We start from the raw sequence: 72,089 nt of genomic DNA, 5'->3' as shown, positions 1-72,089 counted from the left end.
CCCAATATACCGGGGACTAAGTTTTCCCTTTTTTCCAAATCTCATTACACCTTTCATCGGTGACACTTTCAAGAATACCCAATCTTTCACCTGGAACTCTAAGTCTCTTCGACGATTATCTGCATAGGACTTTTGACGACTTTGGGCTGCTAACAACCGATCTTGTATGAGCTTAACCTTGTCTATGGCTTGCTTGACCAGGTCTGTCCCTATCAACTTAATCTCTCATGTTTCAAACCACCCAACTGGGGATCTACACTTTCTCCCATATAAAGCCTCATACGGTGCCATTTGGATGCTAGAATGATAACTATTATTGTAAGCAAATTCAATGAGTGGCAAATGATCATCCCAATTACCTCCAAAATCTAGCATACATGCCCGTAACATATCTTCAAGGGTCTAAATGGTGCGTTCGGCTTGTCCATCGGTCTGTGGGTGAAATGTCGTGCTAAGGCTCACTTGGGTCCCTAAACCCTCTTGGAAAGACTTCCAAAAATTGGTTGTAATTCCTCTGTCGGAGATAATAGACACTGGAACACCATGGAGTCTCAGTATCTCTTTAACATAAAGCCTTGCATAATCTTTTGCCACATAGGTCATCCTGACTGGTAAGAAATGAGCTGACTCTGTGAGTCTATCCACAATCACCCATATGGAATCATACTTACGTCGAGAACGGGGTAAGCCTGTAATGAAGTCCATGTTAATCACTTCCCACTTCCAAGTTGGGATCTCTATAGCTTGCAACAATCCACCCGGCTTTTGATGCTCGATTTTTACTTGTTGACAATTAGGACATTGAGCTACGAATTCCGCTATATCTTTCTTCATTCCATTCCACCAATATATAGACCTAAGGTCATGATACATTTTCGTCACTCCGGGGTGGACAGAATAACGGGAATAATGAGCTTCTCTCAAAATCTGGTGGCGTAGACCTGCCACATTGGGAACACATAATCTTCCTTACATCAATGAACTCCATCTCCTAAGATATCAAATGATGATGACTCCTTCTGAGGGAGTGTATCTCTATACTGCATTAGCATGGAATCTTCGTATTGTCGCTCTTTCACTTTTGCTACTAGCGACGTGACTGTTGAATTCTAAATAGTAGCTCCCCTGCTACCTGAGTCCACTACTCGAACTCCTAGGTTAGCTAGCTGCTGGAGCTCACGGGCCATTTCTCTCTTCTTTGGTCGTACATCACATAAACTTCCCATCGATCTACGGCTAAGAGCATCAGCCACAACATTTGCCTTCCCAGGGTTATACAAAATATCAACATCATAATCTTTTAGCAATTCCAACCATCGTCGTTGCCGTAAATTCAAATCTTTCTGCTTGAAGATATACTGAAGACTCTTATGATCTGTATAAATATCCACATGGACACAATATAAATAATGTCTCCATATATTTAACGCATGAACCACTGCGGCCAATTCTAAATCATGGGTTGGATAATTCTGCTCATGTTTCCGCAGTTGCCTTGAAGCATACGCAATCACCTTACCATGTTGCATCAACACACAGCCTAGCCCAACACCTAAAGAATCGCAATAAACAACATATCCTTCTAATCCCTCTAGAAGTGTCAAGACTGGGGAAGAAGTCAATCTACTTTTCAACTCTTGGAAGCTACGTTCACAAGCATCCGTCCATTGAAACTTTGCTGATTTCTGGGTCAACTTTGTGAGTGGTGCAAAAATAGAAGAAAAACCTTCAACAAATCTCCTGTAATAAGCTGCTAAGCCCAGAAAGCTGCGAACCTCCGTAGGAGTCGTGGGCCTTGGCCAAGTCTTCACAGCCTCAATCTTTTGATTATCCACTCGCATACCATCGGCTGCAACAATATGCCCAAGAAATGCCACTGAGTTCAACCAAAACTCGCATTTGGAAAACTTTGCAAACAACTCTTGAGCTCGAAGAACTCCGAGGAGAGTACGCAAATGATCCGCATGTTCTGCCTCGGATCTAGAATACACCAAGATGTCGTCGATAAATATGATCACAAATAAATCCAAAAAGGGCCTGAACACATTATTCATCAAATCCATAAATACCGTCGGCGCATTAGTTAGCCCAAATGACATCACCCGGAACTCAAAATGACCATATATTGTTCTAAAGGCTGTCTTAGGGATATCTTTCTCCCTAACTCTCACTTAATGATACCCGAATCTCAAATCAATCTTTGAAAACCATTTGGCACCTTGCAGTTGATCAAATAAGTCATCAATCCTCGGAAGAGGATACTTGTTCTTAATTGTCACCTTATTCAATTGCCGGTAACCAATGCACATTCTCAAGAAGCTATCTTTCTTTCGGACAAACAATACGGGTGCTCCCCACGGGGATGAACTAGGCCTAATAAAGCCTTTTTCAAGCAAGTCTTTCAATTGTTCCTTCAACTCTTTCAATTCTACGGGTGCCATTCTGTAAGGAGGAATATATATTGGCTTAGTGCCACGCAACACATCGATGGCAAAATCAATCTCCCGCTCGGGAGGAAGGCCTGGAAGCTCTTCCGGGAACACATCCGGAAACTCATTTACTACAGGAACTAACCGAAGGGTAGGCGATTCAGCTTCAACATCTTGAACTCGAACTAGATGATAGATATACCCTTTTGTGATCATTTTCCTTGCCTTTAGATAGGAAATAAACCTACGTTTTGGTGACGCCGTGTTCCCTTTCCATTCTAAAACTAGTTCTCCCGGAAATTGGAAATGAACCATTTTCATTCTACAATCAACATTGGCATAACAAGAAGTCAACCAATCCATGCCCATAATAACATCAAAATCCACCATTTCTAACTCATACAAATTAATCATGGTACGACGATCACAAATCACAATTACACAATTTCTATATACTCGGCTAGCTATTACCGATTCACCAACGGGTGTAGATACCTCAAAAGGTTTGATCGACTCCGGTTCGACTCTAAATCGACCCGCAACATACGGAGTAACATATGACAATTTGGAGCCCGGATCAATCAAAGCATATACATCGTGAGAAAATACCGATAATGTACCTGTAACCACGTCCGGAGAAGACTCAAGATCTTGGCGTCCAGCCAAAGCATAAACACGGTGTTGAGGACCGCTAGTACTGGGAACTCTCCCTCTGCCTCTACCATGGCCGACTGGCGCATGTGAACCTGGCCCCATAGGGCGTATAGATGCTGAAGATCCGGCTACCGACCCTGATGGCTGGGTCTTACCTCTACCATGAACTGAGGGGCAAACACGCATAATATGGCCTGGTCGACCATATGAATAGCAAACATCTGAACCCATTTGGCATCGACCCCAATGCAACTTCCCACACTGGGAACATCATGGTACGGGTGGCCTTGCCTGACCCGAATCATCCCTAAACTGAGACCCCGAATAACTTTGACTCGGCCCGGAACGAGTAGACCTACCGAATCTCTGGCCTGAAAACCGTAGGGGTGCACTAGTCATAGAATAGCCTGAGTGCCTGGAAACCTACTGTCTGTGCCCACCTCTGAACTCACTCCCCGGACCTGAAGATCTGGCCCTCTTGTTGTGACCCCTATCCTGCTCGCGTTCACTTCCTCTGCTGTTGTAAACTTTCTTCTAAGTTCTGAGCATGAGCCTGAATGAGTACAATATCCATATTGTCCTGAAGGGACGCAGTCAAGCACCTATCCATCAAATGCGGCCCTAGGCCCTTCACAAATCGGTGTATTATGTCACCCATATCCACTACCATGGCCGAAGCATACCTAGCCAAGGAATTAAAGCGAAGACTATACTCTAAAGCACTCATGCTACCTTGTCTCAAATTTAAGAATTTATCGTCCCTTGCTCGCCGATCTTCTGGAGGCATATAATGTCGGAGAATAGCATCGACAAACTCTTGCCATATCGGGGGAGGTGCATTGGCTCCCCGTGAAGCTATCCAAACAGTATACCATTGGATCGAGACATCTCTCAATCTATACGACTCTAACTCTACCGACTCGGTGTCCGAAGCATGCATCAGTCGAAGCGTCCTCAACATACCATCAATGAAGTCCTGAGGGTCCTCCTCTGGTTTTGACCCAAAGAATTCCAGAGGGTTCAAAGTAATGAAATCACGAGCTCTTGCACTAATAGCCCTGTCACCTTGACCTGTACTTTGCCGCTGAGTCTGAGCAACAACCAACTGAGTAAGCAATTGTATGGCCTCTTTCACATCTTGGTCTGAAGCATCCGGGGGAGGAGCTGGAGGTGCTTGAGCTGGGGCTGAGGCCCCCTCACGCTCCTCTAATATAGGCACTGAACGGGAGGACTGAGATTGAGCCGCACTCTGGGACTCACTTTCCTCTACTACCGGTGGCGGTGCTCTTTCAGCCTGATTTTCTGCCACTGTCTTGCCCTTTTGGGCTGCTGTAGCCTTTCTCTTTACTGGCATTTCTGAAATACACAACACACGATTAAGGGACCAGAATTTCTTATACCATAGCTCTATCGCACGATTCTCATGAAGAAAGAAGGTCATTCATTCCAAAAATGTCTGCAGCTTCTTGTTTATAAGTGTGGCACGCAACACACCCATAACCAACACTCTAGTAGACACGGCTCGTAGACACACCCTAGGACTGAACTACTCTGATACCACTTTTGTCACGACCCGACTAGGGGCCGCGACGGGCACCCGGTGCTAGCCCACCCGAGCACCCTTTGACTTATGCTTACTCTTACATTTAGGTGAGCCACATAATGAAACATACATTTCTATTCATTCATGCTAGCCCCATTGGACGACAATGCTTTCATATCATGGTTGGCATCTATACCACGTCAATGTACATGAGCCGACAAGGCAGTCAAAATGATATACAAAATATAGGCCGACAAGGCCAGACATACCTAACCATATACACCTGTCTACGAGCCTCTAAGAAGAGTATAGCATATCACATGAGCGGGACAGGACCTGCTGTGCCCATAATCATATACACAAAAGAATAAGTACCCAAAAGCTATGGCTCCGAATGAAATGGAGCTCTGCTATGTAGTCTCTGAGAAATACAGTTATGGATCGGGCCTGTCTCCCTTTGCACCTGCGGGCAGGACGCAGCGTCCACAAACAAAAGGACGTCAGTACGAAGAATGTACTGAGTATGTAAAGCATGATTAATATCAATGTAGAAGCATAATAAGCAACATAAGAAATAGCATAAGATGGGAGATGATAATATCGTCGTCATAGGCACTTACTTGCCTTTCATAGGACTTTCCATTTCTAATACGTATTTGTGTACTTACCACCAAATCATATCCGTTCCATATTTGCACTCGTATTCGTATACATACCCTTATTCACATTCATATCGTATCATATTCGTATTCATACTTATATCCATATCATATACATAATGATATCACATACATAGCATTTACATAGCATACCCGACCATGCAGCATCGGTGTTTCTTACATACCTGGCCCTACCAAGGCTTCAGGGTCATATCTACCGGGACCTACCAAGGTGTCAGGGTTATCCGTACTATCTGCAGAGGTGTGGGCATGTTACGTAATCATATACATACTTATTTACATATCTTACCCGGCCTCATAAGCTCGGGGTTCCATAATAGTCATACGTAATAGCTCATAAGAATCTTTATTATTTACATCATTATCACAATCGTCATCAACATCATTATTACTACTATCGTCATCCATCGCATTTACCTTAATAGGCCTACTCGTCATACGAGGAACTTAGTATAATCGTAGCATATCGAGAATCATAAGCTTAGTAGCTTGAAGATAGAAGAATTTGGAGAATATAATAAGCTCGTAGGAGATTTAGATGATTGGCCAAAGAACCATGCCTTATGAAAGAAGGGTTAGCCTTACATACCTTTCCGTGCAACTATTCTATCACTTGCGCTTTCTCCTCCAATGCTAGTGTTTCTACCTTCATTAAAGTCATACTATCATTAGAATCGATAGCTAGCATATATGACTAAAGCTAGAGAAAATCCGACAGCTTCTCCTTTATTTATACGACATTCCTCCATAACGTATATCAACTCCCAAACGTCAACAACACATTCACAGTACCATAACAATAGTCATTATTCATCCACCTTATTCACATTTCTCAATTTGCTTTCAATTTCTCATATCCATGGCTATGACACACAACTATGTACATTCACGTACATTGCTCATCTCATGTTCTCAACATCATTTATAACACATTTACATCACAATACATCAAGACTCATAACTCAATTCAAACTATTTCTCAAAATGGCACTATTCCACATTCATGACCCATTTTGCCATACCTTTCTACAATCCAAGTATTTCAACTCTTAAATACCTTAAAAAACGTAGAAACATCATGAATCTTACCTTAGATGTCGTAGGAACAAGCCTTGGTTGATAATACTCCACTTGAGCAAAAACCCTAGTTTATCTCCATTGAGATTTCTTGACTTGGAATGATCTTAGTTGGTTTTCTTACACTTGACTCACTTGGTTTATGTTGTTGATCACCAAATATCCTTGAATTCTTATGGAATATATGTAGAGAGATGTTTTAGAGAGAAGGGGTGGGAAGTAGAAGTGAAATGAAATAACCTTGGTCCCTTTATTTAATGCACCAAAAATCTGCCCGACCATATATACGGACCAACATACGGTTCGTATAATTTCTACAGGCCGTATGTCTGGCCATATTTGGTCCAGAAACTTTTGCCTTTCATGGCTGATTATACGGTCCCAAACATACGGACCGTATAATTTATACGACCAGTATGTTTTGCCGTATAACTCCAGTGGTTCCGAAGTTCGTTTCGTCGATTCGTTTGATCTCCAATCCTTGTGGAACCTTCTTAACACTTGTTCAACACTTCAATACCATTCTAAGGGACGTTACCACTCCTCTGCAAGACTTCATTAAAGCCTCGTTAACTCGTTACTCGTATTTCCTTTCCGAAACCTATCGTATAGCTTGCCTTCTCTTTGACAACTTCCTCGTCTAACGTCGTATGCCTTTGAAATATCACTTAAGGCCATCAATTGTCATTTCTTACTTATGAAAATATCGTATACTCGTACTCCTCACTAGTTCATTCACTTGTGCAACAACGGAGGATTTTCCGAGTTGTAACATTAAGTATGCAGCAACCACGTCAATACTCTTCTTTTTGGCTGATTTTTATCTCAAACTGAAGGCAACGCGACGTACAATGCTTTTCTCTTCACGAGCTTCGGGATTCGGGGCTCAGATTTTGATCAAAATGGCTTTCTTAGCCTAGAAGTTCTCTCCCTCTCTCTCTCTAATGTTTTGGAAGTTCCTAGATGCAAATGAACAGCCCTCAAATGAATTTTACATATATATTAATGTTAATGGGCCTCATGGGCCGAAATGCAAATGTTTGGGTCAGGTCTCAACTTGCTGCCCCGCCAGCCCATCTTGCATCGTCCATAACTCCTTATCCCGTTGTTATTTTGACGAGTGGTTCCTTCAGCTGGAAACTACACTTGATGAAATTAATTTTAGGCTTTTGAAACACCTTAAACCTCCTCATATACTAGGAGATATGCCTCCACCAATATGGGCTAAAAATCTGGTTCGAGATTTTACTGAAGTTGTTCCGATTCATTTTGTTTAACTTCTAATCCTCTTCCAACCCTCATGTAACCTCTCATACATATATATACATACTCATATACATCCATAATAATCCATAAACGTTTCTCGAAGGGACCGGAGAATCACAATAACCTTAAGCATAGCTAGAGAACTCACAAAGCTTCGACGAAACTCTAATCGCAAAAGTATATTCATATCTTTTATCCATCTTCTATATCATTACTAATAATCTCAAATAATTTAAAAGGGCACTCACATTACCTCGTATACGTAATCATGACACTATTTCAAATCCTTTAGGTTTCCATGTCACCTCGAGATACTTAAGGAAACCATATATATATATATATATATATATATATAACGATATTCTTACTAACTCGATTAACTTCCCTTGAACTTTCTTAACTCGTTCATTTTGTCTTAAGTCAAGTAGCTCGGACTCTTATGGGGTGTAACAACATAAATACTTATAACCTCAAAATAATCTTGTCCTCAGAGCTTATGTCGGTTAACTTACGAATAATCCAACGTACAGAAGTACGGGATGTAACAGTACCGACCAGAGTCAGGCCAAATGAGCCCCCCTTTGCCGCGATGTAGTCAATGTGGCAAGTTACATGCAGACCAGTGTCGGTTGGGTTCAAATGTTTGCTATGCTTGTGGACAGCTAGGCCATAGGATGAGGGAGTGCCCGATAGGGGTTGGTTCAGGTATGGTTCAGCCTACAGGGTATGTGGCTAGCTCATCTTCTGCAGTGTGCCCTCCAGGGTAGGTTTTTCAGACGCCAGTAGGGCAAGGTAGGGGAGGAGTGGAGCATCCAGCTCATGCGGTCCTCAGCACCGTGTGTATGCATTGGCTGGTAGACAGCACCGTGAGACGTCTCCTGATGTTGTTACAGGTATATTATTAGTTCCTCCCATGATGTTTATGCACTGATTGACCCAGGTTCCACTTTATCATATGTTACGCCCTTTGTTGCCGGCAAGTTTGGGATAGAGCCCGAGTTGATTAAACCTTTTAAGGTGACTAACGCCAGTTTGTGATCTAGTTATAGCTAGGCAAGTATTCCGAGACTGTGTTGTTATAGTTTGTGACCGCCATACCGTAGCAGAGCTAATTGAGTTAGATATGATTGATTTTGACGCTATCATAGCCATGGACTAGTTAGCTTCTTGTTATGCTAATGTTGATTGTAGAGCAAAGATGGTTCGATTCCAGTTTCCAAGTCCTCGAATGGAAAGGCAATGCTTTTTCGCCTAAAGGTAGGTTTATTTCCTCCCTTAAGGCAGAGAAGATGATCAGAAAAGGGTATATTTTTCACCTAGTTCGAGTTCAAGATGTGCAAGCAGAGTCGCCGACTCTTCAGTCTGTTCCTGTGGTTAATGAGTTTCCAGAAGTGTTTCCAGATGAGCTTCCAGGCATTCCCCCAGAGAGGGAGATTGATTTTGCTATTGACCTATTGAAAGACACTCAGCCAATATCTATCCCTCCTTATAGGATGGCACCTTCGGAGTTGAAAGAGTTGAAGGAACAGTTGAAAGATTTGCTCGAGAAGGGCTTCATTAGGCCTAGTACATCACTGTGGTGAGCGCCGGTACTATTTCTAAGAAAGAAGGTGTTATACCTCACATTTCCAGTGCATGAGTATGGCATGTACCTCATCGTAGTAATGGGGTATCGGAGACATCCCAGGGTGCTTTGAAAGGCACAAGCCATGGAAAGTACGTAATAACGAAGAAAACGGGTGAATTACGATCTCGTAAGTCGTAATCGGGAAAAAGTACTTTGAAACACGAGAACATGGTCATTATTAGTGTAATAAGTGATAAATACCATGTATGGATAATTTCAGAATATTTCGAGATCGAGCAAATTGAAGAAAATAAGTTCGACGAAAATTTGAGAAACGCGAGACGGGTTTCAGTCAACTTTGGAGGCGCGTACCTCATAGTATATGTGGAGTTTTAAGGTATTTCAAAATCCTAAAATGAAGTTCGTTGAGTCTAGTTTGTAATGCAACAAACCGTTCATTGATAGGACATTAGAATAGGGAATTATAGACGTTACAAACTGAACTGTCGATGCAGAAACAGCATTCCCGCGGTACCGCTACAGTACTGCAACAGTACCGCTACAGTACTGCCACAGTACTGTAGCTACAGTGAAACCGACTTCAGCATTCCTTTTTAAGGGACAAAAATCTCATTTTTTTTTCAGCACAAAAGTTCCCTATATTTCCAGAAAAATTCAGCAACAAAAGATCATTTTTTTATCTTGTGGATAGAGAATTGAGAGAGAGGTTCGGGCACTGTTCATGGGCTACTATTCACGACGGGGTACTGTTCACGGCGTCACTATTCACGGCGCTACTATTAAGGTAAGGTTTAATATTTTCCTACATATTTTAGAAGATGATTAGTCTTTGTATGAATTGGTGGATGTGGAAGAAATCGCAAGAGTTGTGTATGTTGATATGGAAGTGGAGTTTGAGCCGTATGGGGCCAATTTAAACTAGCTATGGTAAATGAAGTTTAATTAGTAGTGTGGTTGTTATTATCATGGATTATATGGCGAAAAGATTAGAAAGTTAAAGTTGGAATTTTGTTGATGTGAATATGATGTTGTTTTCGTTGAATTGAAGGAATTGAAGATATGATTGTATCCATATGTTGTTGTTGGTATTTCTGTGTCAACAGGAGGGCGATTGAAAATTTGGGATAGGCGAATGTATAGGGGAAGTGCTGCCGGATTTTCGCTAGATTTTTAGATAATAAAAAACCCTAAATGGGGATATATAAACTAAAATATAGGTTCAATAAGAAATGGGTTATACAATTGTGGACTAGAAAATATAGTTACTAACGATAACGTTACTTTTATATAAATAGGCTAAAAGGGCGACGAGGCGAAAAGGATCCACGACTAAGTCACTGACAGGTATGTAGAGCCTACCTTTCTTTCTTTTGGCATGACCTTTATGAAATGAACAAATAACGTATATGTATGATTCTAAGGAAAATTCTATTCTTAGCGCCACTAGGATGGCCGATGTCTTTGATTTCCATAAGTACTCCATATGGTTTGATATGTATATAGATGACGTTCAAAGATTTTAGTGGGTATATTTCCGAATGTTGTTCGAAAGAAAATCGGTATGACTAAAGTCTTTGATGAATATTTTGATACTTAAATATAATCTTAAGGTCCCTATTTGATTTTGTCCAAAACATTATTCAGAAGTTTCCTAATATGAATAATACTTGAATTTCGAAATATGGCTTATGAAATGTTTTTAGAAGGTTCCGTACTTCAAAAGCTCGTAACTTTCGTAGACTAACTCGGATTTACTTGAAACGTGCTTGTGGTTTACTAATGATTTCAAGAAAACTAGTTTTGTACTAAAGGAAACATAAAGTCGATTTTCAAAACTACTCCGAAGGGAGTGCGATATTTTATTATTTAGACTTTCCAAAAACCACTCCGAAGGGGGTGCGAGATTTTCAAGCCTAAGTCACTAGATGACTTCATGACGTAGCTAAGTGTGCTATATGATATATGGCCTCAGCTCGTGCCTGAGTGAGCTATGGCCTCAGCTTACGCCTGGGTGCGCTATGGCCTCAGTTTATGTCTGAGTGTGCTATGTGACACGTGGCCTTAGTTTATGTTATGGATTTTCTTTAAAAGAGATTTCCATACATTTGCATATTTGCATTCATGCCCGAAGGGGCCATTATTGATATAGAGCCGAAAGCGGCTGCCCGAATGGGCCACTATTGATGTTGAGCCGGAAGCGGCTGCCCGAAGGGGCCATTATTGATATAGAGTCGGAAGCGGCTGCCCGAAGGGGCCATTATTGATATATAGCCGGAAGCGGCTGCCCGAAGGGGCCATCATTAATTTGCCGGAAGCGGCACGTGTGTTGCATTGCATTATTCACTTAAAGGAGGTGTGTTAGATTACATTACTTATTTTGAAAATGTTAGTTAGATTGCAATTATTTACTTGAAGCCTGCTTGAGATTTGTGTACATATTTACGTTTCTTCCAGCGAAGGCTGCAGGTATTGGGTTGGTTATGATTTCTTCTTTCCTAAATTATTCGATGGTTATCATTTATTACCGCTTTACATATTCAGTACATATTCCGTACTGACCCCCTTTCTTCGGGGGCTGCGATTCATGCCACGCAGGTACACCCAGGTGAGTAGAAGATTTTGCTAGAAGGTATTCCAGCGGGATTGGCGAGCTCCATCTCAGTTAGGAGTATTGCCGAGTCGAGTACCTTTGTTATGGTGTTTTGTATGTGTTAGAGACTTTGCAGACAGTGTCCTGTGGATAAGGCGTCGAGAAGTGCGAATCATTTATAGACGTTAAAAGAGTATGTATTTTTAGATGATTTCAGTTGGTAAAAAGTACGTAATTGATTGAAAGTTTTTTTATAATTTGTATAAAGATAATGACCTCTATTTGGAAAAGTTTCATGTGTTTAAAAGTTTTTGAAATGACAGGTTTTCGTAAAGCGAATGTTTAAGGGTTCGCTCGACTCTGAAGGGAGTCGGGTGCCCATCATGCCCTATCAAGATGAGGGTGTGACAGAAGGATCGCTCTTTGCGGATGTGTATTGATTATAGGCAATTAAATAAGGTGACTGTAAAGAATAAGTATCCGCTCCCGAGGATCGATGATTTGTTTGTCAGTGGCAAGGCGCTAAATATTTCTCGAAGATAGACTTGAGATCAGGATATCACCAGGTCAGGGTCAAGGAAGAGGACATTCCGAAGACGGCATTCCGGACTAGATATGGCTACTATAATTTTCGTGTTATGTCGTTCGGGCTAACTAATGCCCCAGTTGTATTCATGGATTTGATGAATCATGTATTCAGGCCCTTTCTGGATTTGTTCGTGATTGTGTTCATAGATGATATTCTGGTTTATTCGCCGTCAGAGGCCGATCATACAGAACATCTGCGGATAGTGCTTGGAATGCTTTGAGGTAAAGAGTGGTATGCCAATTTTTCTAAGTGTGAGTCCTGGTTGAACTCTGTGGCTTTTCTGGGTCAAATCATTTCAGAGAAAGGCGTTAGAGTGGATGCCCAGAAGATTGAGGCTGTGAAGAATTGGCCAAGGCCCACGGCACCAACGGAGATGCGTAGTTTCTTGGGCTTAGCAGGTTATTATAGAAGGTTTGTAGAAGGATTTTCCTCTCTTTCAGCCCCATTGACAAAATTGACTCAGAAATCAGCTAAGTTCCAGTGGACAGATGCTTGTGAGCAGAGTTTTCAGATGTTGAAGGGTAAGTTAACTTCAGCACCAGTTTTGACTCTTCTAGAGGGAACAGATGGCTATGTGGTATATTGTGATGCTTCAGGTGTTGGATTGGGTTGCGTATTGATGCAGCACGGTAAGGTTGTCACTTAAGCCTTTAGACAGTTGAAGAAGCACGAGACGAATTATCCAACCCATGATCTTGAGTTAGCGGCAGTGATTGATGCCTAGAAGATATGGAGGCACTACTTATACGGTGTCCATGTTGATATTTATACTGATCATAAGAGCCTCCAGTGCATATTTACGCAGAAGGACTTGAACTTGAGTCAGAGGCGATAGTTGGAGAGGTTAAAAGATTATGATATGGATATTTTATATCATCCCGGGAAGGCTAATGTAGTAGCCGATGCCCTAAGTCATAAATATATAGGTAGCTTGTCTCACGTGTCACTAGAGAGAAGAGAAATGGTTCGTGAGGTTCATCGATTGGCTAGCCTCGGAGTTCAATTGCTAGATTCAGGTGATGCAGGAGTTACTGTTCAGGACACATCAGTATCATCCTTGGTAGTAGAGATAAAGGAGCGTCAGTATGAGGATCCTATTCTAGTTCTTTACCGAGATACAACCCCTCAGAAAGAAAAGACACCCTTTGTGATCACAGGTGATGGAGTACTCAAGTATCGAGGTAGATTGTGTGTCCCTAGTGTTGCAGGACTCCGTCGGCAGATTATGGGAGAGGCACATTACTCTCGCTATTCTATTCGCCTAGGCTCCACAAATATGTACCATGATCTCAAGGAAGTTTATTGGTGGGATGGTATGAAAAGAGATAAAGCGAAATTTTTCGCTCAGTGTTCAAATTGTCAGTACGTCAAAATACAGCACCAGAAGCCTGGAGGTCTATTGCAGGCTATAGAGATTCCGACATGGAAGTGGGAGGTAATTATTATGGACTTTAATACAGGATTACCCCATACTCAGCGGAAGTGTGATTCGATATGGGTCATAGTTGATAGGCTTACAAAGTCAGCCCACTTTCTGCCTGTCAGAACTACTTATACAATCGAGGATTATGCAAAGCTTTACCTTAAGGAGATTGTACGACTTCATGGTGTTCCTTCAGCCATTATTTCAGATAGGGGAGCACAGTTCACAGCTAAATTCTTGAAATCTTTTCAGCAAGGATTGGGGACCCAGGTGAGTCTTAGTACTGCATTTTACCCCAGACAGATGGACAGGCCCAGCGCTGGGGATATGCCTAGAGCTTGTGTACTTGACTTTCAAGGAAGTTGGGATGATCATTTGCCTCTTATCAAGTTCATGTATAACAACAGTTACTATTCCAGTATTCAGATGGCTCCTTATGAGGCCTTATATGGACGGAGATGCAGATCGCCCATAGGGTGGTTCGATGTCGGGGAGAATCAGTTACTAGGCCCAGACTTAATTCAGCAAGCTGTTGATAAGCTGAAAGTGATTAAAGAGAGGTTTCTAACAGCTCAGAGCCGACAGAAATCCTTTGCGGATAATCAGCGACGTAAGCTAGAGTTCGAGATAGGCGACTAGGTGTTCCTGAAAGTTTCGCCTATGAAGGGAGTGATGAGGTTTGGTAAGAAGGTTAAGTTGAGCCCTCGATATATTGGGCCATATAAGATTATTCCTATAGTGGGTACAGTGGCATGTGAGCTAGAATTGCCTTTTTAGTTAGAATTGGTACATCCAATATTTCATGTATCAATGCTTTGTAAGTTTATCGAAGATCCTTCAAGAGTGACACCAGTGAATGACATTTAGGTGACCGAGCAGTTATCATACGAGGAAGCTCCAGTGGCTATATTGGACAGACAGGTCCGTCGGTATCGGACCAAGGACGTAGCTTCGGTTAAAGTCTTATGGAGGAGTAAGAATGTTGAGGAAGTGACTTGGGAAGCGGAAGAGGCAATGAAGATAGAGTACCTACATTTTTTCCCAACAGTACAGGAGGTTCAGTCGAAGGCATTATCGCCCCCAGGTAATATTTCATTTCAGTTATCATGATTGGTCGTGTGAGGCCATGGCATTATGTGTTACAGTATGTGTCCTTGTGTGGCATTATTTTGGGTTGTTGCGTGCAGGATGGATTGGTATAAGTACAGGAAAAAACCTACCGAAATTTTTATAACCTAGGGTTGTTCGAACGTTCGAGGACGAATGTTCTTAAGGGGGAGAGAATGTTACACCCCTCGTTTTCGTAGTAGTAGAACATGTGATTTCCTAGTAGGGTATGCCCTTTGAATAGAGACCCGACCCCAGGTTTGGAGGTAAAAAATATCTTACCCCGTGTACAAAGGTACCAGCAGATATTCCTGGCAATTTATAGAGTTAAAAGTTGAGCGAATCGAATCGACGCGATCTGAACTGAATCAGAAAAATTTGCAGAACACACTAGTCATCGTCGACGGGTAGTCGACATGCTCGACGGACCATCGACGTGCGGCATCAACAGGATCCTGCAGCCATACATTTGCAGGCGCAGGTTGACGGGGCAAATCGTCAGGTCGACGTGCCGTCGACCCGCTCGTCGAACCGGACGCTGTAGCCTTTTTGGCTTCCAAGTATAAATAGGTGGTCCACGACCCTATTTCATATTTTCCTCCTTCCAAAATCAGAAAAACCCTAAGATATTCTGTCCTAATATTTTCCATCATATTAGTGAAGGTTTGACAAGACCTGGACCCCGTAAATCCGAGATGGTGAAGAAGAAGTTTACTTCTAGGGTTTCTTCAAGTAGTGGAGGTTAGGGAGTTGAAGTTGAAGTGATTCTTGGGATTCTGGACCCCTCAAGGTATGTACATGATTTCTACCTTTGTATTTAAGTTGGTTATCAAGAGGTTTAGTGATATTAAGAGAAAAGGGGATAGTTGTGGAAGTGGTAAGTGGATGAAAGACAGGATAGTGGCTTAGGGTTATTTTAAGAGATGATTGGGAACGGATTTGAATATATTTTGATATATATATATATATATATATATATATATATATATATATATATATATATATATATATATATATATATATATATATATATATATTAATGTGTGTGTTGTCATTGTTGATGTGAGTATTGTAGTTGATGTGGGATCGAATGAGGAGTTGGAGAGTTGTAAGCTCACAAAGGAAATTATTGTCTATAGTTCATTGAGCTTTATATGTGTTTGAGGATGGTTAGTAAGTGAAGTAAATAGTCTAATTAAGCCCTATGTGACCTTAATTGTAGATTTACAAGTTCAAGAGGTAAAGGTTGGGCGATTGGAGATACTCCAAGATATGTTAAGGTCATTCCTTTCTTCTTTTGGCATGTTCCTATGATATGATCCAATAAGCGAGTAAGCGAGTTTCCATATTACTCTACTCTTAGAAGTATTAGGAGTACTTTAGTCTTTGATGTTCATTTACCCTATTTATGAGTAATCCTTCTGTTCATGGGTCCAGTCTTATGTAGCCAGTTCTGTGCATACAATTTATTCATGCATTACATTCATTATATATTATGTATATTGACGTGTCTAGAAGGCGTTATATACGCACACATATCAGGCATTATATACGCGAATATTAGATATATGTAAAGTATGAGAAGATATACAGGCGTTATATACGCATTACTACTATGATGATAATATTGATTATGGCCACAGAGGAGCCACTATGATATGACGAGATGCCATAGAGGCTTTTAAGCGTTATATACGTACATACATCAGGCGTTATATACGCACTCATATAGATGCACGACCATCATTGATAGGTATGAGCATGCATATTATGTGCCCACAGAGGCATTGTCAGTTACGCAGATTTATGCAGATTTAGGCAGATACTAGTTCATACAATTTCATGTAGTCAGTCATTTCAGTTATGAGTTCAGATCTTATCCATGATTATTATGTATATATATTGTTCTTATGCCTTACATACTTGGTACATTCTTCGTACTGACTCCCCGTTGCTCGAGGGGATGCATTCATGCCCGCAGGTACAGGAAGACAGATAGGTGGTCCAGCTTAGTAGGACCTCTAGATCTAGTAGTGGTCAGTACGCTCCATTTTATCCGGAGCTCCAGTCAGTTTTAGTATACCCTTTTTGGATGTGTATACATATGGGTATGACGGGGCCCTGTCCCGTCTTTTCTACAGCTTTTATTCCAGTAGAGGTCTGTAGAAATGTGTATGTAGTAGTCAGATGATGTAGCCTTATCGACTTCTATTTTTTTGTGTACAGTATATGTAGCAGCCTAGCGGGCTTGCACTATTCTTTCGCAAGTCATGTATATATATATATATATGCAGATTGTACAGAGTTCTGATGTCTCTCTCTTATGAGATCAGTTTATGCCATTTATGGGCTTTTGATGTTCAGTATGTCTCAGGTAAATGTTTAGGGTTGTTTGGTCGCTAGAGGTCAGACTCCCGTCACGACTCATGGGTTTGGGTCGTGACAATCTTATTCTCCAATTATCCAGTTTTTATCTACTACAAGTTTTTTAAAAGGGCATTAAGTTCATTCACTTCTGTATGGAGAATTCTTGGATATGCATTTTTAATGTTCTAGTAGTTTTATATTTGAGGAAATTTATGATTTGCTAATAGAGTCTATTTATGTTTTTCTAATAAAATATTCATATTGTTGCACGATATTGAACTTATATTCCAACATAGGTGTTCATATCTCTCTCAAGTTGCACCTTGAATTTGTACTGATGCATTCTCTCTGGATTGCTTATAAATCCAACAAATTACTAAGAAAAAAAAAATCTTCCTGTGCCCACCAACTTACAAGTTCAATTTCCACTATCAGGCAGAGCTTGATAGAATTGGTTTTCTGTGAATATAGAGCATTTTCTTAGTCGCTGGTATTTTGTCTGCAAGTATTTAATCAATACAGACATGCTTTTTGGATCTACTTTGACCGTGCTCCCTAAGACATATTTTCACGTTGCTTAACCTAATATCAATATACAGCTGGCTATACTCAGGCCTGAAAGTTCCAGATGTTCAATTTTTTGGAATTCAAAAAGATCTTTTGTAAGAGGTGCTTTTATAGTCTTTCAAAATCGACTATGTACTATGATTGTTTTGACGATTTAACATCGACTGCCTTGATGGTTAAACTTGTTGGAACTTGCGAGCTGTTGAAGTGAAGTGCAAAATTGAGTTGATTTTACATGTAGGGTCTCCGAAATAAAAAATATTAACACTGGTGATGTGGGATATAGAATATGCAGCTCTTCACATCTTACCTACATGAATAAAGAAAATTTTTGGTTACTGATATATGTTTCTTGTATGAAGCAGTGAGTGACATCAAGAAGAGGTATAGTTCATTTAGAAATGCTTGCAGTTGAAGCATGACAGTGATACTGTAATCTTTGATAGTGAAGGAAGGTGCACGTTTACTTCTTTCATCTTCTTTCCTAGATTTCTCTACTGATCGACCAATATATTTATTGTATTTATTAATGATTTTTTCAAACTTTGATTACAAGTCTTCGCTTTATGAAGTTTTGCGCATGAACTTTTTGAGTTGATAATTAGGAAACGAGCACTGTCAAATGGACACACATTAACAACCCAAGAATTGGATGAACATTACCCAAGGAAAAGAAGAAACCTATAAACCCTTCGATAAAGTTATATTCTGTTCGCCATCTCAAAATTGAAGTCTTTATTACTTAGGCTCAATATTAATATATTCTACCCACTGTTACGGTTCACTTTTTCGCGGGTTAAGGCATAAAAGTTACTACGAGGTTCTTGGTGCCCTAATTAGATTTTTAGTATTTTTAGAGTTGCCACCTATTTTATTTATGGAAAACTAGGAAAACCGGGTTGAAAGAATTTCTCCAAAGAATAGAAAAAAAGTCTTTTGGACCAAAGTTCTTGGTAAGGATCCTGGTGATCCCCCAGGGAAGGTTTTACGCACCCTAGTGTTAAAGATCTGTAGAATACTGTTGACCTACGAGCTTCAATGTGTGATTAATGTATTTATTTGTTTAAAAGTGTTTAGTTTTCCACAAAAATGTCATTCCTATTCATATCATAATTTCAAGAAAAAATTCGGCAAAAAGTCCCCTTATAAAAGGGGTTTCTGTTTAGAAAATCTGTGTAAGTGTTCAACTCACTTTGTTGTCGGATTAGGACACACTCGGGATTTCTCCCGAGTAGAGTAGCTACTATTCTAGTCCAAACAAAATGAGTTTAGTACCTACGAGTTTTATTATACGTATATATACAAAAATATGGAGTATATCTCTGTTTTACACACACACACACACACACACACACACACACACATATATATATAAACAATACAAGATCATTAAAATTAGGTCCATTTTAATCGTTGAAGCCCATAAGTCAACAATATTTCCAGATCCAAGTTCATTTCATTGTCATAACCCAATCCAAATAATTTCGGTCCAATTGCGGTCCAAAACAGATTTATTTCAGTCCAACTTCAATGTGGGCTTCCAGGCCCAGAAAATAGTTCCATTGGTATATGAAAATGCCAATTTTTGAAGTCAAACTCATTTTCTAGTTTTGTTTACATTTTAAAGTGAACCCGTCAAAATTTAATCATTTTCATCTCCGGATTAAAGCCCCAAAACTCGTTACTTAACACTTTAAAAATCCTTTTTGCATTGATCCATTTCTAGACTTAATCAAAACTCCATTGTTTTATCACATACTTAGCCATAGCATTATACTGATTTTAACTACAAATCAAACCAAGTTTTGATTTTCGCAAAAAGTTGATCATCATCTAAATTTGAAAATAGTTTGACGACTTCCTAAAAATACTAGTGTTTTTCCTATGTACTAGTATGCACAAGGGTTTAAATATACTACAAATTTGTTTACATATACAATACAAATATACATATAACTAGAGGGAGATAGAGGAACAAGAATTTTGTTTGTTAGGCCTACCAAAGCCCACCAATAACCATTTTTACACATGGTTGGGCCTTCAGTATATTTGCTTCCCTTTATTTGTCATGCAGACTAGATTAAGAATAATGATGTTGGGCCTTAGGCCTAACGAGGTTTTAATGCAAGGAGAGGGGACCGAGTGGCCAGGGTTAAATTACTTGGAACATGAAAAGATAAGGACTAGTAAATGCTTAAGATTCATGTAATTAAGCTAAGGCATATATCTAATTTCATACTTAAACAAATTAAATATACAAATCGAGCTAATGTATAACAAAGGTGAGAGTGTAACACTTTGAGGAGACAGTCAGGCCCAAGTAAATGAAGAAGAATTTCAAGCCCAGATAGTATCACTTAACAGAAATAAACAAAATTAGGCCAACTATGAATCATACTTAGTATATAAGAGAAGGCCCAAAGTTAATATGAAGATATTAGCCCAAAAACCCCAAACTAGTACAACATCAATTAATGCCAACAGGTTTAAAGGAGTGACACACATCATATATACTGAATATACTAACTTCTATACACTTGTGAGTGTATAGAATTTGGGTATACTTTGTATATCTAGGTATATCCTTTCATACATCATTGAGAAACAAAGAATCATACAGAGCAGATGGTAAGAAAACATGATAGGACTTTAAATGTTAGAGGTTTCAACGGGGCAAAGTCAATCAGAATCAACGAAAGGAGGAATATACAAGAAAACAACAATAGTATACATGATATACATAGATTTATGCTCTTTTGAATACTCAGAGGATCCCATGGGACGTAAGTTCATATGGGGGAACCCAGTAGTTTAGAGCAAAGGAGACTAGGCTGAGTTTGACTAGAAGCTTAAAGATTTATCACTCTTACTCTTGACCCTAGGTAAGTCACACCAATAATTACTCAACATCAAGTGACAGCCTCTTAACAACTTAATCATGGTAACATACTTACTATACACTACACTTGAGCCTATTTTCTACAGACAGTTCCTAGTCACACACAAACAGAGAGAAATAGGTATGTAGAGTTATAGGAAAAGGCATAGACATGCAAGACAACAGGCCTTAAAGTCATTTTAAACGAAGTAATATCTGATAATGTTATAACTGTTTGCAATTAAAGACATACAATATACAGGACATATTCATGAGATACTTTGTGAATAGGTTCAAGAGGATCCCATATCATTCTTTCAGCACACCTGACCAATAAAGGACTCTAAACAATCATTGTAAGCCTCACATATTATGAATGCAGATATAGAGATACTGAAATTAGGTTCAAATACTTAAAACACATTCTAGGGTCTTTAATATGGAACTAATAAATAAACCAAGTGGATTAAGCCTCATAGCATAAACATAGTTATCCAAAGGGAGCATGCAAAAGATCTTGGTATGTTATTTTAGTCTTAAAAGATGCAGCTGTAGTTCAGCGAAAACCCCAAATAGACTCATATACAGTTTAACTTTAAAGTCTATTAAGAGTGACATGCAAGCAATTTTGGGTCATGTAAAGCAATAGACAAGTATCATTATCAACTAAGCAAGAGACTCCCAATCTCAGACAAAGTGCTAGGATTAATCAGATTACCTTTTGTTTTACAGTGATTTAACTTAAACAAGAACCAAGCATGATATTTCAAAGCATCAGATCAAATAGCGGCTGTCACAGGGTAAGGGTAACAGGTTTGGACATGGTTTAACTTAATAGTATCAACAACATGGCTCAGATAAGATTTCACATACTTAATCTATTTACAGTGTTCCCTACAAAAAATGAGACATTAGGCTACAAAACCAAACATACTTATGCAGATGATAGACAAGGACCAAGTTAACACTTAAACTTACAAACAGGTTTAAGCTAATAATATCAGACAATCATTTAGCTAACTCTTAATAGGACTGCAGTACATACATGATTAACTAACACAAGACATATTTGATATGTGTAAACTAAAACTAAAATAAATCTAAGGGAATACTTGACCAAATAGATCATATTGACAAGATTTATGATTAACTAAGTCAAGATAAGCTATAACAGCACATAACCTGATTAACTAATCCAAATTTTGATTAAAGCATTGAATTAAACATTGTTTTCCTATATATCAGAATTAACACATAAGGATCATACCTTTAATATAAGTAGGTTGAATCAAGCTAGTACATGAAGCATGTTTGATTAGGGATAATCATACCATTAAAACTAAGATTAACATAAATAACATATTTTACCTATATCGAACTAAACCAAACTGATCTAAACATATCTGAATAACCAGCTAATTTAACTCACATAGTCCCATTTATCTCAACTAAAACCAATTTTAAAAATATAACTCACATACCTAAACAAACTAGACTAGCCTAACACATATAGACATATTAAACCACACAATTTAAAAAACAACATACAAATCGTAAAAAAGCAATAAACTAACTAACACAAAACAACTAAAGAACAGAAAATACATAAAAATTAAAGAAAAAGTGGCATTACCTCCATTGTGTGTAGCCTTTGATCGAGGTTTGAACTTGGAAGATTAGCTTCCTCAACCCCAAATGCTCAAACCACACCAATAAGAATAAAGAAAAACGTTTAAAATTTGAACTGAACTCGAAAAATTAAAGTTTCAAAGCAAAGTGTGCCAAAACTTAAGTATTTTGAGTTTTTTTTAGGTGAATCTCCTAATGTTCGCCTCTCTCTTAAGTCTATCAACTTAAGGCCATTTATATAGAAGCCCTAAACAAATCACAAACCCTAGTTTTTGATGTGGGATAAATCTAAAAAATGGGATTTTCTCCTCACATATCCATGTTGTAGGGTCGAGATTAAATCAAAATAAACATCAAAGGTCAAATTTCCACAAACAAAATCCGATCCAAAAATATCTTCAAGAACCAATCATAATACGGTATTAAAACTCGAAAACAAATAAGAGCAATTAAAAAAAATACAGTGTTGACTGTTTGATTTGCAGAAAACAAAGAAAGAGAGTTGACCTTACCTTTGCAAGGTTGCGTTTGGTGAGAATAATGCGAGTTGGGAGTGAAACATTAAATGTTTTACCCTTCTCGGCCTTGCAAAGCCTGTACAAGGCTATACCCGGTGCAAATTTGCCATTTTCAAGCGTGGATGTCGTAAGTGAGAGGTAGTTTGCCCCATGGCGGCACTAGCTTTTGGGGGAAGGGGAAGGGAAAGATGCAGGGTGTGTTTGATGTGGAAAAAATGAAAAAGGAAAGGGGCCTTTGCCCTTCTTATCACCACATTGGGTCGGGTCATGCCCTTTTGGGCTGCACCTCGGTCCAATTATTAAATATATATATACATATACACACGTTACGACCGACTAGGGGCCATTACGGGTACCCGGAGCTGACTACCGAGCACCACTCATTATGCTAATCATCATACCCCACCTGAACACATATACTCTTCAAAGCAATATATAAATATACGTAGGCCCTCACGGCTGCCAAAAACGATATACAAGAATATACAATGTAGTCATCATGGGACATCTACTACCCACACATACATATCTACGAGCCTCTACTAGAGTACTAAGACATAAGGATGGGACAGGCCCCCGTCAAGCCCAAAAATATGTACACAAAATAATATCTTAAAAATGGCACCTCCGGAATAACAGAGTGCTCCTGTAAATTTGCTAAGTAGCTCCTAGGAATCTGGGCCACCCCCCTGTCTACCTGTGGGCATGAGCACAGCGTCCAAAAAGAAAGGACGTAAGTACTACTGAGTATGTAAGGCATATAAAACAATAACATATCAAAGAGATGAGGGAACATAAAGTAAGGAAACAACCTGTAACTGAATGTCACTTAAGACGGAGTAATGCATGCTAACTTACTTCATAAACATCATCATATCAAGTATGCATATATAAGCTACCCGACCATATAGGTACGGTGTGATCATCATTAGCCCGCGTCCAGGCCTCCCGCGTCCGGGGTAAACATCTCATGCCACCCACTAGTGGTGTCTGCCCATGCACTTTTGACATGGTGTATATGCCGCCCGCCTTAGCGGTGTCTGCCCGACCATATAGGCACGGTGTAATCTCATTATCATATACTCATCATAAAGAATGCATATGAACTCAAAGACAAACTATAACTCCATCGGGGTGACGTATGGTCGAGAACCCCCGATTTCATTATGGAGTAGCCATGATCATCATGCCTCACCTTTAAAGAACTAGCATTATAAGGTGAGTGTAACAACAATGAGCAACATCAAAGAATAGTATAAGAATCATTAGCTTCGTAGAAATATCATATCATGAGCTTTAGAATCTCTAGACTTAGACTCATCATCATCATTATCATATTCGTAATATATCTCTTATCTTAATCTCATGAGAATGCTCTTTATACACATAGACGCATGGTTTCCGGAATGTAAGAACATCATGGAAAGTTAAAAGAAGTCATATTATAGGAGTCATGCCTTAGAAAAAGAAGGGACTAGCCTCACATACCTTGATGTCTCTCTAACTTTATCAATTAAACACATTCCTCCAATGTTCACGATTGTTTGATTGTGTAGGAATGGATTTTGGATGGATTTGCCTCACTTGAAGAAAATCCTAACTTCAATTCGAAGAGATTTCTTTACTCCAAACAACCCTAGATCTTTACACTTGATTTCCTTCGATTGATGAAGTTGATCTTTGGTTTCCCTTGAATTCTTATAAGTGAAGGGTGTGGAATGTTCTAGAGGTTTGTAGAGAAGTGGAGGGGTTGGAAGAATGAGGAATTATAAGTGGGATCACATTTTTATACTTGAAAAATGCTCAGCCCGTCGGGTGTTATATGGACCCTTATACGGTCCATATAATGTTATATGGTCCGTATAAGTGACCGTATTTCATCATCAGGGAAATCCCTTCATCTGTTGGGTTATACGGACCATTATACGGACCGTATAAGTGCTCGTATAACTCCACTTTTCTAAAATTATTTCTGCCGTTTCGTTTAATCTCCTATCCTTATGCAACCTTCTTAGCACCTGTTTAGCACTTCATTAACAATATAAGGAGCGTTAACTTTTCCTCAAGACATTATTAAATTCACATTAGCTTGGTACTTGCAAACCCTTCTTCAAAACACGACTTATGCTTAACATTCTTCAACAAACTTTCATCTCTTGCCTCAAATGTCATTGGAATCTTAATTAGAACTGTTACGTACTACTTCTTACTTGTAGAAACATCATATACTTCTTACCCTATGTTAGTCTATCTACCACACATCGACATGAAATTTTTCGAGGTGTAACACCCTTCCCCCCTTTAAAAACATTCGTCCTCGAATGTTAAGTTCTCGGGAATTCTACAAACATTTCGCCAGAATTTCCCCTGTAATATGGCACTATCATTCTGTCACGACAGCCCACAATAACAATGTCTCACAGGACTACAACACAGCCGCAAGAAATTATGGCCACACACGACCAAAAGCATTAAAAAAAAGCATTACATACCTCATAATATTGATGTCTCATCTTGAACCTCTCCCGGGGGTGGAAACAATTGCGGATATTTGGACCTCATGTTTTCTTTTGCTTCCCAAGTCATTTCTTCTCGGTTATTTGTTTCTCCATAAGACTTTGACTAAAGCTACTTCTTTGTTCCTGAGCTTCCACACTTGCCTGTCTAGTATGGAAATGGGCACATCTTCATAAGTCAACTTCTCAGTAATTTGGACATCATCTATCGGCATAACTCTGGATTGATCTCCAACACATTTATGGAGCATTAATACATGGAAAACTGGATGGACTGATTCATGTTCTGGAGGTAAGTATAGTTCATAAGCTACTTGGCCTATCTTGCGGACAATCTTATAAGGTCCAATGTATCGAGGACTTAATTTTCCCTACTTACCAAATCTCATCACGCCTTTCATTGGTGATACCTTTAAGAATACCTAATCATCAGCTTGGAATTCTAAGTCTCGCTGACGGTTGTCCGCATAAGATTTCTGGCGACTTTGGGTTGTTAACAGTCTCGGATAACCTTGATCTTTTCCACCGCTTATTGAATCAACTCCGGACCTATTAGCTGTACCTCACCTACTTCAAACCACCCAATTGGGGATCTACACTTTCTCCCATATAGAGATTCATACGGGGCCATCTAAATACTGGAATGATAATTGTTGTTGTATGCAAACTCAATAAGAGGTAAGTTGCCATCCCAACTACCACCGAAATCTAGCGCACATGCCCATAACATATTCTCCAAGGTCTGAATAGTTCGTTTGGCTTGTCCATCAGTTTGTGGATGAAACACTGTGCTAAGCCTTACCTGAGTACCCAAACCTTCTTGGAAAGACTTCTAGAATTTAGCTGTAAATTGTGCTCCTCTATCTGTGATAATAGATATCGGGACACCATGAAGTCGCACAATCTCTTTAAGATATAACCTTGCATAATCTTCTACCGAGTATGTGGTTTTGACTGGAAAAAAATTAGCTTATTTTGTGAGTCTGTCGACAGTCACCCATATGGAGTCATATTTTCGCTGAGAATGAGGCAAACCTACAATGAAATCCATGTTAATCACTTCCCATTTCCAGGCTAGAATTTCCATCTTGCAATAATCCTTCTAGCTTTTGATGCTCAATTTTCACTTGTTGGCAATTTGGACATTGAACTACAAATTCTTCTATGTCTTTCTTCATTCCATCACACTAATACATTAACTTGAGATCGTGATAAATTTTTGTCGCTCCTGGGTGAATGGAATACCGAGAGTAATGAGCTTCTTCTAGAATCCGACGACGTAGTTCGGCAACATTTGGGACACCTAGCCTGTGTTGGCACCTAAGAACTCCATCTGCAGAAACTTCAAATGGTGACTTCTCTTTCTCAAGTAGTGTATCTCTGTAGTTACCTAACTGAGGGTCTTCATATTGGCACTCTCTCACCTCCATGTCTAAGGACGAAACAGCTGGGTTGTGAATACCAATGCTTGCATCGCCTGAATCAATTAGGAGAACTCCGAGGCTGGCTAGCTGGTGGACCTCACGAATTAATTCTTTCTTCTCTGAACGGATTTCACATAGACTTCCCATTGATTTTCGTCTAAGTGCATGAGCTACTGCATTCGCCTTTCAAGGGTGGTATAAAATATTCACATCATAATTCTTTAATAATTCTAAGCACCGCCTCTGTCGTAGGTTTAACTCCTTCTGCTTGAAGATATATTAGAGACTCTTGTGATCCGTATAAATATTGACATGAACGCCATACAAATAGTGTCTCCACATCTTTAGTGCATGAATAATCGCCGCCAATTCGAGGTCATGAGTTGCATAGTTCTTATCATGTTTCCGCAACTGCCGGGAAGGGTAGGCAATGACTTTACCGTGCTGCATTAACACACAGCCTAACCCAACACCAAAGGCATCACAATACACAACATAACCGTCTGGCCCTTCTGGCAGGGTTAGGACTGGGGCTGAAGTTATTCTATCCGTCAATTCTTGGAAACTACGTTCACAGGCATCAGTCCACTGGAATTTGGCTGAGTTTTGAGTTAACTTCATCAATGGTGCTAAAATAGAGGAAAACGCTTCCACAAATCTTCTATAATAGCCTGCCAATCCCAGAAAACTATGGACTTCTATAGGCATTGTAGGCCTTGGCCAAGTCTTCACAGCCTCAATCTTTTGAACATCTACTCGAATGCCATTAGCTGAAATGATATGGCCCAGAAAAATCACAGAACGTAGCCAAAACACACATTTCAAAAATTTACCATACAATTCACGAGACCGAAGAATCCAAAGGACAATACGTAAATGGTCTGCATGCTCTGCTTCTGTCCGAGGGTATACTAGAATATCATCAATAAACACGATCACGAATAGATCTAAGAGAGGCCTGAATAAATTATTCATCAGATTCATAAACACTGCCAGAGTATTATTCAACCTAAATGACATCACCCGAAATTCATAGTGGTCATATCTCGTTCAAAAAGTTGTTTTGGGAATATCTTCTTCTCTAACTCTCACTTGGTGATACCCCGATCTCAAATCAATTTTGGAATACCATTTGGCGCCCTGTAAATAGTCAAACAAATCATCGATTCTTGGAAGAGAATATTTATTCTTTATCGTCACCTCGTTCAGCTGCCTGTAATCAATACACTTCCGTAGGGAACAATTTTTCTTTCTCACAAATAGGACCGGTGCTCCCCACGGTGATGAGTTGGGCATAATAAATCCCTTCTCGAGCAAATCTTTCAGTTACGCCTTCAGCTCTTTCAACTCTGCAGGTGTCATTCAATAAGGAGGAATAGAGATTGGTTTAGTATCCGGTAACACATCAATAGCGAGATCAATCTCTCTTTCCGGAGGAAGGCCTGGAAGTTTATCTGGAAATACATCCAAAAATTCATTTACTACTGGGACGGATTGCGGCTTTGCTTCGATGTCATGAACTGGGACTAGGTGATAAATATATCCTTTAGTTATCATCTTCCTTACCTTAAGGTAGGAAATAAACCTACCTCTAGGAGACGCTGTATTACCTTTCCATTCAAGCAGGGGTTCTCCTGGGAATTGGAATCGAATTACTTTCATTCTGTAATCGACATTAGCATAACAAGAGGCCAACCAATCCATGCCCATAATTACATCAAAATGTATCATTTCCAGCTCTACCAAATCAACTTTAGTCTGACGATCACATACCACAATCACACAATTCTTGTATACTTCTCTAGCTAGTACGGGATCACCAACCGGAGTAGATACCTCAAAAGGTTTAATTGGCTCGGGACTCACCGCAATACGACAAGCAATATAAGGGGTGATATAAGACAATGTAGAACCTGGATCAATCAATACATAAACATCATGAGAAAATATAGATAGTATCCCTTTAACCACATCCGGGGAGGACTCAAGATCCTGACGTCCGGCTAGAGCATAAATATGGGGCTGGGCGCCACCTAAACTGGACGCTCCTCCTCTGCCCCTACCGTGGCCTGTCGGAGTCTGGGAAGTCTATCCTACGGGTCGTACAGACGAGGAAGAACCAGCTGCTGACCCTGTCGGCTGAACCCCAACTCTACCACTCATCGATGGACAATCTCACATCATATGCCCAACCTGACCACAGGCATAGCAAGCATCTAAACCTCGGCGAAACTGACCAAAATGTAATCTACCACACTGGCTACATCGCGGCATTGGTGGTCGCCGCTGGTTAGGATCACCTCCAAACTGAGGACCTAAGGCTCTTGAACTCTGACCCAAACTCGAATAAATAGGGCGATCAAATCTTCTGCCCGCAAACCGAGGAGGTGCGCTTATTGCGGACTGGCTCGAATATCTGGAATACTGTTGCCGCTAACCCCCTCTATACTCACTACCAGCACCAGTAGATCTGGCCCTATTGCTTTGTCCTTTATCAATATCATGCTCACCTCTATGCGGCTGTTGCTGTTCCTCTAAATTCTGGGCATGAGCCTGAATACGAGAGATGTCCATCCCCTCCTGGAGTGAAGTTGTCAAACAATATTTGAAGAAATGTGGCCCTAAGCCACTTACAAATCTGTGCACTCTATCTCCCATGTCAGCCACCATAGTCGGAGCATATCTAGCCAATGAGTTAAAGTGGAGGCTATACTCCCGATCACTCATATTCCCTTGCTTTAAATGCAGAAACCTGTCAGCTCGGGCCCTTCGAACCTTGGGTGGCAAATAGTAGTGGATGAAAGCATCTACAAATTCTTACCAAAATGGGGGAGGTGCATTTTCCTTTCTTGAAGATATCCAGTTATTATACAAAAGAACCGCCACATCCCGGAGTCTATAAGATTCCAACTCCACAAATTCAGTATCAGAGGCATAGATGATTCTCAATGTTCTCAGCATCTCAGCAATAAAACCTTGCAGGTCTTCATCTGGCTTTGACCCGCAAAATTCTAGAGGGTTTAAACTCATAAAGTCAGGGGCTCTAGAGGGTTTAAACTCATAAAGTCATAAAATTCTAGAGATTTTTTCCAAATTTTATAAAAGCCTAACTTCGTTATATTCATTCCCACTTCGTTTTGGCCGACTTTCTGAGAGGGATCAACCCTAAAACATCCTCAAAACATATAAGGTATGTTCTTGATAAATTCCCTGCATTTCAACATCAATCTAACATCAAATTAATACTAGTTCATCTTCCAAAAACCCTAGATTCTTGAAAACCAAGAAAGAGAAGAAGAAATGGACGTTTGGAGACGTTGAGATTCCTTCAATAAGGTATGATCCTTGACTTTTCTAATGTTATTGAAAGGGTTTAGACTAGTGTAGGTTATCCTATGAGATTAGAATCCATGATTGATTCATGAAGTGTTCAAGAACACGTTCTAGTCATGAAAAACCTAGTTTTTCTACAAAGGGGGTTTATGGATAGAGTTAGATTAAAGCTCTAATCTTTCTCAACTAAAACCATTGTAGTGTGATTTTTGAACCTTGTGAATTCTAATTTGTCAGCTTTTAGCGGGATTTGAGGCATGTCTCTTTTTGAACATACTCTTTCAAAAGATTTTTATGAATTCTTTTGTTGTGGTTTATGTGCATGAGGGACAAGCCCACATTAAACCTTGTTTGTACTATATTATATATATGTATTCATGATTGTTTTCCTCTCTAAAGGATGATTGAAAATTTAGATATAACGCTTTGGAATTCGAACTTGAATTACCCCGTATGGGATGTTTAAACTTGATAATTGAAAAGCTTGACTATCTCGTGTGAATGCTCTATAATGGATTGTGTTAAACTTGAAACTTGCTTAAAGAAGTGAACCCGGTTTCTAAAAATTAAAATGACTCGATGTACCCCATAATGGGATGATGAACATACTCCTTAATGAATAATGTGATTATCATGATATGACTTTTGATTCGGCTTCCATACCATGATTTGAGTGATTCAGCTTCTAGAGAGGAAGGGTAGTCACTATGGATCCTACTGTGGTTTGCCTAGCCATTCGGGAGGATGAGTGACCATCGAGGGTTCATAACTCCGATGTGGTTTTTCCTAGCTATTCAAAAGGAAGGATAGCCATCGAGGGTGACAACCCCGATGTGGTGCTTCTATGCGGGCTTAGGGAACCTTAATGGTCATCCCTTCATTTCATTGACTTTGCCGGTATTGGCATTATTGGTATTGTTCATAAGTGACTTAATGTTGATCTTCAGTTCATAAATGGAGGACTTAATCTTGATAAATGACATAATGAATCGACAAGTGATTTAACTCTCTCTGAATGGTTTCGAATAATGGTTTCTCTAAGGTTGGTCAATGGTTTTAAATCTTGATTTCGAACTGCTTTACTTACATTGCACTGCCTTATATTATATTATTTTATTTTACATTATTTCTTGTCCCGGAAACACTCACTGAGTACCCAACACTCAGCCATACCATTGTTGTTTTTTATGGTGTGTCAGGTAACGTAGAAGAGTAGGTTCGTGATACACCTATGACTTAGGAGGACTTGTTGCTTTCGAGCCTATTCCGTGAGCCCATCTGATTGTTCGTGAGGTACCATTCTATCTTTACTTTTCGTGTTTTAGTTTTTGGGTTACGTCCTGATGATTTAGCCATTACTCATTATCTTAGAAGCTCCATATATAGTTGTGAGATTGTGGGCAGTGTGTTGGAGTCTGGTATGACTTATTGGGCCATTTTTACCATGTTTATTAACTATGTATTTGATTTCACTTCCGCTGAATTATCTCTAAGTATGGTGATTCTTTAATCCAATTTATTAATGACTTGTTTCATATTTATTAAGATAGGTTGTTTAACAGAAACGATTAGATGGTTATTGATTCATAAGGTGCTTCCAGTGTTATCCATAGCATCGAATGCCTGTTACACCTAGGGTGGGTTTTGGGGTGGAGCCCAAACTATTTTTGGGTATTCTCACTATTTGCTCTTCTATTGTTTATAGAAACAATGTAGTTGTAATTAAAGGCCGTGAGACTATAGCTGACTTGTTCGAATTAGAAATGGTTGATTTTGATGTGATTATGGGGATGGACTGGCTGTCTGAGTGCTATGCAAATGTGGATTGCCCACATAAATTAGTTTATGTTGAATTCCCTAATGAACCAGTTATTATGTGGAAAGGTGAAATTGCTAAGCCATGAGATAGGTTTATTTCATATCTTAAGGCTCATGAAATGATCTCGAAAGGGTGTATTTTTCATCTGGTTGTTGTCAAAGACACTCAAGCTATAGTACCCGAATTTGCGTCTCTCCCTATAGTTAATGAATATCCTGAAGTGTTTCCAGAAGATCTTCCGGGTATTCCACCTGATAGAGTTATTGATTTTGGGATCGATGTTATTCCCGATACTCAACCTATCTCTATTCCGCCATATTATATGGCTCCGGCAGAACTACGAGAATTGAAAGACTAGTTGAAGGACTTGTTGGATAAAGGCTTTATTCGACCAAGTACCTCACCTTGGGGTGGTCCAATCCTATTCATTAGAAAGAAGGATGGATCTCTTAGAATGTGTGTTGATTATCGTTAGCTTAATAAGGTGACCATTAAGAATAAGTATCCTTTGCCTAGGATAGATGATTTGTTGAACCAACTTCGGGGTGGTAAATTATTTTCAAATATTGACTTGAGGTCTGGGTATCATCAGCTGAAAATAAAGGAGCAGGATGTTTCGAAAACAACTTTTCGTACTCGTTATGGACACTTTGAATTTTTGGTGATGACTTTTGGTCTGACTAATGCACCTGCTGCATTTATGGATCTGATGAATCGCGTGTTAAAACCTTTTTTTGATCGTTTCATTATTGTCTTTATTGATGATATTCTGTTGTATTCGACGAGCCATGAGGAACATGCAGATCACTTGAGAATAAACTTAACAACACTTGAGGAGAACAAACTTTATGCAAGATTTTCTAAGTGTGAGTTCTAGCTTAACTCCGTGGCTTTCTTAGGTCATATGGTGTCTAGCGAAGGTATTAAGGTTGACCCTCATAAAATTTCGGTAGTCAATGACTGGCTGTGACCCACGAGTGCGACGGCTATTCGTAGCTTTTTGGGTTTGGAAATTTACTACCAAATGTTCATGGAAGGTTTCTCATCGATAGCCTCACTATTGACAAAACTGACTCAAAAAACTGCTAAGTTCCAATGGTCTGAAGCTTGTGAAAAGAGCTTTCAAGAGCTTAAGGCGAGATTGACTTCAGCTCCTATTTTGAATTTACCTTCAGGGTCTGGTGGCTATGTAGTTTATTGTATCCTTCCAGGATTGGTTTGGGTTGTATGTTGATGCAGAATGGTAAGGTGATTGCCTATGCTTCGCGACAGTTGAAGAAGCATGAGAAGAATTATCAACTAATGATTTGGAATTGGCTGCTGTAGTTTTTGCTTTAAAGATTTGGCATCATTACTAGAGCTTGCAATACATCTTCAAGCAGCGATAGTTGAATCTAAGACAGAGAAGATGGTTAGAGTTGTTGAAAGATTACGACTTGAACATCTAGTATCATCCTGGTAAAGAGAATGTTGTTACAGATGCTTTGAGCCGAAAATCTACGAGCACGTTAGCATATTTGCATGCCCAAAATATGCCGATGGGCAGGGAAATTTGAAGACTTGCTAGTCTTGGGGTCTGACTCGATGAAACTGAGAATGGGGAGTTAGTGGGAATTACGCAAGCGCGATCTGAAATTGTGGAGAGAATTCAGTCCAAGCAATATGAAGATGGACTTCTGGTGAAGCTGCGAGATAGAGTAGAGAAGTTGGTGCCGATGACGACATTCTGCGATTGCAAGAATGCTTATGTGTCCCTGATGTGGATGGCCTCCGGCAAGAATTAATGGTGGAAGCCATAGTTTGAGGTATTCTGTGCATCCGGGATCCACCAAGATGTATAAGGATTTGAAACAACACTATTGGTGGAAGAGCATGAAAGTAGATATCGCTAACTTTGTAGCTAAATGTTTTAACTATCAACATGTGAAGGCTGAATGTCAAATACCTAGTGGTTTGGCTCAGAATATTGAGACTCCCAAATGGAAGTGGGAGATGATAAATATGGAATTTGTTGTGGGTTTACCTCGCACAAAGACCAAGTTTGATTCTATTTTGGTGATCGTGGATAGACTCACCAAGTCTGCTCATTTCCTTCCTGTGAAGACAACGGATACTGCAGCACATTACGCCACGTTATATTTGAAAGAGATAGTTAGATTACATGGGATTCTGACATCTATCATATCTGACAGAGATACTCAATTCACTGCTCATTTCGGGAAGTCGTTACAAGAAGGTTTAGGAACTCGAGTGAACTTAAGCATTGCCTTTCATCCTCAGACGGACGGGCGGGCATAGAGAACTATTCAAACTCTGGAAGACATGTTGAGGATGTGCGCCATTGACTTTATGGGTAATTGGGATGGGCATCTACCTCTTGTCGAGTTTGCTTACAACAACAGTTATCAAGCAAATATACAAATAACTCCTTATGAAGCTCTATATGGGAGGCGTTGTTGATCTCCAATTGGGTGGTTTGAACCCATTGAAGTAGAGTTGTTGGGTCCTAACTCAGTTCATGAAGCAATCGAGAAGGCGAACCTTATTGTGCAACACCATAACACAACTCAGAGTCGACAGAAGTCGTCTACGAACATGCGACGTCGCCAGCTAGAGTTTGCGATAGGTGACAAGGTGTTCCTAAAGGTGTCAGCAATGAAAGGAGTTATGCGGTTTGGTAGAAAGCGTAAGCTTAGCCCTCATTTTATTGGACTTTACGTGATTTTGAGAAGAATTGGGAAAGTGGCTTACGAGTTAAAGTTACCATCTAAGATGGCTATGATGCATCCTGTGTTTCACATTTCGATGTTGAGCTTGTACAAGCCTGATCCTTCTCATGTCTTGAATCATGATGAGATTGAAATCAACGAAGGGTTGTCTTATGAAGAAGAACTAGTGCAGATCTTAGATCGACAGGTTAGGAGGTTGAGAACAAAAGATGTAGCTTCAGTTAAAGTCCTGTGGCGAAACCATAATACCGAAGAAGCGACTTGGGAAGCAGAAGAGGACATGAAGAATAGATACCCTCACTTGTTCCCTATTCCAGGTATGTGTTGAATCTTCTGGTTGTCGAATGCCTGTGATGGTTTAGGCAAAAGTGTAAATCCCTCATTTCATCCATATATGCTTGTTTAGGGTATTTGTAAGGAGTCCCCGTGAGGACCATATGGTTATTGTTGTAGTATTAACTGAGTTTGTTTGAGACAGCTTGAGGCGTAGTGAATATCTTAGGCTATGACTTTCATTCGGGGACGAATGATCCTAAGAGGGGATAATGCAACACCCGTGAATTTAGGTCAAGGTGTGAAAGTGTAAAACTAGTAATAAGATGATATTTTAGCAATATGAAGCCATTCGAAATAAATTTGGGGGATAAGCAGTCGTTTTGAAGTCAAACCAAATAGTGAAGCTCGTAAGAGTTCTCAAACTCATCTAAATTTCGGTAGGTCTGACTTCTAAGCCAATTTCCTGAAAATACATTGTGAATTTCAAAAAAATTCCTCTATAATAATATCGTAGCTGCTCATGGTTATTTTGGCCGATTGATCTTCCAATATGCTAGTTTCAACAACTCTCATTCATTACACTTCTTCCTAGCTGCTTGGCCTGTAGTAGGTATCTGGTTTACCGCTTTAGGTATCAGCACTATGTCTTTCAACCTAAATGGTTTCAATACAAATTTTAGATCTTTCAAATACCTTTCCAACTGTAGGTCGCCCAGCTCCAATGGAGCTATGTTCTAGGAGTTATGCCCATTTTACTGAACATAGTCTGTGTAGTGTAAACATTAGGCGAGCGCGGCGCCCTAGGACAAAATTTTAGGAAACTCAAAATTTTGATGCCGTTGAACTACATACACTATGCGCGCTGGCCTGGATGACGCCCCAGGCGACGCACCAGGCAATTTTTTGCCTGAAGCGATTTTTCCCGAATTTTATAAAAGCCTAACTTCATTATATTCATTCTCAGTACGTTTTGGCTAACCTTTTGAGAGCAAACAACCCTAAAACATCCCCAAAACATATAAGGTATGTTCTTGATCAATTCCCACCATTTTAACATCAAATTAACACTAGTTCATCTTCCAAAAACCCTAGATTCTTGAAACCCAAGAAATAGAAGAAGAAAGGGACGTTTGGAGATGTTGAGATTCCTTCGATAAGGTTTCATCCTTGAATTTTCTTATGCTATTGAAAGGGTTCAGACTAGTGTAGGTTATCCTATGGGATTAGAATCTATGATTGATTCATGAAGTGTTCAAGAACAGGTTCTAGTCATGAAAACCCTAGTTTTTCTATAAAGGGGGTATATGGGTAGAATTAGATTAAAGGTCTAATATTTCTCATCTAAAACCATTATAGTGTGATTTTTGAACCTTGGGAATTCCGTTTTGCTAGCTTTTAGCGGGATTTAAGGTATGTCTCTTTTTGAACATACTCTTTCAAATGATTTTTATGGACTCTTTAGTTGTGGTTTGTGTGCGTGAGGGACAAGCCCACATTAAACCTTATTTGTACTATATTATATATATGTATTCATGATTGTTTTCCTCTCTAAAGGATGATTGAAAATTTAGATATAAAGCTTTGGTATTTGAACTTGAATTACCCCATAAGGGATGTTTAAACTTGATAATTGAAAATCTTGACAATCTTGTGTGAATGGTCTCTAATGGATTGTATTTAACTTGAAACTTGTTTAAAGAAGTGAACCCGGTTTCTAAAAATTGAAATGACTCGATGTACCCCATAATTGGATGATGAACATAATCCTTAATTAATAATGTGACTATCATGATATGACTTGTGATTCGGCTTCCATGCCATGATTTGAGTGATTCCGTTTCTATGCTAGGATTGTCATTCGGCTCTTTTGCCATGATTTATATTGTTTGTGTTTGGCGTAGCTACTAGGGAGGAGGGGTAGTCACTATGGATCCTAGTGTGGTTTGCCTAGCCATTCAGGAGGAAGAGTGGCCATCGAGGGTTTATAACTCCGATGTGATTTTGCCTAGCTATTCGGGAGGAAGGATAGCCATCTAGGGTGACAACCCCGACGTGGTGCTTCTATGCGGGTTTTGGGAACCTTAATGGTCATTCCTTCATTTCATTGACTTTGCCGGTATTGGCATTATTGTTATTGTTCGTGAGTGATTAATGTTTATCTTCAGTTTATAAATGGAGGACTTAATCATGATAAATGGCATAATTAATTGAAAAGTGATTTAACTCACTCTTAATGGTTGGTAATAATGGTTTCTCTATGGTTGGTGAATGGTTTTATCTCTGGATTTCGAACTGCTTTACTTACATTGTTCCACTGCCTTATATTATATTATTTTATTTTACATTATTTGTTGTCCCGGAGACACTCACTGAGTACCCAATACTCAGGCATACCATTGTTGTTTTTGATGGTGTGTCAGGTAACGTTGAAGAGCAGGTTCGTGATGCGCCTACGACGTAGGAGAACTTGCTGCTTTCAAGACTATTCAGTGACCCCACATGATTGTTTGTGGGGCACCATTCTATCTTTACTTTTCATATTTTAGTTTCTGGGCTACGTCCCGATGATTTAGATATTACTAATTATCTTAGAAGCTCCATATTTAGTTGTCAGATTGTGGGTAGTGTGTTGGAGTTTCATAGTACTCGTTGGGGCATTTTTGCCACGTTTATTAAATAAGTATTTTATTTTACTTCCGCTGAATTATCTCTAAGTATGATTATTCTTTTATCCAATTTATTATTGACTTGTTTCATATTTATTAAAATAGGTTGTTTAACAGAAACGATTAGATGTTTATTGATTCATAAGTTGCTTCCGGTGTTATCCATAGCATCAGATGCCTGTTACGCCTAGCGTGGGTTTTGGGGCGTGACATTATGGTAAATTTCTAATAATTGATTAAACGAGAATTGAGGAGTAAATGATTAATTTATTTAATTAACCAGATTCCCTGCATTAAACAGAGTATAATACTTGCATATTGACATTTTAGCAATTTAGACAATTAAGTAAATAATTGTGGTAAATTTATGAAATGTGTAAATTAATTTATAATATTTATAGGAATGATCTTACCAATTAAGAATGGTAAAATATTGTCTGAACAATTTTATAAAATCATTTTGGCTTCTAAAAGTACATATTTCACTTTGTTTGATATCTAAGGACTCTGAGTGACTAAAATAAATTACAGGAGGTCAAAAATTAGGTGTCAACAACTGTCCCTTCGGTGTTTGGGGATGGCAAGGCCGTCCCTGAGCAACAGAATTTGACTAACCCTATTTTTTGACTGACTCGACTCATTCTTCCTCTCATTTTTATGCAATTTTCAAATTTATGGTCGGACCCTAGTTTCCTACATATCTCAGGTTTCATGAGAATTCAGGACACTTGCAATTCGACTCGATTATGACTTCTAATGCAAATTTAAGCAAATTGTTGAATTTCCCGGCTATCAAACTGGGAAGTCTGGTGTAAGTGGTAGGAGCGTGACTGACTCTCTAGCATTGAGTCTACCTACATATCCCTATTTTTGGGAATCAAGTCACTTGTAGTTCGACTCAATCGGAGGAAAAGGATATCTCTTATGTGGGAATGCCTTTCCGTGTGCCGGTGTGGGTCCGACCGATTGCGGAATAAAAGAAAAAAAAGCAAATAAGCATATAATAAAATAATTGTTCTTGTGTGTGGCTGAGCAGGGGGAGTGATCTTCAAAGTGCTGGCCCGAGAGCTTGGCTCCCATGGGTGCCCTATCTTGACCGGCTGCATAAGAAAAGGTTCCACGTTTGCTCTGCAATCTTTCTGGATTTGATTTGATCAACCTGCTCTGTTTGGCAGCTACAAATCTACTTCCATCTGTTAAGTAAAGGTGATTTTTGGTGACGAATACTGTGGTCATCTGATCGGATTTACATCATCTTGTCTTCTTGAGCTAATACTGCAGTCATTTGACTGGGTTTACATCACTTTGTCTTTTTTGACCGAATGTTGCGGTCTCTTGATTGATTTTACATCGCTTTGTCTTTTTTAGGCGAATACTGCAGTCTCATGCCCGTTTTTACATCGCTTTGTCTTTTTTGAGCGAATACTGCGGTCTCCTGACCGATTTTACATCGCTTTGTTGTCTTGATTATATCCGGTAGCTTGTATGCATGGCCCTTTTTTGGGCAAATTGAATGAATGGCCCTCTCGACATATTTATATGAATGGCCCTCTCGGATATTTGTATGCATGGCCCTCTCGACATGTTTGTATAAATGGCACCCTTGGCATGTTTGTATGAATGGCCCTCTTGTCATGTTTTTATGAATGGCCCTCTCGGCAAATAAGAAGAAGTGATGGTCCTCTTGGCAATAGAAAAATAGATATGCAATGGCCCTCATGGAAAATAAGAAGAAGTGATGGTCCTCTCGGGAACAGGAAAAAAATAGATATGCAATGGCCCTCATGGCAAATAAGAAGAAGTAATGGCCCTCTCGACAACAGGAAAATAGATATGCAATGGCCCTCATGGAAGATAAGAAGAAGTGATGGCCCTCTCGGCGGCAACAGGAAAATAGATATGCAATGACCCTTGTGGCAAATAAGAAGAAGTGATGGCCCTCTTGGCAATAGGAAAATAGATATGCAATGACCCTCATGGAAAATAAGAAGAAGTGATGGCCCTCTTGGCAACAGGAAAATAGATATGCAATGGCCCTCATGGTAAATAAGAAGAAGTGATGCGCATGACAGATATGGTCTTTTTGGCAAAATCGTCTTTCTTTTGTCCTTTATGTTGGTTGTGACTCTCTTGGTCAGGTATGCCGTGTTGTTTTATTACGACCCCATTGGCCGGTGATTTTGCAATTATGGCCTTTTGTTTTTTGCGGGCCCTCGTGGCCAGGTGTTTGGCCTCATGGCAATTTCGTCCTTCGGTAGCCCTTGTGGCTAGATATTTGCCCTTTGTGACATTCACATCTTTTATAGCCCTATTGGCTGGGTGTTTGATTTTGTGGCATTCGAATCCCTTTATAGCCCTTGTGTCTAGATATTTTTCCCTTGTGGCTTTAAAACCCTTGTAGCCATCGTGGCTAGATATTTTTTTTCTGAAAATCTGATCTCAGCAGCGGTGTTGACCTTCTTTGGTGAACCGTTTCCTGCACATGAAGTAAAGGTATAATAAAGGATCGTCTTCCGACGTCCTGGGGACCTGCATTAGAAATGGATTAGTTTTTCCCTGTCTAAAGTTGATTCGTGTTGCCGAGCTGTCGCATCTTCGGCTTTCTAGACTCGAAACCCCTTCGGCTCTGGTATTCGAAAGATAAATTTATTTTCATTATGTAGAAAATCATTTTTTGCCAAGTTACCATAAAGGTATCTAATTTCTAGAAAAATAAATACATTATTTTGAATGCGGTTAGGTTAATTTTCATGACATGTGCCTTGAATTAGGGATATCCCTTCTTTCGTGACTGGGGTTCTTCGCTTTTTTGCATGGAATTTTTGAGACCTTTTCTCAAAAATTCTTCCCCAGTCTGAATCCTGATTGATTAACTATCGTGCCGAATCTTTTGAGTTGCAGGAAATTTTGAGGTCTCCTCAAAATTTCTGCCCCAATTTACAACTCTGAGTTACCCGACTCTTTGTAGTGGATTGATGGCGCGAATTTTGAGATTTTCTCAAAATTCTGCCCTAGTTGGGCAAGCAGCAATTCTTGCGTCGTTTGTGAAGTCCTATCTCTGAGGCTTCCTAGGTTTTTACTTTTTGGTGCGACCATGCTCAAAGAGCGCCTACGTATCCTGTCACAGCAGGAATTAGGTAGAACGTAGTTTGGAATGAGTTTTTGGTTTTTACTAATAATGTTACCGGGTCCCAAACGGACTGCCTACGTATCCCACTGTGGGGAAATCAGGTCATTGCATAGTTTATATTACAAAAGTTGTTTTTTTTTTCCCCGTCTATTATAAGACTATTACTAGCAAAAGGAAGTAGTTAATACAAGTAAATAGAATAACAATTACAAGTAAAGAATACTATTACAAACTGAAACTTTGTCTTCATGCATAATAGTGCTTGATTGCATCTGAATTGGTCGGCTTTGGCCATTCTTGTCCGTCCATTTTCGCTAGTAATACTGCTCCTCTGGAGATTACTTTGTGGACCACATAGGGACCTTTCCAGTTGGGAGCGAATTTTCCTTTGTATTCATCTTGATGTGGGAATATTCCTTTGAGCAACAGTTGCCTGATTTTAAAGAGCCAAGCCTTGACTCGTTTGTTGAAGGCTTTTGCATACTTTGGTGGTATAGTTGACCGTGACATATGGCAACCATCCTCTTCTCGACAATTAAAGCCAACTGCTCATATCAAGCTCGTACCCATTCAGCATTGTCCAATTCTGCTTCTTGAATGATTCTCAAAGAAGGCATCTCAACTTCGGTAGGTATGACTGCTTTAGTACCGTAGACTAACAAATATGGAGTTGCTCATGTTGAAGTTCTAGCCGTTGTACGGTATCCCAATAAAGCATAAGGCAACTGCTGGTGCCAACCTTTATAATTATCAGTCATTTTCCTCAATATCCTCTTGATATTCTTATTGGCTGCTTCTACGGCTCCGTTCATTTGTGGCCGGCAGGCTGTCGAGTTTCAGTGAGTGATCTTGAATTGCTGAAAGATATCCTTCATCAGATGGCTATTCAGATTTGCTCCATTATCTATTATGATGGACTAGGGTATACCGAACCGGCATATGATGTTGTTTCGCACGAAGTTAGCTACCACTTTCTTTGTTACTGACTTGTGAGACGTTGCTTCCACCCATATGGTGAAGTAGTCGATGGCGACTAAAATGAATCGATGCCCATTTGAGGCTGCAGGCACGATGGGCCCAATGACGTCCATGCCGCAGGCAACGAAAGGCCACGGTGAGATCATAGCATTAAGCTCCCTTGGAGAAACCTTGATTAGATCACCGTGGATTTGGCATTGATTGCACCTTTGCACATATTTGCAGCAATCACTTTCCGTGGTCATCCAATAGTATCCAGCTCGTAGAATCTTCTTTGCTAGTACAAACCCATTCATATGTTGTCCACATGTCCCTGCGTGTACTTCTAGCAATCGGGCGGCCTTACCGGCGTCTACGCATTGTAGTAATCCCAAATCCGACATTCGTTTGTATAATACTTCCTTGTTCAGAAAGAATCCATTTGCCATTTTTTGATGGTCTTCTTTTGTCAGCTTGATGCCTTTGACGTTTGCGGCCATGGGGTAGTGTTGCCCATTTTCTGATATCATAACTACTCTGATTTCGGAACCTTTGTAATTCACCGCTCCATCGAAGAACAGTCTCCAGCCAGTGTAAGATCCTGTTCCTCCTTCTTCTATGGCTAACACCTATTCGTCTGGGAAATGAGTGCAAAGTGGTTTGAGTTCTTCATCTACCAAGCTTGCAGCTAGTAAGTCAGCCAAAGCCTGTCCTTTAACAACCTTCTAGGCTATGTAAACGATGTCGAATTCACTTAACAACATCTGCCATTTGGCCAACTTCCCGATGGGCATGGGCTGGCAGAATATGCACCTCAACAGATCCATCTTGGATATGAGGTGAGTGGTGTAGGAGGACAAATAATGTCTCAATTTTTTAGCCACCCGAGTTAGAGCACAATAGGTTTTCTCCACTAGTGTGTATCTTGCTTCACAGGCAGTGAATTTCTTGCTCAGATAGTAAATGGCACGCTCTTTTTCCCTTCTTCATCGTGTTGTCCTAACATGCAGCCGAAGGCATTTTCAATAACCGATAGGTATAGCAGCAGTAGACTTTCGGGCCTTGGCAGTACCAAGACTGGTGGATTAGACAGGTATCTCTTGATAGTGTCGAATTCTCTTGGTACTCCTCTGTCCATTTCGTAGGAGCATCTTCTTCAACAGCTTGAGTATGGGCTCCACAATGATGGTGGATTGAGCTATGAATCGTCCAATATAATTCAACCTTCTCAGGAAACTCATGACTTCTTTCTTAGTTTTGGGAGGAGGTAATTATTGGATTGCTTTGATCTTTGTTGGGTCTATCTCTATGCCCCTTCGGCTGACTACGAACCCTAGTAATTTTTCGGTCGGTACTCCGAACGCACATTTAGCCGTGTTCAGTTTCAAGTCGAACTTTTGGAGCCTATCAAAGAATTTCCTCAAATATGTGGCATGCTTCGAAATTTCCCTTGGCTTGATAATGACATCATCCACGCAGACTTCAATTTCTCTATGGATCATGAGGTGGAAAATGGTTGTCATCGCTCTCATGTATGTTGCGCCGGCATTCTTGAGGCCGAAGGGCATTACCTTGTAAAGGTACACTATTCATGGAGTGATAAAGGCTGTCTTCTCGGCATCTTCTCTATCCATAAAGATCTGGTGGTAGCCGGTGAAACAATCTACAAATGATTGTGGGACAGTTATCTATGAGTACATGGATGTTCGGGAGTGGAAAATTATCCTTTGGGCAAGCTTTGTTAAGATCTCGATAATCTACGCGAATTCTTATCTTGCCATCCTTTTTGGGTACCGGAACTATGTTGGCTAGCCATGTGGGGTCTGAAGTCACTTCCACTACACCCGATTCAATCTATTTTTCTACCTCATCTTTGATTCTCATACTAAGATTCAATTTGAATTGTTCAGTTTTTTGTTTTACTAGAGCAAAATCAGCATTGATGGGTAACCTTTGGGATACTATGCTGGTACTTAGTCTTGGCATGTCGGCGTATGACCATGCAAAGATATCCACGTACTCCCTTAGTAAACTTATCAATTCTTCTTTTAACGACGTCTCTAGGTGTGCACTTATCCTTGTCTCTTTGACATTCTCTTCATCACCTAGATTTATGGCTTCTGTTTCGTCCATATTTGGTTTCTGCTCATTCTCTAACTGTTCTACTTCCTCCGCGAGGCCCTCGGGTAGCATTGTGGTCTCATCGTATTCCTCGTACTCTTCTTCCTCTATGCTGCCCAACTAGTTCATTTTACAACATGTCATGACATTTAGGGTTGCTTTATTGCTTTTATTACTTAAAATTCAAGGCGAAATATGTTAGTATAAAACATGCATGTAAAAATAAGTAATGAAAACAATTTTGATAAACCGAGGCTTTCATTAACTTAAAATAATCAGAAGTACAAACTGTGGTCCTGGCTTGGATCCGCATCAAACCATTTCCGTTTTTTGAAAACATTACGAGGTATGTAAGTGATAAAGGGTGAGCAATTGGGCCTCGACCGATTCTCTCTATTTTAAAATAGATTCATATTTCTCTACCAAAGAGCCAGTAGCGGGATAGAGGTCCACATGGATAGTTGCTCACCCGGTTCTTCCTTTATGATGGAGGGCGCTTCAGCACATTATTCCAAAATCACAGAGCAATCTTCCTCTTGGAATAGCATCCCTATCCGTTCTTCAATGTCAGCATCTCCAGGCATAGGTATTTGATGGGGAAATGACTGGTATAGGTTTGGAATGGGTTTGCAAAGATCCGCAACCTCTTCTCCTTTCTTGGTAGGTATCTTATCTTCAGCTGGGACATATCCTAGTCCGAAATGAAAATTATCTTTGAGAATGCAGATTGGATCGGTGATGCCCTGCAGGTTTTTTCCCAAACCCTTCCCGCATTCAAACCCGTTTAGGAGCATGGTAGAAAAAATCATTTTGTAAACCGTTGGCATAGGAACATTTGGGGAGTCTATCTTGTGGGAAGCCCCCACTACCTCCATGACATGGAAATCAGTTCCTTTAGGTGCAGCTTCAATGAAAGGTATAGAGTTATCTGGGTAATTGTGCATGCTGGCTTCTCCGTGGATCACCACTTCTTCTCCTTCCCAGACAAATTTTAAAGATTGATGGGGCGAGGATGGTATTGCCTTTACTATGTGGATCCTGAAAATACATTGTGAATTTCCTGAAAATACATTGTGAATTTCAAAAAAATTCCTCTATAATAATATCGTAGCTGCTCATGGTTATTTTGGCCGATTGATCTTCCAATATGCTAGTTTCAACAACTCTCATTCATTACACTTCTTCCTAGCTGCTTGGCCTGTAGTAGGTATCTGGTTTACCGCTTTAGGTATCAGCACTATGTCTTTCAACCTAAATGGTTTCAATACAAATTTTAGATCTTTCAAATACCTTTCCAACTGTAGGTCGCCCAGCTCCAATGGAGCTATGTTCTAGGAGTTATGCCCATTTTACTGAACATAGTCTGTGTAGTGTAAACATTAGGCGAGCGCGGCGCCCTAGGACAAAATTTTAGGAAACTCAAAATTTTGATGCCGTTGAACTACATACACTATGCGCGCTGGCCTGGATGACGCCCCAGGCGACGCACCAGGCAATTTTTTGCCTGAAGCGATTTTTCCCGAATTTTATAAAAGCCTAACTTCATTATATTCATTCTCAGTACGTTTTGGCTAACCTTTTGAGAGCAAACAACCCTAAAACATCCCCAAAACATATAAGGTATGTTCTTGATCAATTCCCACCATTTTAACATCAAATTAACACTAGTTCATCTTCCAAAAACCCTAGATTCTTGAAACCCAAGAAATAGAAGAAGAAAGGGACGTTTGGAGATGTTGAGATTCCTTCGATAAGGTTTCATCCTTGAATTTTCTTATGCTATTGAAAGGGTTCAGACTAGTGTAGGTTATCCTATGGGATTAGAATCTATGATTGATTCATGAAGTGTTCAAGAACAGGTTCTAGTCATGAAAACCCTAGTTTTTCTATAAAGGGGGTATATGGGTAGAATTAGATTAAAGGTCTAATATTTCTCATCTAAAACCATTATAGTGTGATTTTTGAACCTTGGGAATTCCGTTTTGCTAGCTTTTAGCGGGATTTAAGGTATGTCTCTTTTTGAACATACTCTTTCAAATGATTTTTATGGACTCTTTAGTTGTGGTTTGTGTGCGTGAGGGACAAGCCCACATTAAACCTTATTTGTACTATATTATATATATGTATTCATGATTGTTTTCCTCTCTAAAGGATGATTGAAAATTTAGATATAAAGCTTTGGTATTTGAACTTGAATTACCCCATAAGGGATGTTTAAACTTGATAATTGAAAATCTTGACAATCTTGTGTGAATGGTCTCTAATGGATTGTATTTAACTTGAAACTTGTTTAAAGAAGTGAACCCGGTTTCTAAAAATTGAAATGACTCGATGTACCCCATAATTGGATGATGAACATAATCCTTAATTAATAATGTGACTATCATGATATGACTTGTGATTCGGCTTCCATGCCATGATTTGAGTGATTCCGTTTCTATGCTAGGATTGTCATTCGGCTCTTTTGCCATGATTTATATTGTTTGTGTTTGGCGTAGCTACTAGGGAGGAGGGGTAGTCACTATGGATCCTAGTGTGGTTTGCCTAGCCATTCAGGAGGAAGAGTGGCCATCGAGGGTTTATAACTCCGATGTGATTTTGCCTAGCTATTCGGGAGGAAGGATAGCCATCTAGGGTGACAACCCCGACGTGGTGCTTCTATGCGGGTTTTGGGAACCTTAATGGTCATTCCTTCATTTCATTGACTTTGCCGGTATTGGCATTATTGTTATTGTTCGTGAGTGATTAATGTTTATCTTCAGTTTATAAATGGAGGACTTAATCATGATAAATGGCATAATTAATTGAAAAGTGATTTAACTCACTCTTAATGGTTGGTAATAATGGTTTCTCTATGGTTGGTGAATGGTTTTATCTCTGGATTTCGAACTGCTTTACTTACATTGTTCCACTGCCTTATATTATATTATTTTATTTTACATTATTTGTTGTCCCGGAGACACTCACTGAGTACCCAATACTCAGGCATACCATTGTTGTTTTTGATGGTGTGTCAGGTAACGTTGAAGAGCAGGTTCGTGATGCGCCTACGACGTAGGAGAGCTTGCTGCTTTCAAGACTATTCAGTGACCCCACATGATTGTTTGTGGGGCACCATTCTATCTTTACTTTTCATATTTTAGTTTCTGGGCTACGTCCCGATGATTTAGATATTACTAATTATCTTAGAAGCTCCATATTTAGTTGTCAGATTGTGGGTAGTGTGTTGGAGTTTCATAGTACTCGTTGGGGCATTTTTGCCACGTTTATTAAATAAGTATTTTATTTTACTTCCGCTGAATTATCTCTAAGTATGATTATTCTTTTATCCAATTTATTATTGACTTGTTTCATATTTATTAAAATAGGTTGTTTAACAGAAACGATTAGATGTTTATTGATTCATAAGTTGCTTCCGGTGTTATCCATAGCATCAGATGCCTGTTACGCCTAGCGTGGGTTTTGGGGCGTGACATTATGGTAAATTTCTAATAATTGATTAAACGAGAATTGAGGAGTAAATGATTAATTTATTTAATTAACCAGATTCCCTGCATTAAACAGAGTATAATACTTGCATATTGACATTTTAGCAATTTAGACAATTAAGTAAATAATTGTGGTAAATTTATGAAATGTGTAAATTAATTTATAATATTTATAGGAATGATCTTACCAATTAAGAATGGTAAAATATTGTCTGAACAATTTTATAAAATCATTTTGGCTTCTAAAAGTACATATTTCACTTTGTTTGATATCTAAGGACTCTGAGTGACTAAAATAAATTACAGGAGGTCAAAAATTAGGTGTCAACAACTGTCCCTTCGGTGTTTGGGGATGGCAAGGCCGTCCCTGAGCAACAGAATTTGACTAACCCTATTTTTTGACTGACTCGACTCATTCTTCCTCTCATTTTTATGCAATTTTCAAATTTATGGTCGGACCCTAGTTTCCTACATATCTCAGGTTTCATGAGAATTCAGGCCACTTGCAATTCGACTCGATTATGACTTCTAATGCAAATTTAAGCAAATTGTTGAATTTCCCGGCTATCAAACTGGGAAGTCTGGTGTAAGTGGTAGGAGCGTGACTGACTCTCTAGCATTGAGTCTACCTACATATCCCTATTTTTGGGAATCAAGTCACTTGTAGTTCGACTCAATCGGAGGAAAAGGATATCTCTTATGTGGGAATGCCTTTCCGTGTGCCGGTGTGGGTCCGACCGATTGCGGAATAAAAGAAAAAAAAGCAAATAAGCATATAATAAAATAATTGTTCTTGTGTGTGGCTGAGCAGGGGGAGTGATCTTCAAAGTGCTGGCCCGAGAGCTTGGCTCCCATGGGTGCCCTATCTTGACCGGCTGCATAAGAAAAGGTTCCACGTTTGCTCTGCAATCTTTCTGGATTTGATTTGATCAACCTGCTCTGTTTGGCAGCTACAAATCTACTTCCATCTGTTAAGTAAAGGTGATTTTTGGTGACGAATACTGTGGTCATCTGATCGGATTTACATCATCTTGTCTTCTTGAGCTAATACTGCAGTCATTTGACTGGGTTTACATCACTTTGTCTTTTTTGACCGAATGTTGCGGTCTCTTGATTGATTTTACATCGCTTTGTCTTTTTTAGGCGAATACTGCAGTCTCATGCCCGTTTTTACATCGCTTTGTCTTTTTTGAGCGAATACTGCGGTCTCCTGACCGATTTTACATCGCTTTGTTGTCTTGATTATATCCGGTAGCTTGTATGCATGGCCCTTTTTTGGGCAAATTGAATGAATGGCCCTCTCGACATATTTATATGAATGGCCCTCTCGGATATTTGTATGCATGGCCCTCTCGACATGTTTGTATAAATGGCACCCTTGGCATGTTTGTATGAATGGCCCTCTTGTCATGTTTTTATGAATGGCCCTCTCGGCAAATAAGAAGAAGTGATGGTCCTCTTGGCAATAGAAAAATAGATATGCAATGGCCCTCATGGAAAATAAGAAGAAGTGATGGTCCTCTCGGGAACAGGAAAAAAATAGATATGCAATGGCCCTCATGGCAAATAAGAAGAAGTAATGGCCCTCTCGACAACAGGAAAATAGATATGCAATGGCCCTCATGGAAGATAAGAAGAAGTGATGGCCCTCTCGGCGGCAACAGGAAAATAGATATGCAATGACCCTTGTGGCAAATAAGAAGAAGTGATGGCCCTCTTGGCAATAGGAAAATAGATATGCAATGACCCTCATGGAAAATAAGAAGAAGTGATGGCCCTCTTGGCAACAGGAAAATAGATATGCAATGGCCCTCATGGTAAATAAGAAGAAGTGATGCGCATGACAGATATGGTCTTTTTGGCAAAATCGTCTTTCTTTTGTCCTTTATGTTGGTTGTGACTCTCTTGGTCAGGTATGCCGTGTTGTTTTATTACGACCCCATTGGCCGGTGATTTTGCAATTATGGCCTTTTGTTTTTTGCGGGCCCTCGTGGCCAGGTGTTTGGCCTCATGGCAATTTCGTCCTTCGGTAGCCCTTGTGGCTAGATATTTGCCCTTTGTGACATTCACATCTTTTATAGCCCTATTGGCTGGGTGTTTGATTTTGTGGCATTCGAATCCCTTTATAGCCCTTGTGTCTAGATATTTTTCCCTTGTGGCTTTAAAACCCTTGTAGCCATCGTGGCTAGATATTTTTTTTCTGAAAATCTGATCTTAGCAGCGGTGTTGACCTTCTTTGGTGAACCGTTTCCTGCACATGAAGTAAAGGTATAATAAAGGATCGTCTTCCGACGTCCTGGGGACCTGCATTAGAAATGGATTAGTTTTTCCCTGTCTAAAGTTGATTCGTGTTGCCGAGCTGTCGCATCTTCGGCTTTCTAGACTCGAAACCCCTTCGGCTCTGGTATTCGAAAGATAAATTTATTTTCATTATGTAGAAAATCATTTTTTGCCAAGTTACCATAAAGGTATCTAATTTCTAGAAAAATAAATACATTATTTTGAATGCGGTTAGGTTAATTTTCATGACATGTGCCTTGAATTAGGGATATCCCTTCTTTCGTGACTGGGGTTCTTCGCTTTTTTGCATGGAATTTTTGAGACCTTTTCTCAAAAATTCTTCCCCAGTCTGAATCCTGATTGATTAACTATCGTGCCGAATCTTTTGAGTTGCAGGAAATTTTGAGGTCTCCTCAAAATTTCTGCCCCAATTTACAACTCTGAGTTACCCGACTCTTTGTAGTGGATTGATGGCGCGAATTTTGAGATTTTCTCAAAATTCTGCCCTAGTTGGGCAAGCAGCAATTCTTGCGTCGTTTGTGAAGTCCTATCTCTGAGGCTTCCTAGGTTTTTACTTTTTGGTGCGACCATGCTCAAAGAGCGCCTACGTATCCTGTCACAGCAGGAATTAGGTAGAACGTAGTTTGGAATGAGTTTTTGGTTTTTACTAATAATGTTACCGGGTCCCAAACGGACTGCCTACGTATCCCACTGTGGGGAAATCAGGTCATTGCATAGTTTATATTACAAAAGTTGTTTTTTTTTCCCCGTCTATTATAAGACTATTACTAGCAAAAGGAAGTAGTTAATACAAGTAAATAGAATAACAATTACAAGTAAAGAATACTATTACAAACTGAAACTTTGTCTTCATGCATAATAGTGCTTGATTGCATCTGAATTGGTCGGCTTTGGCCATTCTTGTCCGTCCATTTTCGCTAGTAATACTGCTCCTCTGGAGATTACTTTGTGGACCACATAGGGACCTTTCCAGTTGGGAGCGAATTTTCCTTTGTATTCATCTTGATGTGGGAATATTCCTTTGAGCAACAGTTGCCTGATTTTAAAGAGCCAAGCCTTGACTCGTTTGTTGAAGGCTTTTGCATACTTTGGTGGTATAGTTGACCGTGACATATGGCAACCATCCTCTTCTCGACAATTAAAGCCAACTGCTCATATCAAGCTCGTACCCATTCAGCATTGTCCAATTCTGCTTCTTGAATGATTCTCAAAGAAGGCATCTCAACTTCGGTAGGTATGACTGCTTTAGTACCGTAGACTAACAAATATGGAGTTGCTCATGTTGAAGTTCTAGCCGTTGTACGGTATCCCAATAAAGCATAAGGCAACTGCTGGTGCCAACCTTTATAATTATCAGTCATTTTCCTCAATATCCTCTTGATATTCTTATTGGCTGCTTCTACGGCTCCGTTCATTTGTGGCCGGCAGGCTGTCGAGTTTCAGTGAGTGATCTTGAATTGCTGAAAGATATCCTTCATCAGATGGCTATTCAGATTTGCTCCATTATCTATTATGATGGACTAGGGTATACCGAACCGGCATATGATGTTGTTTCGCACGAAGTTAGCTACCACTTTCTTTGTTACTGACTTGTGAGACGTTGCTTCCACCCATATGGTGAAGTAGTCGATGGCGACTAAAATGAATCGATGCCCATTTGAGGCTGCAGGCACGATGGGCCCAATGACGTCCATGCCGCAGGCAACGAAAGGCCACGGTGAGATCATAGCATTAAGCTCCCTTGGAGAAACCTTGATTAGATCACCGTGGATTTGGCATTGATTGCACCTTTGCACATATTTGCAGCAATCACTTTCCGTGGTCATCCAATAGTATCCAGCTCGTAGAATCTTCTTTGCTAGTACAAACCCATTCATATGTTGTCCACATGTCCCTGCGTGTACTTCTAGCAATCGGGCGGCCTTACCGGCGTCTACGCATTGTAGTAATCCCAAATCCGACATTCGTTTGTATAATACTTCCTTGTTCAGAAAGAATCCATTTGCCATTTTTTGATGGTCTTCTTTTGTCAGCTTGATGCCTTTGACGTTTGCGGCCATGGGGTAGTGTTGCCCATTTTCTGATATCATAACTACTCTGATTTCGGAACCTTTGTAATTCACCGCTCCATCGAAGAACAGTCTCCAGCCAGTGTAAGATCCTGTTCCTCCTTCTTCTATGGCTAACACCTATTCGTCTGGGAAATGAGTGCAAAGTGGTTTGAGTTCTTCATCTACCAAGCTTGCAGCTAGTAAGTCAGCCAAAGCCTGTCCTTTAACAACCTTCTAGGCTATGTAAACGATGTCGAATTCACTTAACAACATCTGCCATTTGGCCAACTTCCCGATGGGCATGGGCTGGCAGAATATGCACCTCAACAGATCCATCTTGGATATGAGGTGAGTGGTGTAGGAGGACAAATAATGTCTCAATTTTTTAGCCACCCGAGTTAGAGCACAATAGGTTTTCTCCACTAGTGTGTATCTTGCTTCACAGGCAGTGAATTTCTTGCTCAGATAGTAAATGGCACGCTCTTTTTCCCTTCTTCATCGTGTTGTCCTAACATGCAGCCGAAGGCATTTTCAATAACCGATAGGTATAGCAGCAGTAGACTTTCGGGCCTTGGCAGTACCAAGACTGGTGGATTAGACAGGTATCTCTTGATAGTGTCGAATTCTCTTGGTACTCCTCTGTCCATTTCGTAGGAGCATCTTCTTCAACAGCTTGAGTATGGGCTCCACAATGATGGTGGATTGAGCTATGAATCGTCCAATATAATTCAACCTTCTCAGGAAACTCATGACTTCTTTCTTAGTTTTGGGAGGAGGTAATTATTGGATTGCTTTGATCTTTGTTGGGTCTATCTCTATGCCCCTTCGGCTGACTACGAACCCTAGTAATTTTTCGGTCGGTACTCCGAACGCACATTTAGCCGTGTTCAGTTTCAAGTCGAACTTTTGGAGCCTATCAAAGAATTTCCTCAAATATGTGGCATGCTTCGAAATTTCCCTTGGCTTGATAATGACATCATCCACGCAGACTTCAATTTCTCTATGGATCATGAGGTGGAAAATGGTTGTCATCGCTCTCATGTATGTTGCGCCGGCATTCTTGAGGCCGAAGGGCATTACCTTGTAAAGGTACACTATTCATGGAGTGATAAAGGCTGTCTTCTCGGCATCTTCTCTATCCATAAAGATCTGGTGGTAGCCGGTGAAACAATCTACAAATGATTGTGGGACAGTTATCTATGAGTACATGGATGTTCGGGAGTGGAAACTTATCCTTTGGGCAAGCTTTGTTAAGATCTCGATAATCTACGCGAATTCTTATCTTGCCATCCTTTTTGGGTACCGGAACTATGTTGGCTAGCCATGTGGGGTCTGAAGTCACTTCCACTACACCCGATTCAATCTATTTTTCTACCTCATCTTTGATTCTCATACTAAGATTCAATTTGAATTGTTCAGTTTTTTGTTTTACTAGAGCAAAATCAGCATTGATGGGTAACCTTTGGGATACTATGCTGGTACTTAGTCTTGGCATGTCGGCGTATGACCATGCAAAGATATCCACGTACTCCCTTAGTAAACTTATCAATTCTTCTTTTAACGACGTCTCTAGGTGTGCACTTATCCTTGTCTCTTTGACATTCTCTTCATCACCTAGATTTATGGCTTCTGTTTCGTCCATATTTGGTTTCTGCTCATTCTCTAACTGTTCTACTTCCTCCGCGAGGCCCTCGGGTAGCATTGTGGTCTCATCGTATTCCTCGTACTCTTCTTCCTCTATGCTGCCCAACTAGTTCATTTTACAACATGTCATGACATTTAGGGTTGCTTTATTGCTTTTATTACTTAAAATTCAAGGCGAAATATGTTAGTATAAAACATGCATGTAAAAATAAGTAATGAAAACAATTTTGATAAACCGAGGCTTTCATTAACTTAAAATAATCAGAAGTACAAACTGTGGTCCTGGCTTGGATCCGCATCAAACCATTTCCGTTTTTTGAAAACATTACGAGGTATGTAAGTGATAAAGGGTGAGCAATTGGGCCTCGACCGATTCTCTCTATTTTAAAATAGATTCATATTTCTCTACCAAAGAGCCAGTAGCGGGATAGAGGTCCACATGGATAGTTGCTCACCCGGTTCTTCCTTTATGATGGAGGGCGCTTCAGCACATTATTCCAAAATCACAGAGCAATCTTCCTCTTGGAATAGCATCCCTATCCGTTCTTCAATGTCAGCATCTCCAGGCATAGGTATTTGATGGGGAAATGACTGGTATAGGTTTGGAATGGGTTTGCAAAGATCCGCAACCTCTTCTCCTTTCTTGGTAGGTATCTTATCTTCAGCTGGGACATATCCTAGTCCGAAATGAAAATTATCTTTGAGAATGCAGATTGGATCGGTGATGCCCTGCAGGTTTTTTCCCAAACCCTTCCCGCATTCAAACCCGTTTAGGAGCATGGTAGAAAAAATCATTTTGTAAACCGTTGGCATAGGAACATTTGGGGAGTCTATCTTGTGGGAAGCCCCCACTACCTCCATGACATGGAAATCAGTTCCTTTAGGTGCAGCTTCAATGAAAGGTATAGAGTTATCTGGGTAATTGTGCATGCTGGCTTCTCCGTGGATCACCACTTCTTCTCCTTCCCAGACAAATTTTAAAGATTGATGGGGCGAGGATGGTATTGCCTTTACTATGTGGATCCACAGCCTTCCTAGAAGTAAATTATAATTGGAGGGTATTTCCATGACTTGGAATTCAGTGGTGAATTCAGTTGGACCTATTTGAATGTCCAAGTCAACTGCCCCAGTGGCATCATATCGGCCTCCGTCAAACGCTCTTATGGTGGTGTGGCCCTGACGTACTTTTCCAAGGTCATATCCCAGCTGAGTTAGGGTAGACTTGGGACAAATGTTGAGTCCTTTTCAATTAATATTGGGGTTACTACCTTGTTGCGGCATATAATAGTGATGTGCAGTGCTTTGTTGTGATTTATGCCTTCCTTGGGAAACTCTTTCTTTGTGAAGGTGATTTGATGTTCCTCCATAACATGAGCGACCATTTCGGCCAGAGTTTTTGACTGCTTGTCCCAGTTGAGACGAGAGCTTCTTCCAGCACCTTCATTAAAGCCAGTGGGTGTTGAGGTTAACTTTGCAACAATGCCAGTAGTGAGATTTTGGCCGGCGTTTACTTCAAGTGCTCCACAATGAAGTATTCCTTCAGCTGCATTAAGAGCTAAAAATCTTCAGCTTCACCTTCGGTGATAGTCCTTTTTTGATTCCCCTCCCATCGAGGTGCCCTTTGGGCTAAGTCTTCGGGAGTGTAGCATCTCCCTGATCTTGTAATGCCGTGTACGGCAGCAACTTTGACCACGAACTCTTTGCGAGATGGTGCTGGTGTCATCTGAGCTACATGTGTTGTCACCGGTGCAGGGATTAATATTTTGAAATGCGGGCGTTCTTGCAAAGACAACGATGCTACTGTTGTCACCACCCAAAATGATGAGCCATGACGAGTACCTGATCTCTAGTGACCAACCACACGTGTACCTGGATAACACTGAATAACAAGGCCCCATAAGTAACTCAACTGAACTTATACTGACTCATGAAAGGATGTTGTTACACCTCGGACATTTCGTGTTTTTGTGCGGTGAATAGACTAACGCAACCTTAATTTTAACATGAAGCTCATATAATCCCAAGGAGGGTATTTGATGGTTACAATGTATATACTACAAGGTTTTTGAAGTATTACGAATCAGAGAAATTAAGTTCGTCGAAGGAAGTTAAGTATAAGTTGTGTTTGGGGAGGTTTAGCAATTATCGAGTTGATATTTATTTAGTAATATTTTGAGGAAGAGTTATAGGGCTCCTTAGATGGTTAATGATGTGCTACATAAGTGCCTAGAAGGTTCAACAAGGATTGGAAGTCAAACAAATCATCGAGAGGAGTTTTCAGAAAACTATGGGTTATACGACCACTTATATGGACCGTATAAGTTATACGGCCCGTATAAATGGTCCGTATAACCATGGCAGAGAAGGGTGTTTCCATAGGGGGGTTATACGGTCCATTTGTACGGACCATATAAGTTATATGGACCATATAATGGTCCATATAATCGGGTCGGGCCAGCTTTTAAAATTTTATATATGGACGACCCTAGTGCATTTAATTCATTTCCAACATTTCCCCAAGTCTTAAAAGCCCTAGAACCCTCTCTCAAACATATTCTCTACAAACCCAAGGGAGCTTAGAGACTAAATCGCAAGAATCAAAGGATCCAAGTGTTGGAAGGCTCAATAGGGTTTGTAGAACTCAAGATTTTCCTTGGTATTGAAGCTAGGGTTTTCATACAAGTTGGTAACTTGATCCAAAGCTCGTTTCTATGATATAAAAGGTTAGTTTCTATGAATATTCCATGTTTTTAAGAATGTTTGGTTGTTGGATAACTTGGATGAGGGAAGATTGTAGAAGATGAGGTTCAAAGGTAGAATTCATGATATTTTGAGTAGCAACCTACCTTGGGTTATCATTGTTAGAAGGTTATAATTATAATCTCATTGTGAATGGTAATAACGATGACAAGAAAGTGTTGCGTACGATTGTGTAAAGGGTTGACGTGAAGTTGTTAGTATAAGTTGAATGTGAGAATAAATTATGAAACTTAATGAAATCTGACTACTTGATTATGATATTGGGGATGTTATTATAGTTGTTGAGAGTTGTTTTGCAATATGATGGAAGTCAATAAAACAGAGGAAATGCTGCCCAATTTTCTCTAGCTCATGAATTATTCCAGTATGGACTTAAGAGTGTCTTTACGACCTAATCTTAGTATGATCCTTTTTAATGTAGATATTGTGAATGTTAAAGGAGAACGTTAAACGATTAAGGTGACGTTAACGTATGCTAAGGCTATTCCTTCTTATTTTGGCATGATCCTATGTTAAGAGCCAATAAGCGATCAAATGAGCTTCTATATTAATCCACTCTTAGAAGCATTAGGAGTATGTAAATATTTGATGCCCCTATACCCCGTATGATTGTTCCTTCTATTCATGGGTCTTGAGATTTCCTATATTGATGATGTTTTCTCAAATGATGTTCATCGGAGATAGTACGACTATACGTCACTCCGAGAGTTTTATGTACTCAGTTTATACATACATTGCATTCTTAAATTCATTTGCATATTGACCCGTGACCAGAAGGCGTTATATACACGTATATTATATGTACATGGGGTATGGGAAAATAGATAGGCGTTATATACGCATTACCCCCTTGTTATATCCCGTACTTTCGCATGTTCGGGAAAATTCGAATGATTTTGATTTGCACGGAATAAGGCCATATGTTGATTTGAATTCACATATTGTGTGTTGTTCATGAAAAATATTGGTGTGGAAACACGGAGGGAGGCCAAGGAAAAAAAATTAGAATTTCGGAAACTAGTTTCGGGAATTACAAAACGAAAATAATAGCCAATTGGGCTCACAAAATAAGAAATAAAACCTTGGCCCAAAATGAGAGGGGACGGCCGGCCATGGTATTGGTCTTGGCCCAAGTCCAAATAATTTGTCATGTGACTAAACATGTGACAAATTATTATAAGAATGGATAAGCACTTATTGGTATTCAAGAATATTCAAGAAAAAAATAAAGCAAGAGAGGGGGAGCAAGAACAAGGGGGGGTTTCGGCCCCTCCAAGAAAGAAAACAAAAATTTCCAAGTCCCTTAGTTGTGATCCAAAAATCATAATTTTCTAGCAATATTATTAACTCAAGGGTGCTCTTCAAGATGGCATAATTTTTAAGGCAAGAAAGTACTTGTGATTGGCAAGTGGAAGTTTGAAGAAGTTGAAGAGAAAAGGTAAGATTTGATTCCCTTTTATATGTTGTAAAGCCTTTGTTTATGTTGTAGTATGTAGGAATGAGTAGAAACTATGGGAATATGGAAGTTTACCAAATGGGTATATATATATGCATGTGGCCGTGTATATATGTTTGTGTACACCTATAGTGTGTTAAATTTTATGTTGTATTTTAGTTGTGGTTATGGTGGAATTCACATTGGAGATGGAAGTTGAATAAATTTGGTTGAAGTTGAAATATAGGTGGTTGGCCGTGTGGTATGGAGTGGGGTGTTATAGAAATGAATTAAGTTTGTTTAATATGTTAGTTGTGTTGTTGTAATCCTTGCAATGCAAATGAAGGTTTAATGAATTGAATTGGCATTGAAATTACTTGTATGTGATTATGAGGAATTAGGTGGATTTCATATGATTTTTGTGTAAGTGCGAAAGTAAGATGCTAGAATGGGAACTAATGTTGTTGTGAGGAATTTGGAAGGAAGACAATGTGATTCGGGAAGTTTTATTGAATTCGTAGAAGTTTTGGATGAAATATGATCTTGGTGGAAAATTGTATATTTTGTATATTGTGTGAATATTTGGTGGAAACGATATGAAATGCTTCTAAACTATATGGTGACGATCTTGATTAATGATGAACATGAAAATATTGAGCTTAGTTTGGAAGTGTGAAGTCGGAATGAACGTTATTGCATTATGTCGGGAAGTAGAACTAGTTGTCTTATATTGTGCTATATTGTAATGGTTGTTGACTTTGTTGATGCTGTTGGGTTGTTGTCGCTATTATTTGAGCCGAGATGTTTCTCGGGGGTGTTATATTTATAGGGGAGGTGCTGCCGAAATTTCGGTAGACAAAATGAAGATAAGTGCATTCTTAAGTCTTGAAAATTCTAATTGGTAACAATGACCAATTGCAGATTTTGGACGAAACGGGAATCGAGTTTGATCGAGCGTACGAAGTAAGAAAGGTATGTAAGGCTCCCCACTTCTTCTTTTGGCATGTCTTAGTATGTCAGGTTGATATCGCAATCCCGGGAGCAATTCTGCTCCTTGAAATCTGAATTAGAAAATGACTACTATTCATTCAATTCCATTGAAGCTTAAGGACCCTATTTTGGCTAGAAAGTAACCAAACGTCTGAAACTTGTGCAAACATAGTCGGATCACTTCGAAACCTTTATGTTTGATTCCATAGACCTCAAATGTCCGTAAATCATGTCCGCCACCTCGACTTCACTCGAGGTGGGCCCGCTAAGTCCGAAACCCTTTTGTTTGCCCTATAAGGTTCACCTTGGCATAACGCCGGTAAAGGGCTTTCGTTTATGAATTTTGACTATCATAAAATAATGTTTTGGTCGCCACGATATCTTAAACTATATTTTGAACCATAACGACCATTTTGGAAATATTTTTGTGGAATGAACCCCGTTGATTAATTACCCGAATTATTTTGACTATTGGGTCAACCTATGATTTTATCAAGCTTACAAAAGTATTTTGACATTCTAACTTACATTTTGAACTATAAACATAATTTTTGAAGAACTTTTGCAAAATAAACCCCGTGATGACCACTTGTTCAGACTAGTTGGATTAACGGGCCGACATATGACTATATGGGGCCCTATAGCTCTTCCGATTCGTAAATTGTATCAGTCGTTCATTACTCCGCTCGTGCCCATTATTATGATATTGTTCACCGGTCCTCCGGGCCGGGTTATTGACCGTGCGCACTATTACAATTCGACTGCATGCCCTTCCGTTGACACGAGTATCCGGGCATAGGTGCTCCTCTACAAGTACTCTGCTAGAATTATTTTGAAATAAGTATTCGGATATGAGTAATCTGTTCGAGTAATCCGTTACGAATATTCCGATAGTATGTTCAATCACTTGCACAAGTCTTATAAAATGCTTGGACACGTGAAATGACCCCAGACGTTCTGTGTTGATACATTCCATCGTGCCTTCTAAAAAGTTATGTATGTGCCTTATGACTACTGTCCGATTCCTTGAACTGCTTCATCGATCAAAATCCGTTTTGAAACGTTCATAACGATTTTGTGGTAAACGTGTCCGTAAATATCACGTATCAATTCTGATCGTTCCGAATTACGTCTATAATCCTCAAATGTCAATAAGTGTTTGTATCTATCGAGTCTGAAAATATGTGTATCTGGTCTCTCACTACTCCGTTCGTGCAAGCCCAACCATGTCTATTCACTGAGCCGGACCAAGTTATGCTGTCGTGCGCTATTTCCCTATGTTGCCTATGGTGTGCTGAAATAAAACCGTGAGGGGTGGTCTGGGCTGAGCTCGATCCCCAAAGCGGATAGTATCTGCGCTGTGTGATTTGATACCAGGCAGACGCGTTGGGAGTGTACTGGGCGGAGCTCGAGCTCCCGAGACTGGTCCGTGACCCGTGTACTGGGCAGAACTCGAGCGGGAAAAACGGGCAGTTTTCGCATGGGATGACCACTGTACTGGGCCGAGCTCGAGGTGGCATACCCCTTGTAGACGCGTACTTTGATATGATATGATGTGCTATGATCTGATACGATATGTTTGTGTATAGTGTGACCACTGTACTGGGCTGAGCTCGAGGTGGCACACTCTTTGTAAACATCATATGATTCACCGGTGGCAACATCTGATCCGATACGCTACGGCGTTCTGATATGGCATATTACTCTATATAACTCTGGATTATGATTCTGTCTATTCGTCTGGAATCTGATTCTGTCTGTTCGTCTGAAATATGATTTTGTTTGCCCGCCTGGAGTGTGATTTTGTCTGTCCGTCTGGATTTCGATTCTGTCTGTTACGCCTCGATCTGTCCGATACGATTATGATTCTATTCGTACATTTCGGTCTGTCTGATAAGATTATGGTTCTGTCCGCTACCCTTCTGTCTGTCCGGCTAAATTACGTTTCTGTATGTTATACTTCTGGTAGTCTGATCCGGACCACGACTCAGTCTGTTCCGTTCTGTACCTCTGTCTCTGATTACGATGGTATCAGTTACATCTGTGCCCCAGCTCTGTGCGATGATTCTGTCAGTTAAACTCGGTATGTCTGTCTTGGATTTGGATTCGATTATGCCTGTTATATTTTTGTATATATTTCTGTGCTTCTGGTCCGGGTTATTATTATATTTGTGATATTTTTGCTTTACATACTCGGTACACTTTCGTACTGACCCCCTGTTCTTCGGGGGCTGCGTTTCATGCCGCGCAGGTACTCCCAGGTGACCTAAAGTTATTACGGAAGACGATCCAGCGGGGTCAGCAAACTCCATTTGCTTCTGGAGTGCTTCCGAGTTAGAGTCTGTATGTTATGGTGCTGGATTATGTTAGAGACTTTGCAGACAGTGTCGTGAGTATTGGTTGTTTGTATGTAAGCGGCTCCATCAGCCGATATGTAGGTCTGAGTTATGTACTGGATTCTGTATGATTATATGCATTTGTTCAATTTGAAAGAATATTTCTGAAAAAAAAAAATTACTATGCATTTTACCTTATCCGATTTAGAAAGTTCGATGTGATTTTCTGTGTACCAGGAGTCTGAGGGTTCGCTCGGCCCTAAGTAAGGGTCGGGTGCCCATCACACCCTCGAAATGTCGGGGTGTGACAGAGTGGTATCAGAGCAGGTCTGTCCTAGGGGTTGTCTGCAAAGTCGTGTCCGGTAGAATCTTGTTTATGGGTGTGTAGCGCGCCACACTTATAGACAGGAGGCTACGGGGCATTTATGGATTGTTGACCTTCTTTCTGTCTCAGATCGTGCGATAGAGCCAAGTTATAGGAAAATGGGATTCTATCTGTAAGCCTCACCTACGACGGTATGAGGCAAATAACGATATGGAAAAGCCAGAAGGGCAAGTCTGGAAATATTCGTTCTGTTACCTGAAACCGAAAGTTCTGAGTGGCTGGGATGTGATATATAGTCGTATGTTCTGTAAAGTACTGTAGGTATCTGTTGCATACGGATTTCGAATAATAAGAAATTGTAAAGGTGATACGGGTTATAAAAAGGGCAAAACGGTAATTGTAAAAGGAAGGGCGTGTGACGAAAAGTGTTTCGGAATCTGTAAGACCTCGACTAGCCCTAAATCATGTAATAAGGGCGTTATGAGAAAGCGGGTGCGATCATATCTGCTCTAAGGCACCGGATTTCACCACAGTTTCGAGGTTAAGCGTGCTCAGGTGGGAGCAATTTCAGGATGGGTGACCCCCCCCTGGGAAGTATGCCAGAATTTTCTGTATTCTGATGTAAGAGACCAATGGGAAGCTAAAATGGCCTGAGTGAGACTAGAATATACGAGATGGTTGGAGATCATAAAAAGGCCACACAACGCGCAATCAGTTAGATTAGAGAAGAAACAGAAAGAACGCTACAGTTTTGGAATTAGAATAGGTTTGAATGATGCTTGGGGGTAAAGTGGGGCCTAGTTGAAAATGATTATGTATGCATATATGAACGCGTATGATGCCCTATTTGTGATTGTACTAGTGAATACGTGTGTCCCTGCGATCGGTGCTAGAATGCGAAAGGCACCAATTGAATAAGGGTACTGAGCCCCAAGTAACAATAACAAAGGTAAATGGTACGTATGTTATAAGGTAGGTTGTTGTCATTCGCCCTATCTATTAAGTTTGGAAGGTTCCAGTATAATGATATTGGGAAGGAAAGAGAGTAAGTGAAGCAAAAGCAAAAAGGTCAAACATTAGGAGGAAGCGAAAGGTAGGAAATATGATCGAGCCGAACCTCCGGAAAAGGATGAAGTATGATTATACGAAACGAGGGAAAAGTGTGTGAGGTCTGAAAATTGACTTAAACAAGCGAGACCAAAGGAATCGCGACTACGACAAGGGATGTTGTCAGGGAATAGACAAACCTTGATTACATTACAAGTTAATCTAGTGTGACGATATCTGAAAAAGAAAATGAGTATGGATATCAGAAAAGATGAAGGACACGAAATGTGAATAAGCAGGGTCATCGAAAGAGCCAACCAACGACACATAAAACTATTTGTATGGAAATTTGACAAACAAGTTATGAATGAGTGAACAGGTTTTGATGAAGTAATTCGTGGTACGATGATCAGGGTGAGTGATGAAATGTCGACAAGGAAATTTTCGTAAACCACGGAAGCCTCAGTAGAAGTGGTCTGATTCTAATCAAAACTCTGTCTGTCGTACTTCCGCGCCTCTGATTTCGATGAGGCTCTGTTTATTATGCCTCTGTACCTTTGAATCTGATTATGTTCTTATCTGATATGCTTCTGCACGATTGACTCTGGTTACGAACTGGTCTGATAAATTTTTGTACGACTGACTCTGATCACGGATCTGTCTGACATACTCTCATACGTCTGACTTTGACTACGAATCTGTCTACTATAGTCCCGTACATTTGACTCCGACTATGAATTTGTCCGGTATGCTCCTATGTGTCCGACCCTAGTTATGAATCTGTTTGATATGACGTGGGATTATGATAACGATGTAAGGAACCGAGGAGTGTGACAAGAAGTGAAAGATGTGGATAGTTGGGCCTCCCCTGAGACGTTGTAAGGTCGGTAAGGCTAATTCAACATTCGAGGACGAATGTTTTTAAAGGGGGGGAGGATGTTATATCCCGTACTTTCGCATGTTCGGGAAAATTCGAATGATTTTGATTTGCAAGGAATAAGGCCATATGTTGATTTGAATTCACATATTGTGTGTTGTTCATGAAAACTATTGGTGTGGAAACACGGAGGGAGGCCAAGGAAAAAATAATTAGAATTTCGAAAACTAGTTTCGGGAATTACAAAACGAAAATAATAGCCAATTGGGCTCACAAAATAAGAAATAAAACCTTGGCCCAAAATGAGAGGGGATGGCCGGCCATGGTATTGGTCTTGGCCCAAGTCCAAATAATTTGTCATGTGACTAAACATGTGACAAATTATTATAAGAAGGGATAAGCACTTATTGGTATTCAAGAATATTCAAGAAAAAAAGCAATATTATTAACTCAAGGGTGCTCTTCAAGATGGCATAATTTTTAAGGCAAGAAAGTACTTGTGATTGGCAAGTGGAAGTTTGAAGAAGTTGAAGAGAAAAGGTAAGATTTGATTCCCATTTATATGTTGTAAAGCCTTTGTTTATGTTGTAGTATGTAGGAATGAGTAGAAACTATGGGAATATGGAAGTTTACCAAATGGGTATATATATATGCATGTGGCCGTGTATATATGTTTGTGTACACCTATAGTGTGTTAAATTTTATGTTGTATTTTAGTTGTGGTTATGGTGGAATTCACATTGGAGATGGAAGTTGAATAAATTTGGTTGAAGTTGAAATATAGGTGGTTGGCCGTGTGGTATGGAGTGGGGTGTTATAGAAATGAATTAAGTTTGTTTAGTATGTTAGTTGTGTTGTTGTAATGCTTGCAATGCAAATGAAGGTTTAATGAATTGAATTGGCATTGAAATTACTTGTATGTGATTATGAGGAATTACGTGGATTTCATATGATTTTTGTGTAAGTGTGAAAGTAAGATGCTAGAATGGGAACTAATGTTGTTGTGAGGAATTTGGAAGGAAGACAATGTGATTCGGGAAGTTTTGTTGAATTCGTAGAAGTTTTGGATGAAATATGATCTTGGTGGAAAATTGTATATTTTGTATATTGTGTGAATATTTGGTGGAAACGATATGAAATGCTTCTAAACTATATGGTGACGATCTTGATTAATGATGAACATGAAAATATTGAGCTTAGTTTGGAAGTGTGAAGTCGGAATGAACGTTATTGCATTATGTCGGGAAGTAGAACTAGTTGCCTTATATTGTGCTATATTGTAATGGTTGTTGACTTTGTTGATGCTGTTGGGTTGTTGTCGCTATTATTTGAGCCGAGATGTTTCTCGGGGGTGTTATATTTATAGGGGAGGTGCTACCGAAATTTCGGTAGACAAAATGAAGATAAGTGCATTCTTAAGTCTTGAAAATTCTAATTGGTAACAATGACCAATTGCAGATTTTGGACGAAACGGGAATCGAGTTTGATCGAGCATACGAAGTAAGAAAGGTATGTAAGGCTCCCCACTTCTTCTTTTGGCATGTCTTAGTATGTCAGGTTGATATCGCAATCCCGGGAGCAATTCTGCTCCTTGAAATCCGAATTAGAAAATGACTACTATTCATTCAATTCCATTGAAGCTTAAGGACCCTATTTTGGCTAGAAAGTAACCAAACGTCCGAAACTTGTGCAAACATAGTCGGATCACTTCGAAACCTTTATGTTTGATTCCATAGACCTCAAATGTCCGTAAATCATGTCCGCCACCTTGACTTCACCCGAGGTGGGCCCGCTAAGTCCGAAACCCTTTTGTTTGCCCTATAAGGTTCACCTTGGCATAACGCCGGTAAAGGGCTTTCGTTTTTGAATTTTGACTATCATAAAATAATGTTTTGGTCGCCACGATATCTTAAACTATATTTTGAACCACAACGACCATTTTGGAAATATTTTTGTGAAATGAACCCCGTTGATTAATTACCCAAATTATTTTGACTATTGGGTCAACCTATGATTTTATCAAGCTTACAAAAGGCCATAAGATACTCTCACTAACCATAAGGCCAGGCATTAATAACTCTCACCGACCATAAGGCTAGGCATTAATAACTCTCACCGACCATAAGGCCAAGCATTAATAACTCTCACTGACCATCAGGCCAGGCATCAATATCTCTCACTGACCATATGACCAGGCATCAATAACTCTCACTGACTATAAGGCCATGCATCAATATCTCTCACTGACCATAAGGCCAGGCATCACTATCTCTCACTGACCAATTGGCCAGGCAACAATAAAAATATATAAATATATAGTTCGGTATATCCTATATATAGTGAAGATGTGTAGTATACATGTGATCTACTATCTCTCTATCAATGTGGAATAAGCATGGAGTGGATATGAACTCCCTCAACAAGACAAGATAGAGCATACGGGAATTGAAACACTTATGGACACGAGAACTCCATGATATACACTTTTCTTATACGATATTTCTGACTCTCTCTCTTTATGGGTTCATGCCAAAGATGGAAGGGATAGCCTTTACATACTATTCTTATAATATTATCAATTATAAGATATGTTCTCGTATTACACATATAGCTTACGAATTACACTGTCACAACCCATCTAGCGTAAGCCGTACGGGCACTTACCTTTCCACCTTGGTAAGCGAACCCTCACTCCAACAATGAACCAACACGTAAAAGGATGAGAATTAAGTAGCGGAATAGAACAAATATGTAAGTTATATATATAAGTAGTAAAAGGTGCGGAAGACAATAAAAACCACCAGCGTCTAGTCTGAACAATACAAGAGCATCTAAGGAGAATAATATAATCTGGAATACTAATACATAAAATGTCTATGTCTCTTAAATAAGTATAAGACATATGATCAGAAAGTCTTCAATGTCAGCGGACGCCATGCTCACCCGAAAAACTCGAGAGAAAGCTGAACCGTCGATCAGCCACGGCTCACGGAAGTTGATCTGACCTGATACTCTGCATTCCTAAAATAATGCAACAAGTGCAGGTCAGTACAAACAACAGTACTAGTATGCATCATCGGCCGACTAAGCATAGCTAACACAATCCTGAAAATAATGTAGATAACCAAGGAAACTAACACGTATAAGACAATGCAATCAATTCCAATTATCCGTCATCACCTATGTAAAGCATCTAATCCCAAATTTCCCAATGCCTTACTTCCAATTTCCCAACCCAAGTACCAAAATGCATTCGAGTGCATTGGGAACCGAAGAAAACAAACACACTAGTTCTAAACGACTATCCAAACATCTCGGTATCGACGAAATTCTGAAAAAGATTCGTTCCCCAAAAGTCATCTTTGGTCAACCATTATTCACTTTAAGCCTATTGTTATATCCCGTATTTTTGGCCTAGGAATTGGAACCATCCAACATGTGTAAATTTTATCGAGGCCGTAGGATTTGGATATATCCAAGCATGAAAATCAAGAACTCGGTGTATATGAGGAATGAAGTCCCGAAATAATTTAAGATGGAAAAGTGTGACGACGATGATTGCAAATAATATTTTATGTATGGCAAATGACACTATGAACTAAAATTTTACCACATGATTATGATAATGAGTATATGAAATGTATTAGAAATAATTGGTATTAAAGTGAATTGAGATCAAGAAATTAATGGACATAATTGGATAATTATTAAGTGGACATAATCCACGTGTCATGGTAAGGCAGCAACAAGTGTCCTATGTGAGGTGGTGGCAACAAGTAGGTATGTGTCACAAGGCCGTGACAACCTTAGTGACACAATACACCAAAGGTTGCCAAGTGTAGGTCAAATAAAGACATGTATTCCTTATCTTAATTTGATGAATTCATAACCAAAATAATCACAATGCACAGTAGCAACGTGATTATAGATCATAAAGGAATTCTTCAAAATTAGTTAGGTAGATTCATTATAGAACAACTACACAACAGCAAGTTCGTGGTAACAACACTTTCCTCCGGTTCTAGCGGATCGAAGGTTACTTCATAGTGAAGAAAGATGGAAGAAGAGTAGTTCTTGACATGTAAGGTAAGAATTATCCTCTACTAGATATATTTAAATTCATCCAGGTCATAGTTATATTGTGGGATGAGAAATACGAAAATTATACCGTAAATTGTATTTGGTGTTATTGTTGGCTTATGGGCTGTTTGTTGGGCTGCTTTGCGAGTTATATGGACGTTGGTATGGATAGGAATTTTGGTAAATAGAATGAATAAGATGTTCTTGTGGTGGATGTTGTTGTCGTGTTGTTGTTGATATGACTCGTAAATTTGGAAAAAAAGCAAACGTATAAGATATCGTATAAGAAGCGTATGTTGGTCTGCTTGGTGTATAAGTTTAGATGTTAATAATTTGAATTAAAAAAGGATTAGGAGAGGTTATTGGGTTGTTATCATTGTTGTTGGTATTGCTGTGCTAATCGGAGATTAATTGGAAGTTCGGGCTAGGCGAGTTATAAAGAGGAAATGCTGCCCGATTTCCGTTAAGTTCTTAATTAATCAAAATGCTAATCAAGAAGTATAAACTAATAAATGACTCCCATAAGTGATTGGTTGTAGATTTATAAACTAGGAAGTAGTAGTCTATTAATAATAGTGTTACTCTCATATTAATAGGCTAAAGGGGCGACGAAGCGAGCTTGGTTACGGTTGATCTACGACAGTTATGTAAAGCTAAACCTTCTTTCTTTTTGGCATGATCTTTATGAAACAAACAAACGACGTGTATATGATTCCAAAGAAGTTCCTATTCTTAGAGCCACTAGGATGGCCAATGTTCTTGATTTCCAGAAGCTATTTCATTATGTCTTGATACGTGTATATGATTCCAGAAGTTCTATTTTGATATAATCCATAGTGACATTCGAAAGGTACTTGATATGACTATTGTCTTGATTTTTGCGTGATAGCTCGTTTTGATTATTCTATCGAGTCTCAGATATGATTTAACTTGCATATGGTTGCTCACTACTCTGCTCGTGCATGCCTCAATATGTCTTTCACCGAGTCCCGGGCCGGGTATGTTATCGGGCACAGTTTCACTGCATTGTTCACCGAGTCCCTTACTAGAGGGCCGGGTACGGTATATATATATATATATATATATATATATATATATATATATATATATATATATATGTATGTATATGATGGTGTTATGATGTGATGATGTGATGATGTGATGGTGTTATGATGTGATGATGTGATGGTGTTATGATGTGATGATATGATGGTGTTATGATGTGATTATGGCGCCAAGGATGGTATGTGGCGACCTTATTCACCGAGTCCCATAATAGGCCAGATATGATATATGATATTGATATGCATGATTTTCATTTCATAAGGCAAGTGTATTGATATTTTAAAAGTCAAACTTGTTTCTGGTAATCTCTATTTCAGTTATGATCCTCTTTATTGTATTTCATGCTTTATACACTCAGTACATATTCCGTACTGACCCCCCCCCCCCTTTCTTCGGGGGGCTGCGTTTCATGCCCGCAGGTACAGACACTCGATTCGGTGATTCCCTAGCTTAGGATTTCCAGTCGGCTGTCTTGGAGAGCTCCGTTGTTCCGGAGCCTAGATTTTTGGTACAGAACTTCTGATGTATATATATGTTTGTCGAGGGGTACGACGGGGCCCTATCCCGTCTTATTTCACTGTTGATACTCTTAGAGGTCTGTAGACATGTGTGTGGGTTGTGTATAGATTATGAACAGCTGTGTCTATATAGGTTGTTGTGGATGTTTCTGTTTGTTGTGGTAGCCTTGCCGGCTTACGTATGCTATCGATATGTAGTGGCAGCCTTGTCAGCTTGCGTATTATAATGATATATAGTGGCAGCCTTGTCGGCTTGCGTACTTTATTACGTTGTGATTGGTTGAGACTCCGCAGGAGACAGATTATCATGATCTGTGATGTTGAGAACCTTTGCGTCTATGTCGATTCCCATGTTGTCTATAGTGTCAGTCTGACCATGTCTAATAGGTACACATATGGGTGTCCAGCTCGGGCACTAGTCATGGCCCACGGGGCTGGGTCGTGACACCTATATTTAGCAAAAGATGCCCGAATCCGATCTAGACACCTCGGGTAGCGTGCCAACGATTCCTTCGGGTCAAAAGTGAGCTAATCAATTCTCGAGAACGGGTGAAAATATCGAAAAGATTATAACGACCAAACGGGTCATTACATCAGATACTAATTGAACCATCGCTCGTCCTCGAGCGGAGAAAAGAAGGAAAGCAGGGAGATACCTGAATCAGTGAACAACTGGATATCGCTTACACATGTCGGACTCGATCTCCTAAGTAGCCTGCCCCACAGGATGGTGCTTCCATTGCACCTTCACAGAAGCAATTTCCTTTACCCTCAACTTCCGAACCTACCTATCCAAGATATCGATAGGCTCCTCCTCATAAGTCAAATTCTCATCAAGCAATATAGAATCCCAATGGACAATGAAGGTACCGTCATGTCACGACCCAATCGGAGGGCCATGACGGGCACCTGGAGCTAACACACCAAGCACCTCTAAACATACATCTCATAATCATTTCTGGGTGGACCATAAAGTGTCACGACCCAAATCGTCGGGCCATGATTGGTGCCTGGGCTGGATACCCGTACACAAACCTGCTAGACATAATCAGACTGAAACTGAAAACAATTTGGCAATCTGAAAAGCATGCTGTAAACTCATCATGTCATAAATAGAGATGAACCTGTCTCCTGAGAAGTCACATCTAGCCAAAACATAACAAGTATGCAAGCCAACAAGGCTGCCACAATATACGGTGACATCCAAAACGAACTACATCGATATAGTTGACCAAAACATAAATACACAACCCACATATGTCTACAGACCTCTAAGAGTATAATGGTGCGATATGACGGGTCAGGGCCCCGCCGTACCCTAGCATATGCATAAGTCTATCTCAAAAGGATCTGTACAAAAATGACTCAAACTCCGGAACAATGAGCTCTCCAAGCAGCTGAGTAGAAGTCCTAGGCTGGAGGACCACCAAACTGAGTGTCTGTACCTGCGGGCATGAAACGCAGCCCTCGAAGAAAGGGGGTCAGTACGGAAAATGTACTGAGTACGTAAAGCATGAAGTACAATAAAGAAGATCATGACTGAGTAAAATGATAATAGGAGACGAGTATGATAATTAAAGATACCAATGCACCTATGCCTTATGAGATGAGAGCCATGCATATATATAATTTAACGTACCTGACCCATTTTGGGACACGGTGAATGAAGTCCTATACATATATACTGTACCCGACCCATTATGGGACTCGGTGAAATATATAGCGTACCCGGCCCATTATGGGACTCGGTAAAATATATAGCGTACCCGGCCCATTATGGGACTCGATAAAATATATAGCATCTTGCCCGTCCATTAAGGCACGGTAATATATATAGCATCTTGCCCGGCCATTAAGGCACGGTAATATATATAGCATCTTGTTCGGCTATTAAGGCACGATAATATATATAGCATATTGCCCGGCCATTAAGGCACGGTAATATATATAGCATCTTGCTCGGCCATTAAGGCACGGTAATATATATAGCATCTTGCATGGCCATTAAGGCACGGTGTTATCTTGTCCGGCCAAATAGGCGCGGTGTTATGTGACCCGGCTATATAGGTGCGGTATTATCTTGCCCGGCCATATAGGCGCGGTGTTATCTCCAGCTGATCAGTGGGATTCAATGCATACATACATACATACATACATACATACACATAAAAATACATAAATGAAATCAACATCATCATTAGCATTATCATTGTCACTATATCATTCCTTGAAGAATCAACCATCGTAAGATGAAATCTATAATGTCATGGGAGTATCGAGAATCATGAACTTAGAAAACACTGGAAATAGAACCATTATCTCCGCTATATCTCACCTTGAAGAAACGAGTAACATGAGATGAGACCATCAACAATAAGTAAGATCAGGGGATTCATGGAATGGCTCAATAATCTCATAATGCTCTCAAATCATAGCTTCGGAGTTTCTAGAAGAGAATCATCATCATCGTCACAATCATTATAGAACATACTTCATTTAACATCATAAGAAGCTTTAAGAGTCATAAACTTCTAGCTTTTGAAAGCAAGGAGGTTATGAAAACATTTATGGGATCATAACTTAGGAATCATGCCTTTGAAAGAAAGGGACGAGCCTTAACATACCTTGAAGCTTATCCATTCGCTCAACTTTTACTTCTCAAACTCGCAATTCTTATACTTGAAGAAACTCAGCGATACCAACTTTCTTCAACACCAAACTTACCACAACATCAAGTAGAAGCAAGAAAAATCATCTTTCATGGACTAGTTTGGGGTAATCTTGTTAAATTCTTGATTTAATGGGCTATAAATGTTTTGGCCCCTCCAAGTCAAATCATCCGAAAATGTATCCTTAAATCATCCCTTCGGAGGGCTTATGCGTCCTTCTTAAGACTTGCTCAACTTCCCATGTACTACTCCATTTCTTCCACTCATTTCATTACAAAACCTTCCGGTATACCTTATATACATCCTTCACTCATTAAACATACTTAATAATTCTTGCTCCTTACGTTCCAACGTGTTTTTACTTAACCATAACTCAACGTACTTATGTTTCAAATTTGATAAGTGCTTCTTCGAAAATACGGGGTGTAACATAAAGATAGCTCATGGATATCATAATTTGTAAGGACATATATCACAATACTTTATGACCTTTCCTCCATAACTATTTTCACTTTTAAGACTTGTTAAACCTTCAAATCAACTCAACATAAGAGATAGGATGAAGAACATACCATATACTTGAAGAACTTTAGCCACACCAACTTTGTTCAAGACCAAACACACCAC

This window comes from Lycium barbarum, chromosome 7, assembly GCF_019175385.1.
Source record: "Lycium barbarum isolate Lr01 chromosome 7, ASM1917538v2, whole genome shotgun sequence".
Lineage (NCBI taxonomy): Eukaryota > Viridiplantae > Streptophyta > Magnoliopsida > Solanales > Solanaceae > Lycium > Lycium barbarum.
Note: the sequence above shows the minus strand (reverse complement) of the source record.